The sequence below is a fragment of the Micromys minutus genome, assembly GCF_963924665.1.
Source record: "Micromys minutus genome assembly, chromosome: 2".
In the NCBI taxonomy this organism is placed as follows: Eukaryota; Metazoa; Chordata; class Mammalia; order Rodentia; family Muridae; genus Micromys; species Micromys minutus.
The window spans coordinates 7,227,259-7,298,986 of NC_137971.1; the positions used below are offsets into that span (position 1 = coordinate 7,227,259).

Here is a 71,728-nt window from a genome sequence, read left to right on the forward strand (position 1 = left end):
TTGGATCCCTTGGAAATGGAGTTACAGACAATTGCTAGCAATCATTCAGGTGCTGTGAACCAAACTGGGGTCCTCTGCAAGAGCAGCAAGTGCTCTTAACCAGTGAGTCATTTCTCCATACCCAGAATTTACTTTGTTTTTTTTTTTTTTTAAAAAACTTCAACCAATTCTTATTTTATGTGTATAGGCATTTTGCCTATATGTCTGTCTAGGTAACACATGCATGCATTCTCCAGAGAGGCCAGAAGCCTCTGGGACTGAAGTTACAGATGGTTGTGAACCACCACCATGTGGGTGCTAGGAACTGAACCCTGGTCCTCTGGAAGAGCAACCAGTGCTCTTAAACACTGAGCTATCTCCTCAGTTTAGTCTCCATCAAACTTATATAAGGAGCTGGGAAGATGGCTCAGTTAACATGGTACCTGAACACAGGCATGAGGACCTGGGCTCCATTCCTGACACCTGTGATGTCACCTGTGATGTCACCTGTAACCTCCCTGTTGGAGAATCTAGGAAAGGAAGAATCCTCATGGGCTTCCTGACCAGCCACTCTAGCAGAATCAGTGAGCTTCCGGTTTAGACTCTATCTCAAAACATAATGTGGGAACCAGCTGAAGAAGACATCTGATTGTGTTGCTCTGGCCTCCATGATTTTGAATACTTTATTTTAGTATTTGGGAAGTGGAGGATCAGACGTTCAAAGTTACCTTCAGCTGGGCCAGCCTGGGCTACATGAGACTACCTATCTTGGTTTGCTTTCTATTGCTACGATGAACACCAAAAGCAACTAAGAGAGGAAAGGGTTTATGCCATCATACAGGTTACCACCCAGCATGCAGGGAAGTCAGAGCAAGACCTAAAGTAGGGCATCCAGAGTGAGGAACTAGAGAGACCGTGGTGAGTTCTGCCTACTCTCCATGGCCTGCTCAGCCTGCTTTTTATATGCAGGTGTGGCACCAGCTCTCCCACACCAATCATCAATCAAAAAAAAAAAAAAAAAAAAAAAAAAAAATGTGCAACAGACTCACCCATAGGCCAATCTGATAATCTTCTCAATCTTCCCTGGTGTCTCTAGTTTGTGTTAAGCTGACAAAATCTAGCCAGCAAAAACAAAACCACAAAACAGGGCTGAAGAGGTGACTCAAAAGTTTAGAGAATTGGTTGCTCTTCCAGAGGACCAAAGTTCAATTCCTAACACCCACAGGATGGCTCATAGTCATCTATAAAAATATTCCCAGGGGTTCTGATCCCATGTTTTGGATTCCAAGTCTGTGCACAGATATGTGTGTGTGTGTGTGTGTGTGTGTGTGTGTGTGTGTGTGTGTGCAAAACAAAACAAAAAACCCAAAACACTATCCACATAAGACATTTTTAAAGCAACCAATATAACTTTATTAAAACAAAACCAGAACAACCAAAACAGCCTGCTAGCTAGTTATGAGCCACAGCATGCCTGTGATCCCAGTTAGGAGACTGATTTTCTAGTTGGCTGGTGTTGTGAACCCTGGAAGAGCAGTTGGGGTTATAGCAGCATGTGCCCAGGAGAGCAGGGCCTAAAAATGAGGTAAACTAAAGTTTCATGCAATAGCCAACTTTATTCAGAGCACCAGACCCTTTATATTCTGAGGGTTAAGCAGGGTCATGAGCAAAGGTCACAGGGTAATTTGTGCTTGGAAACATCGTTCTGGATACTGATGGATAATCTGACATAAAGTCCTATTTACCACACCCGAGAAGGGGCACAGAAGCACATTCCAGGAACCAATTCACATTATGGAGGGACAGAGGTTACAAGACTCTTGTTTACCCGGAGTTTTCTCACAAGGTCCCAGGAATCTCCCCATACAGCCTCCAATCACAGACTGTGTTCTGACTGGTCAGGAGTTTGATGCTAGCCTGGGCTACATACCAACTCTGACTCAACAACAAAAACCAAAAACAGATTGTAAACATGGGCTATGTTTAGCCTGTTTGATTCTATTTTAAAATAATTTTACTTTAAAGCATCATTTACCTAGGGCCAGAAAGATGGATCAGCAGGTAAAGACACTTGCCTCCCAAGCCCGGTGACCTAAGTTTGGTCTCAGGTTGAAAGCAGAGAGCTGACTTCCCAGAACTGTCTCTGTCCTACACGTGTGTGCTGTCACATGTGCTCCACCCCATACATCATACAAACTCATAGCGGTAATACATTTTAAAAATATCATTACATACCTTGATTCCTGAGAGGTTTTTGGTATTCTCCAAGAAGACTTTGTTCCCAAAGCAAGTGCTTCATTTGTCTGGTCCTGGCCTGGCTTGTTTACACTACCAGACCAGCACAGTACCTGGAAGTGTGCTAGGTGTTTTCACAGAAGGAAGTGAAAAGGACTCCAGCCTTAGAAATGTGAACTCTCTAGTCCAGGCTCTACCACCATTTATGTATCCAAGAATATCCTGTAACTGCTGTCAGCCTTAGTCTTCTTGTGTGCAAAACACATTGGCCTGTTCTTTCTACAAACACACAGCATCCATAGACACAGTTGTGGAGAGAGGACACACTGCTGCCTACTTGCCCTGGAGGCAGCCTCCTCCTGTTGTGTAACACTTTCCTCCGAGATTAAAACATTCCATCCTTAGGCAAGGAGGCAAAGAACTTAAAAAACAGCTTCAGGAACTCCCTGAAACTGACCAGATTGAGTAGGCTCCTCCCTCCCAGAATAAACAAAGTGGCAAGTCCCTCTCAGAAGAAGCAAAGTAGAAGAAGCTGCAGAGGGGAAAAAGAGACTGAGATCAGATGTGCTGCCTGGAAGAAGCAGAAACCAGCCCTGATGTCTGGAAGAGACCTAAGCAACTAAGACACCTGGAAAGGACACTCTCTTTGCTGTTTTGACAGTGCACTGTGCTCCAGGTTTCCCAGTTTTTCTGAGCTGTCACCCATGCTGGGGTGGACCTGTAAGTAACCCCAATAAAACATATTGCTTCATCAGGTTGGACTTTGATGGTACCGGTACTTTGGCCTGTCATGGGTTCCCTACCTGGGGTGAGGAGACAAATGTGTTTCATCTCCCCAGGAAAAGTTTGGTCATTGGACACTTGCATTTGAACCAGTTTAGGTATTTCTCCCTATTGCACTATCTGTTTGGGGGCACTGTTGTGATGTTTAGAGGAGAAAAGGTAAAAGTCAGACCCTAAGACCCCTCCACACTCAGAGATGGAAGAGCTTTCATATTTCGTATACATCGGTCACTGCAAGGATGAACTGCATGTAGATGCTGGGCTATGGGTGCAGCTTTCTGCTAAAATGGCAACTCTATGGGACACTTACTAGTTGTTGCTGGGTAGGAAAGACAGCTAGCAGCTCCCCTCACCCTGTTGTTGGAAGGTGACAGATTACTGTGTAATCTGAACTCAGCCTTCATGGAGACCCCATAGGCTTCCTGCCAGCTTTGGCTGTGTGTGCTTTGGCTGTGTGTGTTTTCACTCCCTCCCTCCATCCATCATTCCAGAAGTGGTTTTCTGCAACAGTTTCTCAGTGTATCCCTGGATGCTCTGGAACTCACTCTATAGACCAGGTTAGCCTTGAACTGGAGATCCATCTGCTTCTGCCTCCCCAGTGCTGGGCTTAAAGGCATAGGCTACCACTCACTGCCTGGCTCCAGAGACAGTACTTTTTAAAAATTTGGAATGTGATCCCTGCCAGGAGAAGCTTTGAATTAGCAGCAAACTTTTGAAGTTTACCTGAGGATGGTAGCTTAACCTGGTCATAATAGGGTAGAGCATGCCTATAATTTTAGCACTAGGGAGCCTGAGGCAGGAGGATTGTGAATTCAAAGCTAGGCAGGGTTACCCAGGGAAACCTTTATTTAATGTGAGTGATGGGGGTAGCTTTAAAAAGGAAGGGAGTGAAAAGGAATCTCAGGAGCTGGGGGAATAACAGAACGTGGGTATGGGGTGCTTTCTACATCACTGAAAACAACAGCACTTTCAAAACTTCAGTCAGGGGCAGGAGAGATGGCCAGCAGTACACTTGTTCACGCAGAGGACCTGGGTTCTATTTTAAGCATCCATATGGTGGTTTACAACCACCCATAGCTCCAGCATTAGAAGTCCTCTTCCGACAGTGTGTATGACTGTGCCAGCATAACATTCACACATATTAAAAAAAAAAAAAAAAAATCCAGCTGGGTGGTGGTGGCACATGCCTTTAGTCCCAACATCGGAAGTCAGAGGCAGGCAGATCTCTGTGAGTTCAAGTCCAGGCTGGTTTACAAGGTGAGTTCCAGGACAGCCAAGGCTACATAGAGAAAGCCTGTCTAGAAAAACAAAAACAGCAACAACAAAACCCAACTTCCAGTCACCGTCCTTATCCAGTGGTTTTTCATAGCATTCCAAGTAGAACCATCCACTTTCCAGAGTCTCGGTATCCTTCTCTATAAAATGAGGAAGATGGAGAGGATGATCCCAGAGCCCTCTGCGTTTCCCTGCTCCTATAAATTTGGAAGGTGTGTATGGGAAAGAATGATACCCCCACCCTGCCCCAACTCCCACGCCCTCTCTACCATAGTCATCAGGACATCTATTCTAGGGACTACAGAGACAAGTCAAGTGGATTAGGAGGGGACTCTTTGACAGCTTCCTCCTGGAGACGGGAGGGTGCTGGGATGGGGGTGGAATGCTCCACTCTGCGGCATCCGAGCCCTGGGGCAAGGCTAGGGACATCCCCTGCATGCAGCCTGGAACCCAAGAGGAGGGCATGGCATAATCACCAGCCTGGGAATGCAGCGCAGGCAGTTCCCACGGGCTCCCCTGCTCAGGGTGGGACCCCTTGCTTGGCGGGGCCATTGGAATCACACCTGGCAAAATATTAATTACTGTTGCTTCCAAGGTCCCACCAGTCACAGCGGTGGCGGGCCCTGCCCAGGAAGTCCGAATAATCGGCATCGCTGGTATTTTAGTCACCCCTGTGGGGGGCTGGGTCACCTGACGCCACAGCTGCTCCTAGGCAGTCTCTGGCAGAACCACTTCCGAGAACCTGCAAAAGCAGGGGGTCTAGGCGGGGTGGGGTGGGGTGGGTTAGGAAGGAGGAGAGTGAGGAAGACCGAGTGGGAAAACTTGCCATCTAAGCTCCCCTTGCCTCTCTTTCATCTTAGCAGCCATACTTCATTTTACCAAAACAGGTTGAGAAATCTAAGAAAATTGCCCGAAGTCCCAAGCTGGCAAGAGATGAGGCTGGGACACTTTCCACTAATGGCAGGTAATTTCACAGGCCGGAAAAACCACTCCAGCCTAATCAGTGGCTGAGCTTATTGAGAACGTGAGAAAGCAGTGGGCAGACTAGTGGATTCAGGATGACACCAGACCTGTGCACACGCCTTCTTCTGATGACATCAAAAGGACCCCTGGAAGAGGGTGGGGGTGGGGGAAAAGGGAAAGAGGAGGACAAAGCAGGAGGGTCCCCTTGCAGTCCCTTCTACCGTCTCTGAATTGTGGGAACTGAAGCAAATCTTTTCCCCAGAACCCCTAGAGATAAACTTCATTAGCCGAGTTAAAATGTCAATTAATTGTCCATTAGCATTTCAAACAATAATGCCAGACTCTGAAATGGGTTTTGTTAAAGAATGTTTGAAATTAATAAACACATACCACTCTGGGATCCCCCTAAATCCAGACGTTAAGGAACGGTGGCTAGCAAGTGTTAAAGACACAGAGACTGCCAACAGTAGAAGGCGGGACTCAGAGCTATGGGCACAGAGCTGTACACAGGAACTTAGAAGAAAGAGGGGACGATGGCAGAGGAGGGCAGTGAAGAGGAGGGAGGAAGGCAAGAGGGAGTGAGCCAGGAAGGACTACAGCTAACGCATAGAAACCAGACTGGCTGGAAACATCCAGTACTGACAGTGGTTTCCCGTGGGTTGAAGTTGTTTTTTCTTTCTTTCTTTTTTTTTTTTTTAAACTTTGGTTTCCCGGGACCGGGTTTCTCTGTGTGGCCCTGGCTGTTCTGGAAAGTGCTCTGTACACTAGCTGGGCTGGTATTAAAGGCATGCGCTGTCACCAATTAGAGTGAAAACTATCAGTATCTTAGGCGCATAGCAGCGGCAACACCAGTAGCCAAGTGCCCTTTGCCAGCATTTACTGACCATTTGCCACTGTGCAAATCTCTCTCTTCTTCAATTTCTTTTAAATCTCTCCGTTGCATCGCTGAGATGCCATGGTACAGGATCCAAAGCCCTGTCCAGCAGGCAGGACTTTCCCTCATGCAGCAGGTCTGGGTACCCAAGGATCCCCTCCCACTCACCCAAAGCTGAAGGCAGACCAGCAGCCTTCAAACCTAGTGCAGCAGGCCTGGGTGCAGAGCGAAGTCAATCGAGCCCTTTTTCTAGCCATGGCCTGGCTCCTGGATCCCAAGGTCCGCTGCTGCCACCGCCTTCGCTGTGTCACCTCCCTGCAATGGTGAACCATCCTGAGCATTCGCTTAGGGAAAGTAACAGTTTTACGCCTTTGCTGCTCTGGGCCTGTCTATTGTAATTTTTTGTTTATGTTGCAAGCTGTCCCATCTTAGGTCTCTGCCTGTTCTATGCAGTGGACCCAGGTTGGGTTTCCATGGCTGGTCAACTGAAGTCTCAACCTCCCATCAGCCCCTTCCTAGTATTCCAGATCAGGATCCCAGTCAAACTGCTCTTCCCTATACCTCCCACTCCTTTCCCAAGTGTGATGGAAATGTCCTGAATTTCTAGAAAATAAACAAGAACCGTTTTCTTGAAAACATTCTCAGAAGTTGGAGGCCTACCACCCACTCTACTGCCTTGGGAACATGGAAAGCCACATGTTATGAAGGGCAGGAAGCCAGGGACCAACCTAGAATGGGGGGAGGGGGAGCTGATGCAGAAGGGAGGGGAGGGTGTAGGGATGGGTCAGCCTTCCTGGCACTTCCTGCCTGGCACCAGAGGCCTGACTCAGGATAGGCCTCCTACCTGCCTTCCTTGACCTTTGTCTCAGACTTGATTGTCAGAGAGGAAGCCTTGGTGGGTTGGGCCCCCACGGCCCCTTGCAGGCCCCTCTCCTATGCTAGGTAGTGACGTTTTGTTTATGAGTCCATTTGCACGAAAACTGTTAACTTCTATAGGACCAAGACTATGCCATTTGCACCCTGAATCCTTGATGCCTGTCACAAAAAAAAAAAGTTATTAGATGAATGGGAGACAGACGGGATGAAGGGCTCATGCTCTCTCTAGCTAAGCAGCGTGCCACCATAAAACCTAGGATTTTTCCAATAAATCTTGGTTAAGTCTAATGGCCACGACCTTTAGCACTAGTAAACTGTGCTTGGAACTCTGGCTTCTAACCCACAAGCAGACTCCTCTTTTCTCTCTGGTGCTTCATTCTCCTCATCTGAAGGGTGGAGTGGGAAAACTAAGGAAGTGCCTGCCCCTTTGCTGGTGGGCCCTCAGGACAGCCTGGCTGCTTCTTCCTCCCACACTTTGTTCTGACTCAATCCGTCCTTCCTGTTTCTCACCTGAGTAAAAGTCCAGAAATGGGGGAAAGGTTAAGTCCACTAGAGCCTACCAGCAGGACCAACAGCATTAGCAGTCAACACAAGGTTTGCCTGGTGATCTTTTTTAATGGCATAGAAAATGTGCAGTCACACTAAGTATACATGTCATGCTGTGCATACCTGTGCTTATATATTCGATAGACAACTTCAGGAAGTGTCTATGAGAAACTCTTAACTATTCCTTTCTATGGAAAGCAAAGGGTAAAACTTGACTTTTCACTTTATAGCCTTCTGTGCTGCTTGCATTTGGGTGTGTACGACACCTGTGCTTTACTATGTGTGTGCACGCACATGCATGTCTTTGCTTTACTGTACGTGCGTGTGCACGCATATGTGCACATGCAGGTCTGTTTTATTATGTGTTTGTGTACACACATGTGTGTGACATATGCCTTCGTACACATGTGTGTGCATGTTAGTGTGGAGTCTAGAGGTCACTTTGGGTGTCATCTTTATCACTATCCACCTTTTTTTAAATGCGTATGAGTAGTTTCCCTGAATGTATGTGTGTGTACAATGTGCATGCCTGGTCCCTAGAGAGGTCAGATCTCTCAGGACTAGAGTCACAGTTATGATTTGCCGGGTGGGTGCTGGAAATCAAACCTAGATTCTCTCAAGAACAGCCAGTGCTCTTAGCTGCGGAGCCATCTCTCCAACTCCACACACCTTATTTTTTTGAGACAAGGTTTCTCCCTGGACCTGGAGCTCACTGATTTCATCCAGACTAGCTGTAGACCAGCAAGTTGTCTGCAGGGATCTCCTTCTGTCTCTCCAGTGCTAAGATTACAAGATGCCACAATGCCTGGTAAGAGCTGGGATCCAAACGCAGTTCCTCTTGCTTGAGCAGCAAAGGCTTTACTAATGGAGCCATCTCCCCAACGGGGTGTAGATGTTACTATTTCCAGGAACACCAAATAAACAGAGACAGCTGGGTATGTTATGCACACAGTAATCCTGAATGGAGGCAAAGACAGGTGGAGTTGAAAGGTGGAGGCCGGCTGGTCTACACAGTGAGTTCCTGGACAGCAAGGGCTACAAAGAGAAACCTTGTCTCAAACAAAACAAAACAAAACAAGACAGAAACAGCAGCAAGGAGACAAATAAAGTAGCAAGATCTCAGCAGGGGTTCTGGTGACACTAGTGGAATTATTGAAACATTGTTTCTATTTCTCTCACCTCCTAATGTTTTCTCAGTATTTTCTAGTACACGTACCTTATACTTTCTCTATAATGTGCATTAAGGTCAAACACCATTTCAAGTAGCTCCTCCCCTTCCAGGTTGGGCTAAGATGAGGTGGGCACACAGGTGCCACAGGCTGTTGGAGTTTTAGAGCCTAAAGGTTTCTGCTGAGTCAGTGGAGGCAAGAAATGTTCCCACTCTTGCCTGGATCATTCTGAGTCACCCTCTGGGAGAGCAGGGCAGTGGGCAGTAGCAGGAAGCTAGCTGGGAAGGACTTCTTGGCTGTGGGAGTCTAAGATCTAGGCCTCCTACCCATGTGTCCCCTTAGGGCTGCCAGCCCACTGCTAGTCAGTAGAGTGGAAAAGGATGCTGGAAACTGCCTCTTGGCCTTTGGCTGGTACCTCCTCTTGTGGAAGCTGTTGTGAAAATTAATTACCATTTGTCTGGAACTCTGAGATTCCCCAGATGAAAGACCCAGTCGAAGGAGACTCATGATGAATACGTGTTCATGGTACCGACTTTCATTCCAAACATCCGTCATGACAATCACATGTCCCTCCCCTAGTTTCCCACCGCCTGGACATCCTGTCAGAGGTAGAGCTTGAGAATTGACTCAGCACCAAAGATGGGGGAGGAGGGAGGAGGACAGGAGACAGGTGGAATCCTGGGCTGCAGAGAGTTAAATCTTTCTCCCAGGTTAAAAGGCAGGGACTGCCTGTAGCAAGTCTAGGGAACTGGGGGGGGGGGGAGGCCTGGAGAAAGAAGGGGGTTATGGGATATTCTGAGATAGTCTTGGGTCCTAGAGACCTGAACTTTACCTCTTTTTAGAGTTGAGAGATGGGAGGAATTCTAGAATGGTCTAGCTCCACCCTGCTAATGCTAGCAGCTAGCTCCTGCTTGTTGACTTCAGATGGAATTCACTGTAATGCCTTTTCCTCCAGCAAACTGCATTGACGGTTTACCGCTCCTGAGTGCTTTTGACCACAGCTGAGTCCTTCTCACTCCCATCCTCTGGAGAACTATGGTGCTCTTGCTTCTTCTTATCTTTCCTTTCCACCTTTGTTTCATACAAAATAACAGATAAATGGTGAACCCATGTGAAATTCCTAGCCAGGTGGACAGAGTGAATCCAATGGGGGAAGAGGTCTTTGGTTTATTTGCTAATCTAGACAGGGTCTCATTGCTTAGCCTGAAAACTCGCTTTTATACCAGGCTGGCTTTGAACTCACAAAGACCCCGCTTCTTCCTCTCCAGTGAAGGTATTAAAGGCATTGAACACCATGCCTGGCTGTTTTCAACCTTTGTTTTAGTTTTGGTTTAAATTAAGGTCTCATGAAGGCCCCAGAATATCCTTGAACTTAATTGGTTGCTGACACTGGCCTTGAGTTTTTGACTTCGCCCCCACCTCAAGGTGCTAGGATTATGGATAAATACCACCATAAAACCTTTTTATTTACTTATTTTAAGAATGTTTTTTAATTAAAAATTTTTTTTCCTTTTTAGACAAGGTCTGTATTATAGCTCAGGCTGAACTAAACTTTCAATCCTCTTGGCTCTTTCTCCTGAGTGCTGGAATTACAGGCATGATCTACCATAGTAAGAGAGGATCTTGAAGACTTCTCCCTTAAGAAAACTGAAGTCTCCATTGGATTTTCCTCGGCTCCTTAGACAGTGGGCAGTGAGTGGTGAACGGCCTGTGCTCTGGACTGGAGACGTCAGGAAACTGTCCCAGGCTCTGGTGTGGAAGCACAGAGGCATGCAGCTGAAGTGGACATCGTGAAAAGAGCCCACAGCTGCCAGACTGAGAGGGTCCAGAGAGGATGGCCTTGGCATATGGGCAGGATGGGCAAGATTGTAGAGGCACCCTGTGGTGCCAGGCTAAAAGTCTGAAATTTTGCCCAGAAGACTCTAGAGGCCCCTGCAAAGTGTTTGAGCCTTGGGAGGATATGATGCGAACTTGAGAGGAAGGTGTGACATTCCAGGAGGGTGTCTATTGCTTTCCCACTCAGACCAGCCCCTGACTTCCATTTTAGTTAATGACACACCAGTACAGATGTCCCCTCCCCCGGTGCTCTCTGACACTTAACACCCTCAGCAATGATCATTTATATACTTGCTTACTTCCTTTGCTTCCTTGTCCTACAGAACATAAACAAGATAGGGTGGGTGGGGAATCATTATCGGGGTTCATTTACCCTCTCTGGCACCTGTGATGGGTTAATGGCAGATGCTCCGGGTGTATTTGTGGAATGAATAGATAGATTGATAAATGGAACCATGGTGCCACTTTTCTGTCCTAGGGCCTGTGGTGATGCTTGACTCATCCTCCTGTGTAGAACCTAGCCATCTTTTTGTCTAAATGCGTTGATTCTGTTTCCCTCCCAGCCCTTCCCCTGTGCATATAGCTTCTACCTCCCCAACAACGACAAGCTTCTTGGGTTAGAGGTTTTCATAGTTTTCACATGGGCCCTGGAGCTTTAGCTTTGACAACTCCCACTGATCCAATCTCTAGGATAAATAGATGAATGCTGGTGTGCAAGATTGACTACAGGGGAGAAACAGGGGGTAGGAGGGGCAGCTGAGGAGACTGATGGTTTTCACTGAGCCCAAAAGACAGAAACACAGGATGGTTGTGGATGAAAAGGAGGGAAGAAGGGGAGGGTGGCTGGGCAGCTGAGGCCTATGATCCAGGGAGGAGACTGCTCTGTCCTGTGCTAAGTGAACTCTCTTCCAAAGCACCTAGGCAACCTGAGAAAAGGCATCAGGGACAAAGTTGATGCAGTACCAAGGTTCTGGTTCCGATGGAAATGGTATTTATTGGTTTATGTGACTTTACTATTTCTAAGAAAATAAACAGTTCCCTGAGCAAAAATTATTGTCTGAAGGACACACACACACACACTATGCATATATGTATGTGTATACACACATATACAGACTTAAAGCTGGGTATGATGATATACTTTAGTCCTAGCTATGTAGAGGCTGAGATGGGTCATTTGAACTGAGTTCAAAACCAACCCTGATGGGCTGAGAGATGGTCTAACAGTTAGGCATATGCTCTAATTCTGCAGAGGATCCCAGTTCCAGCCCCAGAACCCATCTGGGCTTACAACTACCTATACGTTCACATCTAGAGCTCAGATGTGAACCCTCTGGCCTCTGAGAACGCTGGCATTCGTGAGAACACACTCATACACACATACAAATTAATAATAAAAAGAAATCCTTAAGTTTACACATGGAGACCATTTTAAACAACGACAAAAGAGCTGGGCCTGGTGCCACAGGCCCATGGTCCCAGCTCCTTGGCAGGGGTAAGAGGGTCAAGAGAGGCAGAGAGGCAGAGGGAAGATAATCACAAGTTCATAGTCTGCCTGGGCCACAGGCTACTGAGTGAACTCAAGGCCAGCTTGGGCAACTTAGTGAGACTCTGTCTCAAACAAAACAGACTAGGGAGTGTATCTCTGTGAAACAGTGCTTACCCAGTATACACGAGGCCCTAGGATTAATCCCCAGTACCCAGGAGTGTAGAGGGAAATACACAACCATGTCACCATTCAGATATAGGAGCTGGGGCTCCAGTTCATTTGGCATACACAAAGTCCCGGATTCCGACTCCAGTGCTCCCTAAATCGAGAGAAATGATGTTCACCTGTGATCCCAGTATTCCGGAGCAGAGGCTAGAGGACCCCGAGTTCAGGGTTATCCTTGGCTACATAGTAAGTGTGAGGCTGACCTGTGCTAAGTGAGGGAAGTGAGGGCGGCTGGGAAGTTGAGGTTGACTTCCCAGGGATTAATCAGATTGCTCTGTCCCTGTGCTATGGTGTCCCTTACATAAGACTGTTTCAAAAAGAAAGGAAAAGCTATTTAGTAATATACTATTGGTGTGTAGAACCTTTCGGATTATATAAGCATAGTTACGAATGCTTACATTAACAAGCTGTATCCATATGGAAATATTTAAAATATCCTCTATACTTGCATGTACTCTGAATTAAAAATGCGTATGCACTGTTAGTGAGACGGGAGTCACAGTTTTATAACTTGCTTTTCGCTCACTTAATCATATGTGGTGAGCGCAGAAGTGCTTTTATAAACCCAAAGGGCCATTCGCAAAGATAACCTTTGGGATAAACAGGAAGGCAGAGATGATATATGAGTGTGAGGTGAGCTCTGTGGTTTTGATAAATATTATTAAAGTAAATAAATCTTAGCTGTGTTGCCTGGGTAGGTGCTCATTAGCTGTGAGCAAGGCCACTAATGCAGAGTCCTGGAGGACTGGTGTTTGACGGAGCCACTGAGGTCATCACATTCAACCCCCTTACTTTCCTGCCAAGAAGCTCCAAGCCCAGAGCCATTACAAGCCTACCTAAGGAGGTGCCACAGGAGTGGCAGCCTAATGACCAGCTCTCCCAGCTACTCAAGAGGCTGCGGCTGGAGAGTCAGAGGTTCAGTGCCTGCATAGGCTTCAGAGCAAGTTCAAGGCCAGTTGGGGTGTTCAGCGAGACCCTGTCTCGAGAGGAAGCAAAAGGAAGGCTGGGGGTACAGTTCAGTGAAAGTGTTTGCCTAGGAAGTGTGAGCTTTGGATTCAATCCTCAGGACTGAAAACGGAAGGAAGAGAGGGAGGAGGAAAAGAAGGAGGAGGAGGAGAAGGAAGAGGAGGAGGAAAAGCTATAGAAAGGGGGGAGAGAGGGAGAGAAAAATGGAGGAGGGGCGGGGAGGGAGAGGAAGAAGGGGAGGGAGAGGAGGGAGAGGAGGAGAAAGAAGAAAAGAAGAAAGAAAAGAAAAGACAAAATAGGAAAAGGAAGGAGGAAATGAGTGCTGGAGAGATGGCTCAGAGCACAAAAGGCTCTTCTAGAGGACCCGAGTTCAGTTCTGCTCACAACCGGATATAGCTCCAGCTCTACGGGGCTCTGACGTCTCTGGCCACCACAGGCATCTACACTCATGTACACATACATAGACACACACATACACATACACATAGTTAGAAATAAAAATAAGGGAAAGTCATTGGAAGAGCTGGACCGGGAAGCCACGCCCCTGACTCCAGCCTACACTCTGGACCCTGACTGCCTAGGTGGACAGTCTTGAGGGATGACTGCCACATGTCCCTCTGCTCTGTGCTTTAGTGACAGCAAACTCACATGCAGCACAGAACAGAGGGACACGTGGCCTGTTCTGTGAGAAAGGGGACATTGCATGTGTGTGGTGCACATACATACATACATACATACATACATACATATGTTAATGCCATACCAGACATGTGAGACATGTCTGTGATCTAACTATTCAGTAGGTTGAGACAGGAGGATTACAAGTTTATCCAGTTTGAGTAGCATAGCATGATTGTCCCCCCAATGACACATAGGCATCTGTGTACATACACACACACATATATATATATATACAATATTTGTGTGTGTTTGTGTGTACCATGAAAACACTAATGTGATATTAATTTACAACATATTAAGAAACATTGTGCAGGGGCATTTCCTTATAATAAAGTGGTGAATTTTTCCACAAAACATATCAATTCTAAGCAAATCTTCAGCATCCATGAAGCCAATACTGACAGAATCAGAAAGAGAGATATTCAAATTTCAGGGTTATTTGAACATGTGTACTACTTCTTAGTACTGATGGAGCATCAGACATAAAACCAGGAAGGGGGAAGAGGAAAAAGAGGAGGAGGGGGAGGAAGAGAAAAAAGAGAAAGAAGAGGAGGAAAAAGAAAGAGGAAAAGGAGAAGAAAGAGAAGGAAGAGGAGGAGGAAGAATAAAGCCAAATTGTCACTGAACTGGACCTATTTAACTTGTATCATGTACACACAACAGCTACCAAGATAGACCACATTTGGGGCCATCAAACAAATCTCAATAAATATCCAAGACTTGAGCTCATACAAAGTGTATTTTTCTTTAGCCACCATAGGATTTAACTAGAAAGCAGTCATGAAATAGTGCCTGAAAAACCCTCCACTTGAAAGGAACCCAGTTATGGAGATATGGTGAGATGGTTCAGTAGGTAAAAATGCTCCGTGTACAAACGTAAAGGCATGAATTCAGTCCACGGAACCTACGAGGGAATTGAAAAAAAACAGACCCCAAAGTTGTCCTCTGACTTTCATGGCCACATACATGTGCACAAACACCTAATATACACACTCAATACAAAACCTTTTTAAATCAGTCAAGCCTGGTGAAGGTCTATCTCACACACACACACACACACACACACACACATAGTCGAGTACAGGTTTTTGGCGCAGAGAACCACCCTACAGAAGAAGGCAAAAACAGCGGCAACACATAATTGAGACCGAATTATTTGAAAGATGCCAATCTACTAAAGTTCACTCAATAATAAAGGTCACAGGAACAGCTCCCTCTCTCCTAAAGGTCTGCATGTCTTACAAACCTCACCCAAAAATGTCGGGCCCACGTGACTGCCTTACAAATTCTACTGGACATTTAAGGAAGACGTGATAGTAATGTTATACAATTCCTTACAGAAACTGGACAAGGGAAAATGCTCTCCAATTATTTTATTTATTTAGGTAAAATTTTTCAACTAAGTTTACTGGGCTGGAAAGATGGCACCACATTTAGAGCACAGGGTGCTCATCCAGAGAAGCCAAATTTGATTTCTAGTATAAACATCAGGTGGGGCACAAGCATCAGTAACTCTAGGTCCATGGAGATCTGAAACCTCCAGCCTCCATGGGCACCTACTACACACACACACACATTCACTTAAAATAACAACAACAACAAAAAAAAAACATTTGTTTTAGTATACATGGTGGGGTTCATATGTAGGTCAGAAAACAATTTGCAGGAGTCTCTTCTTTCCTTCTACCAAGTGTGGGGACTGGGGATCAAACTGAGGCAGGCATCAGGCTTGGTCAGTAGGTTCTGTTACCTGATGAGCCACTTCACCAAGCCCTCGCTAGTAATTTTATGAGAGAAGCATGGTTTTTAATACCAAAACAAGACAAATGCATCTCTAGAAAAGATGAATATCTTTAACAAAATACTAGCAAATTTTAAACCCAGCAATACGTTAAAATAAACTAACTACAACTTACTCCGGGAATAAGATTTTATCAACCAAACAAACAAACAAAAAAGTTAGCCACAGTGAGGCTTTGCGACACACTAGTCCTCAGCACTCCCGTGACAGAGAAGGGGGTCTCTGAAGGGAAGGCAGAGACAGGAAGGGCTTTTCATGTGGAATCCTGAAATCTAGGAAGACTTCTCAGAGAAAAGAGGGGCTATGAGCTCCAGGATGGGCAGAAAAAAGAAATGGGATGTGGCAGAGGGGGTGTCGGCAAAGTTCCTGGGCTTGGACCCTCCTCCCTGCAGTCTCTCTGGCCTTATTCGAAGTAATAAGCAGTAAGCATGCTTGCCCAACCCCCACCCCACTGTTGCCATTATCATAAATGATCACAGACCCCATTGCCGGACGACCGGGTATCCTAGTCCTCAGTGACCTCATTCAAGGCAATTATTCTCACCGTGTTTAGCCTTCACAATTGCATCTTCGAGTGGACTGGCACATTTCTTGTATGGTTAAAACCCTTTAGACTAGCTGGATGGCGGTGGCAGACGCCTTTTTTCCCAGCATTTGGAAGGCAGATGGATCTTCTGAGAAGTGGCCAGCCTGGTCTACAGAGTGAGTTCCAGGAGGGGACAGGCAGTTGTGAGCTTCAGGTTTAGAAGATAAATCACCCGAAGTTTAGAGAGGTACCTGTTCAGGCTGTTGGAAGTTGGGAAGACATTTCCTTAGGGGTCTTGGTATGAGTGAGTGCACAGGGCTCCTAACACAGTATGTGTGTGTGTGTGTGTGTGTGTGTGTGTGTGTGCATGTATGTGTGTGCATGTGTGTGTGTATCCCATCCATTAGACCCAGCTCAGAAGTTAGGTTGAACCTGAGATGTTTGCACATACATGGAGTTCACAAATTTCCATGCTATTCTCTCAGTCTCAGAAGCAGCTTCACCTCAGACCGTCCTGGAGACCTACCCTGGAGAATGCTATGACAGTGACACTAGCTTGAATGCTCACACCAGTGTGACGTTGATCCCAGCAGAAATGAAGGTGTGATTGGCAGAGAGACTAGCAAATGGGAGGGAGAGTCCCAGAGCCACCCCCCAGCTGTGGGGCTTCGCTTGGTCTGTCCCCCTCTGTCCCACCGTGACTCATGAGGACCATGAGCAATCCTCATATGCCTGATTTAGAGGACTTACTCACCCTTTAGAGGCTTAAGGGATGCGGAACTTGGAGGGGTCATGTATCAGGTAAGCCGAGCTCTGAAGTCTGAAGCAAAGGAGCTAGGGGTCGGTGAGGCCTCTTCCTCCCTGTCCATTGCTCTACACAGAGGAAGACTTGGATGTAGTAAGGGGACAAGGGACTGGATGTGATTGGGTCTTCTTGGCCTGGGTGGCCTTCTCATCTGTAGGCTTTCCCGGGAGCCTGTGGAGCTTGATTTTCAGAAAGGAAAGGGAGATAGCAGAGTCTCACACAGTCTTAGGGTGATGTTCAGAGAAAACTGGGCTACTCTGCTGTTATCTTGCAAAGCACACATCAGGGGAGCTGGAGACCTCTAGGTCCTTCTGAAGCGAGAAGTTATTTAGGCTGGAAGCATCGCTGAGATGCTGTAAAGCCCAGTCATTTTCCTGTTGGCCGGAGTTAGGGACCATGCCCAGTCTGTACCAATCAAGCAGTTGCTGATTCTGCTTCCTCGGCTCACATAAAGGGACTTACTCAAAGGGCAAATTGAGCTTTACTTGGATTAAAACCCACTCATTGAGAGATTGACCTAGGAACTCCAGAGGGAGTTATCTGCAAAAATTAGATACAAGGATAAAGAGTTGGGTAGATCACTACAAGAAACCTTTTCCTCTCAACTACCTCAAGCCAGCCTTTCCTCGGTCCAGATGCCAGGCAGGGCAGAAGGAGGCTGGCCACAAGTCTGGCATCTGGGTTTTGAATTTCCAGGAGCTTTGCAGAGCGTCTAGCCCCTTTCAATCCACTTCGGGGATGATGAAGCAAGTAAAATCGGGCTGCTAAGGGGAGAGCCTAGGTAGGAGGTCTGGCTCCCACAAGGGTTTTTCTAGAGCGTTCTATGTCCTTGCTAAAATCAGATGTGTGCAAACACACAGAGCTTAAACCCATAGGGCTTCATGTTCAGTGTCCTCATCCCAGCATCCACCTGCAACAGAGCTGGAGAGACGGCTCAGCAGCTAAGAGCACACCCAGTGCTCTTCCAGAGGACCGGAGTTTGATTCTAACACCCACACAGCAGCTGACAGGTGTCTGTAACTCTAGCCCAGGGGGGTGCGACATCCTCTGGCTTCAGCAGGTTCCGGATGTGCATGTGGTACACAGGCGACTCACAAGAACAGCAAGGCCGACGACTTCAGTCCTCATCCAAAAGTATGCCTGTCTATCCCAATCCACCACCAACAGAACAAGCATTTTTATTTATTTTTTGTTATTTTTATTTTGTACTACGTATAAAAAAAAACAACCAGCAACACTGCTTTTCTTCACATTCACATGGGTTTGGGGGGGGGACTTATTGCCTTTCCCCCTGGAAAAACAATCTATCAAGGGACGTAAAAGTACCACATTGCAAAAGATGCAGAGCCCAGAATCAGTAGTTTGAAAACAACTCCCCAGGGGTAGGGAGGGAAACATTGTCACAACGGATGACAAAAAGCACACAGGACACTAAACTGAAGAAGTACATCAGTCACCACCACTGAGGAAGTACGTCACCGCCAATGACCCTGAACACAGGCAGTTACTGCCGCCTCCTCAAAGGGATGGTTTTTGGTCTAGGGTCTGACAACTTTCTGAATGACACCAGAGGAGCTTTAGAGAGAGATACAACGGGACAGGTTCAAGTATTTGTAAAAATCACGCCAAAGTCCAAGGTCACCAAGGAACCCTTGGTGAGCAAGAAACCCCGATGAGTCAGCAGCCCCTTCTTCTACCATCTAATTCCACGGGGCCCTAGACAGTCTCAGAAACACATCTGGGATCAGACTGGCGGGTACTTTTGTCTTGACTTTTCTGAGTGGTGGCCAGCTCTCTGAAGCGACAGAGACAGACAAAGTTTGCCAAAGTTTTAGTAACAGTGGAACGTGTGCTTCCTCCGAGATAAACTGGCTTCTCTCCTGGTCCGGCGCAGCTCGCTCCCACTTCGCTGCCAGTATTTATTGCCTTAGGCTTGAAATGAAAAGGCGAACTTTTGAGGTGCAGGGACTAGGCGGTCCTGAGTGGGCAGGGAAGTACAGTAGTTAGCACATGCTGTACTAGGGGGCATGGCTTGGCCTTCCTACAGTCCCGAGAACCCATCCTCGGGTTTAATCTGAAGTGCATCTGCAAGCCTGCTGACCACTCAGCATCTCACTGGGGCAGCGGGACAGAGAGAGGTCTTCAGTATTGCACGGGTATGAAATGTCCACAAGTTTTTAAAAAAAACAAAACAAAGGTCACAGTTGCTCTTGGGGATCCGCTGGAAGCCGACCACAGTCTCAGCAGGATGTGGCTGTGGCCACCGGGCTCCTGTGGAGCTCTGAGACTGTGGAGTGGGTGGGTACCGGTGGCTGCACTGAGGTAGGGAACGCGCAGTAGGCACCCTGCATATCAGGGCTCAGTGTCTGTAAACGGCCTACGAGCGTGGAGCTGGCTGCCTCCCCTTGGCAGGAGGGAGGCTGGGGCGTGGGGGTGGAGGGCAGGATTTCAGACTCATACTGAAGGAGCTGCCCCATGAAGCCAAAGTTGGGAGAGATCACGCTCCTCCTCTGCTTGATATGATCGAAGGCCTCCTTCAGGCGGAACTGCTTGGTCTTCATGAGGTAAGCCATGCAGATGGTAGGAGACCGGGAGACCCCAGCTTCACAGTGGACAAGGACCCTGCCTCCTTCTTCCCTGACACAGTCTGGAATGAAGCAGAGAGAGAGCCGGTGAGTCAGAACTAGAGTCCAGAAGAAAATGCGGGGCACACAGAACACAACCGGGAAACCTGGCTGTCTTCACGGTGCCACAGCCGGTCTTAAGCTGGGCACGGGGTGTGTCCTGTGGTCGACAAGCCCAGTATCTCTGACACTTGTCTCAGCAGAGTGTATTTATAATCTGTGAGGCTGTTTCCGAGGACACCTGCAGAGATCTTTTCACTGCACGTGCCAGACTTGGAAACTTCCTCTCTGGGGAGGGCTACCTTAATCTGTGTTCCAGAATCAGGTTCAAATGGCACTGGAAAATCCTCAATGCAGGTTTCATTATTGAGTATGTGTGTGTGATTTTCTGAGAGTGTCCTAGGCTCAAAGACCAACCTGGAAAAACAACTTAGTCTCTAGTTCTGATCTAGGTGATGACATAGGCCCCGTCCTGGAAGGTCTTCTGCATTCCCTGGGCACCCTGTCTTGCTAAGCCAGGGCAGGATGCTTGGTGAGGTTTCAGGGTTCTCACCACCAAACATATAACAAACAGTACCCGGCCACTAATTATAGGTCTGCTAAGTGACGCTTACCAGATGGAGAATATTAATGGCTTTTGGAAACTCCATCTTGCTCAACAATGGGAGTCATTGCTCAAGTCACCACCATCAGTTAGCATTCTTTCGATTGCTATGACAAAGTGTGTGTGTGTGTATGTGTGTTTGTATATGTGTGATGTGTGTGTTGTTTGTGTGTATGTTGTGTGTGTATACTGTATATGTGTGTTGTGTGTATGGTGTGAGCGTGCATGTGTGCATGTGTATACGTGTGTATGTATGTGTGTATATGGTGTGTGTGTGTGTGTGTGAAGGATCCCTCTGCTACTGTTTTACCCTTCCAAGTAAAACTGCTAGAAACAGGTGATGTTAAAGGTGAGTATATATCATGTCAAACCATATAAAAGGTCTCCCCAGTTCCCTCTCTTGAGAGCGAGGATTTAATTACAGGACGTTAGATGTAGCTGTAAGTGCTACTGTAGAAGACCATAGTTTTAAAGACAAACAAAAAGACAAGGGGAAATGCCCTCTTACTACATGGGTGGAGACCCATGAGTGTAAAAAGTTAAGATCAAGTATCTAAGGAGTCAGGGAGGAACCTTTAAGATTTCCAATCTGAGCAACCAAACTCCAGAGCAAACCCATGGTAGCTCACTGGAGGTAACCCATTGATCCAGAAGGAGTGATAAAGAACCTGTGTCCCAACAAGAGCTGTAAGCCAGCTCAGAGCCCCTGGCATTATGGGGTCCAGGCTTCTAGTCTTGTCTCCTCCCCCTCCTCTTCCACTGGCTGGGAGCACATAGTGGGTCACTATCTTGTTCAAAAACAGAAAGGATTCGAAAGGCATTGCTTCTGGACCTTTCTAAACCTTAAGACTCCTGCTGCCCTCGGTCTCCAGGTGCAGAAGGAGCCAGTGCTGATTTGAGTTCGAGGCCACTGGGGAGGCTCCTCCTTCCATTAGCAGGGCATGGGTTTAAAAACATACCAGGTGCTTTTGAAACATGGGTCTGTGTGACTGTGTCCACAAACACAGACGCAACACACAGGATGCAGAGGGAGGTTTCTCAGAACCGGATGGGGGCAGGTTGCATGACCTCATCCAGTAGCCATCCAGGTAATTAAATAACAGACTGAGAAGGGCAGAGCCCTCCCCAGGGCATGAAGGAAAATCAAGGGTTCCCACCTATGGCTCAATGTCTCGGCTGCCTCTGAGCCGAGACTCAGCTGACAGGGATCGCCTCAGTCTGTGCCTCTGGTGAGTTTGTCAACACTTACGACACTGTGTGTGGTGAGCACAGGCCCTTCCTTCCACGTGGCTGAAGGGGGCCCTGTAATTGCTACCTGTGCTAAGTAATTACCCTTGTGCCTAACATCTGCCTTCAACCAGATTTAGGAAAATGATGTCTCAATCCCAACAAGTATGCGTGCTGAAGAGAAAGAAGAGAGGAGGCAGGATCACACAGCTGAGGAGCGTATCTCCACATCTGACGCAGAGATCAGGCTAAACACGACAGGGGGAAGAAATCTGGTCTGTGAGAGCAAACACGGCAACACTGAGTAGCAGGGCACCCGAGGGTCCGGGCTCCATCCAACTAGAGGCCGAGGCCTCAGGCTTGTACAATGGAACAGATGACAAGTGTCTCATAGGAACACAGGATCGATGCAAAAGGTGCCAGATTTTCTGTGTACCAGGCATGGGGCTTGGCTCAGTGCTATCTTTAACCCAGACTTACATGAAAACACAAAACCAAATGTCTCCAAAGCTGTCTTCCAGAACCATGCAAAGCTGCCGGGCCCTCTCGGCCTGGCACATGAGAAGAGTCCCTCCGTCCTTCTGCCTGCTTTAAATATAGCCTAGCCTATGCCGAAGGAGGCTCTCCCTGCTTTCCTCCCGGAACATCGCACTTGGATGCACCCTGCCCCTGCCCAGCAACAAGAGCACCAAAGCACTGCCATAGAGTGGAATGAACTCATCTGTCAAGTACACCAGAACTAGCAACAGGAACTCAGGCCTCCCCTAACCTCTTTGATGGCTACTTCTCTTCATGGCCCCAACTCTACAGGCTGCACATACAAGACGCCTTCCTTAAGCTGAACATAGTGGCAGCAGAAGATCAGGGGCTCAGGTTGCACAGCAGATTTGAGGCTGCCTAGGGCGACAGAAGTTGCTGTCCACCAAAACAACAGACTCCTTTCTTTCCAAGAAGGTAAACCAAACAGAGATACCAAAAGGTAAAAATATGTATTCCCACTCCAAGGAGGCTCCTAAAACAATGGGGGTGGGAGCTGAACCTACCAATAAAATCTATTGCTTCTTGAAAGTGGGAGCTAATGTCGGCGGTGTGGCTGTCCTCCACAGGGATCCACTTGTAGTGTAGGCGGGTGGTGCAGGCCTCAGAGGTCCGGCGGGAAACATTCAGCAGGGCTGTGATGTGCAGGTTGGCGAGGAACTCGCACTTGGATGCATGGTAGGCACTTCCAAGGTAGAGGAAGGGAAGGATTTCAACTGGACCCCCCTAGAGCAGGGACAAAGGACAACCAGGAAACATCGGATTAGCTTGCTCATTTGGGAGAAGAAATACAACAACCCTGACCTATTTGTTTCTCAAGATGGGAGGTTCCTTTTCTGGTCTCCTGGTAGAGTTCAGAGTCAGGGCAATACAGCCAAGAGTGTGGGTGACACCTCCACCCTGGCAAACTCTCTACCTTCATGAGTCAGCGATGGCAAAACTCACAGAGACCAGGTTCCTCTTTCTTTTTGCACACACAGAGGAGGTTAGAATTCCTAGCAGCCTTCTGATGCTAACAGGGCTGGGAAGAGGTGGAGACCGAAAGGGCCCTGTTTAAGTTCATACACCACTGAGAGAAAGAATCAGCGCAAGGCACTGCACCTCGGGGCGGCTCCCCACAAAAAAGTATGTTTCTTAGGATTGAAAATAACCATTACCTACCCAGAATTCAGACTCAGAAAAGCTGTTAGGCCAGAGGCAGAGGGGCTTCCCCACCCTGACCTTCACATGGGGTGTAGGTGTCAGAGGACTGAGGTCATCACCTACACCCAGATGTCTGGAGCGCCAGACAAAGAGTCTAAGACCATCTACCCCTGAGGTGAGCAACCCCCCCCCCCCACACAGACTTGGTAATCTGCATCTCTAAGGGTTCTAAGGTGCCAAGAGGAAGCCAGTGACTGTTGGAGCCCCCACCCCCATTTTCTGTCTTTCCATTTCCTGTTCCCCAAAGAGTAGAATGGAAATTCTTAGCCAGACAGTAGTGAAGGAAAGGTAAGGCACCAAGTGAGGGGGGGGTCAGCAGCAGGGAAGTCGCAACCTATCCAGCACTTGAGGTGTTTGAGCAAAAGCAAATTTAACCACACAGACAAAAGTAACAGAGAATTTATGTAAGGTTAATAACTTGCATGGGAACACACACAGACACACACACACACATTTTGAGATGGGCTCTTATGTACCTCAGACAGGCCTCAAACTCTAAGCTGGGACAGGCTTAGGGTGCCGTTTGATATTCCTGCTTCTATCTCCCAAATGCTGGGATTAAAGGCATGTACCTCCATGCCCAGTTCCCGTGTCTACAACCAGCCTTCTTATTAGCACCTACGATGTCAGAGGCTCAAGATACCTATAGCTACTAATCTTACAACGGATCTGTAAGGGAGGTTAAAATGCCATTTTGCAGTTACTCAAAGCTCAGATGGGATTAAATAAGGTGCCCACGTCGGACACAATGAGAGGAAGACCTGGGACGGAAACCTAACTCTGACTGCTTAGCAAGAACGGCAGGTCTTAGCTGAGTGGTTTTACAGCTCAGGATGAGAAAACAAGGGCTGCTTCGGTTTTGCTCCTCTCTGAGACACGTTCTGTGTGGAGCCAGGCTGGCCTGGAACTCTGTGTAGCTCAGGCCATCTTTAAACCTACAGCTGGTATTATGAGTGTGTATCAGGCCTATGGATTCTGTCAGTAAAAACAGGAAGAAAATACTTTTCATTTTTCTTGCCTTTCCCTACAAGTCCACTTACACCCTTCCTCTTCCCCACACACAGGGCAGCCTCCCAGAGGCAGTGTGGTGCAAAGGTTAGGAACCAAATCCCCTAGACAAAAAACTGGGAACAATGTCTATCCTCTTGGGATGACTGGTAAGACATAAAACAGGTAATGAAGGCACTATTAGCTTCCATAGTATGCAGCTGTTATGTTCACTCAGGTGAAGAGTGAATAAAGAGAATACAGTTCCTCTCTCAGGAAAGAAGGACACGGGGCAGACTATCCCCTGGGCTTGCCTGGTTCAGCCCAGCCTAGCCCAGCCCAAGCTCCCTGCTTAGAAACTGGAAAAATGGTTTCCTTCTTGGGAAAGAGGTCAGAGACTCAAGTCCAAGACTCCACTCTGCCTTTGATCAGCTACAGCCCCATCCAACACCCACTCGGATGCACCATGACACCAGCAGCCACCTCCTCAGAAGAGGCAGGCTGGACATTCCTTTGAATGCCTGGAAAATGCTGATACACCAGCCTGGGATACCTTCCAACCTCCCCCTGCAGCTTGGCCCATCACAGCCCCGAAACTCTGTTTCTTTCCTTTTCTGAGTCTTCTGTTTAGCTCAAGAGGAAGACACCAAAGACCGTCAGAAAACCCAGAGGATGTGACAGCTTTGCCTGGCCTCTCTTGATGTATGGGGGTTCCCATGGCGAGGGCTGAGGCATCAGAGCATCCCCACCCTCAGTGGGCCAAAGGTCTACAGAGCTTTCATAACCTGCTGCCAGGCCCTACTTCTCTTTCGGGTTCTGAGAAAGGAGCAAAACACAATCCAAATAACAAACAAACAGGCACCCAGCTTAGACTGGATGCTGTGGCTTCAGGCGCATCCCACAAGCTGACTTTTCATGAAAGAAAACAAATAGAACCCCATGACTCTGGCAGCTGGCTGGGCTAACAGGCTCCCAATGACCAAGGGTCCCACTAGAAACAAGGCCACCTATTTAGAACTCTGTGATGGCAGGGGGCTGATATTTTCAGCCATATCCAGAAGGCTCTTTATTAGGCTTTACTCTGTATTTTCTTTGTTTTGGGGGGAAAGTCTGAAAACCTCCTTCCAAGTCAGATGTCTAAGCTCATGGGAAAGGAATAAGGACAGAGAGGTGAGGAACAGCCACGAGCCCAGGGCGGCCTTGAACCAGCAGCTGGAGTCTTTGCAAATTGCTCCTACACTGACAGTTATCCTACCAACCAATATATAAGCATCTTGCCCTCTGTGAAATGGCAAGAAGGGGTCTGAGCTCTGGTTTCTGTCAGGCCTGGACATTCACCAGCTTCCCCCTGCCCCTTTTACAGGCATCCAGTCTCCTAATGGTCAGTGAGCTGTACTAAGTATATACCTTTTTAGAGGAAAACCCAAGAGACCCATATGCTTACACATCCATTCCTCTAGTATCTCCACTTCCTCTGGTACCAGAATCTATAAAAAGTAAGTATCAGAAACCTGCAGGAGACAGCCAGGTATGGTGGCACAAGCCTATAACCCCAGCCTTTGGGAGGAGAATCTTTTAAGTCAAGGCTATCCTAGTCTATGTACCAAGCCTAATCTATCCATCTCCACCACCACCCCCCAAAAATTGAAAATAGGGCTGGAGGGATGGCAGCTAAGAGCACTTGTTCTTACAGAGGACCTGGACCTGGGTTGGATTCCTGGTATCACCTGGCAACTCACATCCCTTTGTAACTCCAGTTCCTAACCTCTGCAAACAGGCACGTGATGCACAAATACATACAGGCAAAATACTCATATGCATAAAATAAAACGAATCTTAAAGCAAACACCACAGGAAACCTAAAAGTCAGCTCTGAACATCTTAAGGAAAACTAAACCAGTACTTCCAAGTTTCCCCAAACCTACCAAGCCAGCTAACAATAATAATGTTATCTCTTACTTCCTCTTCTCCAGAAGCTACCCAGCATCCTTTAGCCCAGGGACTTTAGTTAGCTGTGTATGTGCTGGAAAAATGCCCTCTCTTGGATGGGGACTCCTGCTGACAAGCTACAGCACTCTGAAGAACTGTGTTCGTTCCCTTATCACACAGAGCCAACCTGAATGGGGATGCTGAGAAAGGAACAGAGACAGCAGCTGAGAAGCACCCACCTGGTCATAAGCTGGTCTGTGGGCGACGCTGAGAACCGGCTTCCCACACTGGCTGAGGAGGCCTCTCTCACCTTCGATCTTCTCTTGTGCAATGGGCTTCACATCCACACAGCACTCGGGATACTGTGAGTAGAAGGTCTCATAGCCCCCTTCAAAAGTAAGGAATAAACAAAAAGTGAGCCAGGCAAAAGCACTGGGTTTTCAAACTGTCAGACATATCCCCCGGCTGTGAGAGGCAAAATGACGTCTAGCTATGTAGAAAACAGAACCAGGGCAGGTGAGATGGCTCAGTGGGTAAAGGCACAAAGCCTGATTCCTCCTGAGAACCATCTAAGGGAGAGACCAATTCTGCAGGTTACCTATGACACATGCAGAACCAATAAATAGGTGTAATCTTAAGAAAAAGGAACAAAACCACTATTTTTAGAGTAAAAAGATACTTTCCTCACATAGCTCCCAAGCTCCTAAACACACACTTCTAAAAATCTATCATTTAGGGCTAGAGAGATGGCTCAGCCATTAAGAGTGCTGACTGCTCTTGCAGACAACCTACGTTCAATTCAAGATACCTCCATGGCATCTCACAACACCTGTAATTCAAGCTGGTGTGTGTGTGTGTGTGTGTGTGTGTGTGTGTGTGTGTGTGTGTGTGTGTGTGTTCAACACCTATTCTGACCTTCTTGGGTTCCTGTACATATACATGGTGCACATAACCCCCATAAGTAAATAAATACGTTTTGTTTTTTTTTTTAAAGGTCTCTCACGTTTTGTGTCTATCAGAAGTGGCTCTTCCGGCATCTGGTAAATATTAACCATATCCTTTCAAAAACCAAAAGCTATTTTTTCTCTTGTAAAACAAAGGTGTGATTATGCACTTTCTTTGACTTCTAAGACTCCCAAACTGGCTTTTCCGCTGGCCTGTTTGCTGTAAGCACCACTGCAGCTGTGTCCTCCCTCTCCTACTCATAACGGAGCTCGCCTTCTCACGTGAAAGGTTCTCACGTCACTGACAAGCTCTTCCACAGGTCCCATGCTCATAAATCAAGTTAATACATTCCAAGCCAAATGGGAAATGCAGACTTCCGGACATGTGAGGATGTCGGTATTATATTTCAACTCCCCCAGAAGGCTCACTTAAGGGGTAAGGGGGTTCTCAAAAGCACTGGAGCACGTGCCTATAATCTCAGCAGTGGAGGAGGAGGAAGAGGAAGAGGAAGAGGATCTGTTGAAGATTGTCTCCAACAAGAAAAAGAAAATGAAAATGACCAGGTAACAGAAATGTATCCACATTACTCTCAGGACCAGTAGGGGAAAACCAATAACTCTGTTCCAAAGGCCCTTAGAAAGCCAAGGCCTTTTAGGTGGACTGGACATGTTTGCTTAGAAACCTTCTGTTCTGACAAACAGCAGTCTGAGGTACTTCAGAGAGCCTCCAGAAAACCTTCGATTGGTGTCACATCACCAGTTAAGTGTGCATCCTGAGACAAAGTACTTTCTGAAAACCTTCGTTTTTTTTTTTTTTTTTTTTTTGTTTGTTTCTGTCTTTTGGTACTAAACAGCCCAACAGTGGAGGGCTTACTCCTGCAGTCAGCAAATGGTTAATGGATTACATGGCAGCCTCTAACTCCCTCCTGGAAGCTGCAGCCAATTCCTAGGATGAGTCACCTTGTCATTCTGGCTTCCTCTCAGCTTCTGCCGCCCCTGTCCCCATTTACCCAAATCCCCCGCCCCCACCCCCGTGGTCACTAGACAAACAGCTCCCTAGCTTCCAGGGGAAATTTCTGATTTTCCACAAATGGTCACATTCTCTGTCATGAAGACAGTGTGCCTAGGCAGAAGGGGTTAGGGAGTAGAGGTGATGGCGTTGGTGGTTTAGTTTCCTCACGCAGCCCCCTCACAGAATGATGCTGACCCACATATCCTTGGAAGGAGGGTGTGTTTTTCTAGTGAATAAATCATAGGGTTAGGCCTGGGCTCAACAGTTTGGGTTCCAGGAAACAAAATAAGAGGTTTGTGGGCATTTGGAGAAAGACTAGCCCAAGCACTTCCAAACTTGAGGAAGAGAGGCCTTGGAAGCTATCTCATCTCTAGGCTTTAAATAGACCGTTTTAGAGCTGGCGGGCAGGAGGGGCAGAAAGAGGTGTTGCTTACAACCTAACAGGAAACAGGCAGAGTGTCTCAGAGTAGCTGAAGGACAGACAAACAGGGTCTGCCTCTTCAGGCTGGGGTCAGGAGATTAGGTCTCTGCCTTCCGCCCACTCCCATCGGAGGTGTGGAGACAGAACATTCCTCTCCGCTGTCTCACTTGTGCCTCACTGGGATTGCAAGAGTGCTGGCAATTCCTGAGGCCACTTCAACCTGCTTCAGAGTGAGTCTACTTTCAATCATCATGGTGTTGTCAAAGGAACAGAGGCAGCACACCGGCACATATGAAGGCTCCCAACTGACTGGTCTTCAGCATCTCCTCTCAGTGTGAGAGGCAACTGTAGGAAGTGTAAGGAGCAGGGTACCAACACCCAGCTGCCACTAGGCCGAAGCCCAGTGTTGCAAAGGGATTTTCCTTTGCAACTGAACTTCAGTGATGCCATTAGGGCAGCAATAGTAATCAAATACCAAATGCATGTCACTTTTCATCTTTAGCTTTCAAGGCCCGAAAGAAGGACAAGACTGCACAACACCAGAGCACCTGACAAGAACTTCTACCCCTCTCCTTAACTGCTTTTCACATGGCCAGGCTGGAAGCAACCTAGTGGTTATCGCCAGGCACAACCATGCAGCAACATGGGTGTCTCCAAGATCCACTTGGGTGACAAGAGGCAGGATCTAGAAACATACAGATTCAATTGGCTTTTGAAAGTTATCCCTGAGAGAAATTATCCAACAAGAAACCATTGCTGTTTCTGGAGAGGTTTTAGGGTGTGAAGAAGACACCTATGTCCTTAAACACCCTTGGTGCTATTCAGATGCTCACCTGGATGCATGTTACTTCATTTTTTAACAGTGAGAGAGACCTCTGCAGAGCTTAGAGAAGGCCCTTCCACATTCTAGCTCAGCTGCGGATGCAGCAATAGCCACCTGTTATCTCCCAATGGGATCAACAAGGGACAGTTAGAAGAGGTGTTAATAGCTGGGAAGCTACCCACTTGCCTCTGAATCTTCCTGGCCTACAGTGTGTGAAATTCCAACGTGCATGGCTTTGACACTGGGTCTTCCTTAGCTCACTGCACCTGAATTCTGAACCAAATCAGAGTTCCTGGACAAGGTGTTTCCTCATCAGAGTTCCGGGACCCTATCCGAGGTCAGCATTCTACTCTGCACCAAGCCAAGGTTCCCATACTTTTGAGGTTAGAAGGCAGGAGGAGTCACAGGAAATGACCCAGAAATCAATGATGTGGGGTTTGAGAGTAATCACACACCCACAACCGGAAGCCAAAGTTATCTTCCCCAGCAGGTGAAACAGTCGGGCCTGGAGACAGCTCTTGAAGGCCTAAAATCAAAGGCCTCAGAATCTCCTCCATATCTTACAGTCCCTGTGGCACCTCTCCTAACTAGGCTGGCCGGCTGGTACTCTCTGAGGCAGTTCCAGGGATAATCCCCTGCTGGGGAAGAGGGGATGAAAGGGGTGGGAAAGCTGTCAGCTCCCAAATTAAGCTTGAGAACAGCCTAGATGGGGGAGGAGGTGGCCGGAGGACAACAATAAAAAGCAATAAAGAGAGAGGAAGGGGGAGGGACTTGTCAGGGTCAAAAAGGCAAGAGGCCCACCAAGACACAGCCTAACGTACTCTAATTGTCTAGGCGGGAAGAAAGGGGACACCGCGGCGCCACTCTCCTGGGGGAGGGTCTCGACCTGTTTGATCGTGCCAGATTTGTACAGAAAAGGTTCCGACCCCCTTGGTCTGCAAAAGGCGCCAGCGACCAGCAAGAGCTCTGCGCCGCCCCCCCCCCGCCCCCGGAACTGCTAGGGAGCACCGCCAGCAGCACCTTCCCAGCCCACCCAGCCCAGAGGACAGACAGGATGCCAGACGCTTTCGAGGAAAGGCGGGTGGGGAGAAGGAAGCCCTGGGCACTGACGTTTGCGAGGACCTCCCAAGCGCACGTCAAAACCCCGGGGTGCACAACTCCCGCAAGTGGTGACTTTCTCCGGTCCAGAGTTCCCATGCAGGGAGATAAACCAGGGGCCCCGGGGTCCCTGCACCCTGTGAAAGGGCAGGTGGTAAGGGGCAGTCTGTTCCCTAACGAGCTCACCTTTAAGGAAGTAGACCCGCGGGCCGGCAGGTAGGCAGGCCAGCAGCGAGGTGAGCACGACGCGCGCGGCGCTCTCCTCCCGCAGCTTCTGCCAGTGGCGGCTGCCCTGGTCCAGCACGACCACCGCCGCCACGCCGCCGCCGCCCTCCTGCAGCAGCCGAGCGCGGGCAGCCTCGTCGGGCAGCACGTAGCGCGCAGACACCGCGCCGCCCCGAGCCCGCCGCAGCACCACCGAGTTGAGGTTGACGTTGAGCGAGCCGCGCACGCTCGACGCGGCGAAGGCCAGGTAGGGCCGGCAGTCGAGCACCACGCAGCGCGCCTCCGCCTCCTTGCGGAGCATCTTGCGCAGCTGGCGCCCGTCGAGCGACGTGACCTTCATGTCGCCGCCACCCAGCGGCCCGACGCGGCGCGCCCCACAGCTGCCAGAGGACGGGCGGCCGAGGACTGGCGGGCCACCTCGCTGGGGCTGTGGCCTGCAAACGGAGCCCGGCGCGAGGGGCCGCGCGACGCTCTCCACGCCGGCTCGCTCGGCACCCGGCCCCGCCACTCGCTGCCCCAGAAAGCTGGGGATTCCGCCGGCAGCGCAGCGTTTTAAGTGAATGAGTGCGCGTCCTGTGACGTGAGTGCCCATATAAGGCCAAATATGGGTGTTTCCCCGCCCCTCGAGCCCGGTCACGCCCCTGGGCGGGGCCACCCGGAGTGCAGGCGGCGGGGAGGGCGTCTTAGTCAGAGCGAGAAAGAGGAAGTGGCAGGCGCCCGCTGCCTCTCTCGGGGGGCCCAGCGCAGAGAGACTCACTTACGCATCACCCGGGACTACCGGTGGGGTGTCAGGATCGCCACCAGGCCGTGGTGACCCACGCCGTGCGGGAAGAGGAGGAAGCAAATGCGGTTAGAAACTGACCGGGGCGGCGCAATGGAGCCCCTGGGGCCTCCGGGTGAAGCCCGGATTCGGGTCGCTCCCTGTTGTGTTTGCGCTTGTAAGGAGATGGCTTCTGAGACGAGCCGAGATGCGGTGTGTCTTGGTCATCTTGATGCTGGAGGCTTCTAACATGTTACCCCCACTTTCGTCATCTTTTAATTTTCCGTAATAAAAGTTCCTGAGCGTCAAAAGGAGGAGTCGTGAATGGGTGAGACAGAGACTTGGCGTGGATTCTGCCTCGGATAGATTGGTAGCCCCCTTTGAGACCCTGCCTCAAAAAACAAAACAAGAACCACACACACACACACACACACACACACACAGAGAGAGAGAGAGGGGGGGGTGGGGGGAGAGGAGCAATACAGCACTGGGGGCTCTGGTTCTGGGGACCCTTTGGGGAACTGTGAAGCTCAGTCCAGTAAACTGTTGTCCAGGTGGCTTCTGGATTTGTGGGATTATGGTGGATAAAGTGTAATCCCAGGCTGTCTGCCCCAACCCCCCACCCCCGCCATTCTCTCTGGCACTTCTCGCCGCCCCCATTCCCGGAAAACTAAGTGTGATTTGTCCCCTCCACAAGTATTTATTGAGGGCTCTGCTAGCTGTCAGGGCACGTGGGATGGAAACGCATTTCTGCCTCCAAGCCTTTTGCCAACTATTTCACTGTTATCTTTTCATGAAAACAAAACAAAACAAAAACCTTGGTTCCATTTACAACCGCCGTTAGTGCATGGGATTTTTAGGAGGAAGCAGAAATCAAATCCCGAGATCAAACCAATCAATCCCAACAACAGTAATGCTGGCATTGCTTCTGGGTCATATCTTTATTCAAGTAATCGATCACTATATACCCTGCGCTGAGTATTACAGTGGCTGTAATTCTAGCATTTTCAGCATTTTTGAAACTGAGAAAAAAATAAAGTATCACAAAACCGAGCCCAATCTAAGCAGTGTAGACCCTGTCTAAACAACCAAACCAAGCAAACAAAGATGTAGCTACCAGCCTCACAGATAATGCCCAACACTCACTGAGCCAGTCTTGTGTTAGTTGTGTTAGGCACTTGGTAACACCACTGTGAGCCCCACTCCATCAGCCCAGCCCAGGGAGGAGGCCTAGCCCAGTCTCAGGCCTCTGTGTCTGCACACCCATGGTGTGTGGGCAGCGCTGGAAGTGGAGGCTAGAGAAAGTTTCTCAGCACCGAAAGTGTCCGAAAGACTCCTCAGTAGAGACAAATTAAGACTTCTGTAAATCCGTGGTTTGGTTTATTTACTTTGTCGGTTTGCATGGGTATCGTGGTGCATGTGTGGGGGTCAGAGGACAGCTTACAGGGGACCCTTTCTTACCTTCCACCACGTGGGACCTAGAGATCAGCTTAGGTTCTGAGCCTTCACCCACCACCCCCACAGCCCATGAAAACATATTTCAGGTGGCACTTTCTTCCTAGAGAGCTGTAGGTGGCCCTGAAATCATTATGAAGGGCAGGCCAGGTTGGAATGGTACCACAGAGGTACACCTAGCACCCTGAGACCCTCACCTAGGACCGGACTGCCCCAACCTACACAGCAGAGACTGCTCACCTGGAAGTTCATTTCACGGTGGCTCACAGGAAGGCCCTGGAATTACACAGCAGCCAGTCTGGACTGCCCTCTTTCTACAGGCATGGATTACAAGCCCGGAAGCTATAACAGAGAAAACATCTTCTCACCTAGCCCACGAGGACCATTGTCTCCAGATGCATATGTCACTCTCAGTACTGCCCAGCCCATTTGCCTTTTTCCACTACAGCCAATGAAAACCTGGCCCACTCTTAAAAACTAAAGAGAACTTAAGGCATTTGGATCTTACGCACTGGGTCATAGTGACCCGATTGGATTGCCTTATGCGTCGTCAGTGAAGTGGCTCTGTGGAGGATGGAGGACTGATCTGACAGTGTGATCCGGACGGAGGTCAGGGAGAGAGACAGCAGGTTTGTGTGGTTAATCCAGGCCTGAGCTGGTAGAGAATTGTTTGAACTTGGCAGTCGGTAGTCACAGTCGTGAAGATGCCACATGAATGGGAGAAGATATAGAAAGTAAAGGTCCAAGGGGATGGAGACGCAGGGGTGTGATGGAGACACGGGGAGGATGTGATGGAGACACAGGGATGTGATGGAGACACAGGGAGGATGTGATGGAGACACAGGGAGGATGTGATGGAGACACAGGGATGTGATGGAGACATGGGGAAGATGTGATGGAGACACAGGGATGTGATGGAGACACAGGGAGGATGCGATGGAGACACAGGGATGTGATGGAGACACAGGGAGGATGTGATGGAGACACAGGGAGGATGTGATGGAGACACGGGGAGGATGTGATGGAGACACGGGGATGTGATGGAGACACGGGGATGTGATGGAGACACAGGGAGGATGTGATGGAAGGGATGTGATGGAGACACGGGGAGGATGTGATGGAAGAGATGTGATGGAGACACGGGGAGGATGTGATGGAGACACGGGGAGGATGTGATGGAGACACGGGGAGGATGTGATGGAGACACGGGGAGGATGTGATGGAGACACGGGGAGGATGTGATGGAGACACGGGGATGTGATGGAGACACAGGGATGTGATGGAGACACAGGGAGGATGTGATGGAGACACAGGGATGTGATGGAGACACAAGGTAAGCAGGACCTCATGGGAGGGTGACATCAAAGTTTTAAATCAATGACTGAGTGAATAGTATTGCCACTGCAGAACCTGCAGCAACAGGGTAAGGGACTGGCTCCTTCGAGGGAGTTTGGTAAACAGCAGGGTGGCCTAGGAAGCAAGGCACAAAGGTCTTGTTACATTATTTCTTGTCTTCCCAGGACCTGAGGCTGCTGTAGGTCTGTCTTCTGACCTGTCCTGTCACAAAGGCTGGCTGTACCAGCGTTGCTTGTTGTCCATACAGCCTTGTACTTAAAACCACGCTCTAGAGTTCTCATCCTCTGCATCATTGGGAACGCCTAAGAAACTGGATCCCATCGATTATAAAGCTGATGCTGCTCACAGCTGGAATTAAAGACATCTGCCACCCTTCCCAGACCCCACAAGACTAGCATTCTGTGTCCAAGCCTTTTGGATTTCTTTTCCTCTGTGGCCTAGTTGTTTTTAAGAATGAATTTGAACAGAGGTCCCACCTGCTTTGTCTCAAAAACCTCTGATGGCCTGCAGATTAAAAAAAAAGAAGAAGAAATCCAAATTCCACTGGCCATGGTGGTGCTCACCTTTAATCCCAGTACTTGGGGACAGGCAAACAGGTCTCGGTGAGTTTGGGAGGAATCTGGACTACACGAGGAATTCCAGGCCAGCCAGAGCTTCAGAACCTGTCTCAAGCAAACCACAAATCCAGATGCCATCTGACTGTCTTTTCTCCTCCTGTCCCTGAATAAGAAGCCTTCATCCCTGCACAGCTCCAGCCAGTGCCACACCTTAAGAAACCGCAGCTTAGTTCTCCTCTCCCCCAGCCCACAAACTCTTACCAGTCCGCCACACTCAGAGCCTGTCTGATGTCTGAGTCTCCCTCACATCAGTCAGGGCTGAGAGACGTGAAGCAGCTGGCTCTGAGGCACTCAGAGAGCAAGCTGGTAGCAACCAAAACCAAAGCCTGTGACACTGGGAAGGAGGAAAGGTGGAGGAGCCCACAGCCACAGGTCACAGCCGAAGGGGAGGAGGTGTCTTGTACAGGACAGGCTTACTGGTGTAAAAACCATGACTGTCCCCTGTCGCTTTGAAGCGAGGTGAGGGTGTTCTGAGGACGAAAGAGTTTTCTGTGATGAGTCCACGAGGCTGGGCCTTGTCCAGTTTGTCCTTTTCTTCCCGGACACCGTTATCTTCAGAGTGAGCTTGCATTTTCTGAGGGTTTCCGGGCTTTGCTGGAGCCTCGTTCTGCATACCTCGGTGTCCTGGACTGGAAAGGCCTTTGGCAACACTGCAGGTCTCTCTTAAGTAAATAGCTCACATCCCTGTGTGGACCAGGCAGATAGTGGAAATAGATTAAAAGGTGTGTCCACAGCGCAGAGCTCAGAGCAAACCCCGGGTGAGCCAGTTCTGGGAAGATGAATTTGCCTTGACCGTCAGTTAATTAGTAGCTCCATTCTTCTTATAAGAGCAGTGTGTGCTCGTCAATGAGGTAAACAAAGTCAAAGAATGTGCGGGATTTTGTTTTCTAGTTTTTCTTACATTTATTTATTTACTGGAGCGGGGCCGCATGCATGTAGCATTCTCTCCTTCTGCCATCTGGCTCTTGGGGATTGAACTCAGGTTGCCCGGGTTGGTGGCAAGCATCTTTACGCTTTGAGCCATCTCTTATTGCCTGCGTTTTGTTTTTAGGATGTGGCTTCCTCAAGCTAGCAGATCCGGACCTGATACTTGCTTCGATCTTAGAAGGAACAGGACAGGTACTAAGAACCAAAGTTCTGGATTGTGACCGGGTATCTGTTGCCCCTTGTTTAATCTTTTACCCTACGTAGCCTATTTATAGTGTCTGCTTTTCTCTGCCTGTGGTAGTCCCACCTGCCTTGTCCCCTGGATCTTAGAACCAAACAACGACAACTCATCCCAGGGTAGAGGAAGCAGCTATATCTCTGTTGTGGTGTGGCTCCTTTTCTTAGAACCATACTGACTTGCTCACTGTACAGGTGACATTCAACGAGTATATCCCCACAAACTAACTCCTTCAAATGAAGTGACCCTCTGTCTCTGGTGAGGAAATTGTGCCAAAGGCCCCGTCTTACATCAGTGAAACAGAAAATGTTTCACAGTCTCCCATTGCTCAAGGAGGAAGGCTTCTTGGTCACATCTTCCAGCACAGTCCACACTGGCCCTTGGAAAAGCCCGGAATGGGGACTAGGTCTTAGCTGAGTGAGGAGAAAGAGATTCGGAGACTGGAGACTTCGGTCCTGCCTTGAGAGGACTGGGTGGAAACCCAGGGAGGGTCTGCTGCTGCCCAGAGAGGGGAGAGGGGATAACTGAAGGAAGCACTCACTATCCCACAGAGAGTGGGAGGAAGCAGGTCTGTGTCATTTCCTGGGAGGATGAAGCCTTCTTGTTGGGGGCAGGGATGTTCTAAACTCTGAGAAGGTGTGTGTCGGGGGTGGGGCGTGGGGGTGGGGGCAGAAGAAACAGCACCTGCTGCGTACCACCAAGCATTGTGCACACACAGTCTAAAAATGTTTATTTCTCTTCACCTAGTAATTTCGCTTCTGGGAAATAATCTTAAAATCTAATACGAGGGAGGCAAAAGTATATCCACAACAGTGTTTATCCTGGAGCTATTTATAAGAAGGTAAATTTGGAAGCAGCCAACACATTTAAAAGAATGTCAAAGAAAACAGTATTCTCGGCTGCCATTGAATGTGACACTCTCAAAAACTCGATAACACTTCCAATCAATTATGGTAACACCTTAAGGGAACTGACAGTTTGTGATAACAATAGTTGTCCTTTATTTCGTGATGTTCAATGTTCACTGGCTGGGGCTTTCCACACGTCGTGACATTCACGTCACAGCCTGAGAGGGTGGGGTTATTTGTAACAGATTTAGAGAGGCTCACGGGGTGGGGGTGGGGAGGAGATGCATGCAGTGGGATTTGAGCCTGAACTTCCAGCGTTCTGAACATTACCTTCTACGGTAGGTCCACAGGCAGCAAGGAGCCTGAGAAAAGCCTTACCTAGAACAAAGATTCTTTCTTAGGCACAGGAGGTACCAGGAGGGGTAATTTCCCACTTACCTCCATTTTTCATTTTCTAAGTTAAAAAAAAAAAAAACAAAAAACATTTTTTTTTAAGTTTTATTTCTTGCCCAGACAGTGATGGTGTACAACTTTAATCCCAGCATTCAGGAGGCAGAGGCATGTAGATCTCTGAGTTCAAGGCCAGCCTGGTCTTTGCACAGAATGATTTCTACGATACTCAGGGCTACATAGTGAAACCCTGTCTCAAAAAGGCAAAACCAACTAACAAGCATTAAAAAAAGGGAAAAAGTTGTGTTTCTGAAAGTTTCCTAAAGAAACTGTGATCTCTCTCGTGTCCTTTCCCGGTTCTCAGCTGTCCATCAACGCTAGCTGAGATCTACAGCTAGCTGTCCTTCCCTGCCCCATCTCCTATATATTATCTGCTGACGCTTCACATCTTTATACGGAGGAGTTTAGGGGAAACCCAGACTATTTTGGGTTCGGATTTGTCAGAATTTATCTACCTGGAAGGGCATTTAGAAGGTTTCTAAATTTTAATTGATTCGTGTTGGGGTTTATTTTGAAACAAGGTCTCAAGTAGTCCAGGCTAGTCTTAAAGTCTCTATGTAGCCAAGGATGACCTTCAGCTCCTGGCCTGTCTCAGTTTCCCAAGTGCTAGAAGAGTTACAAGCATGTAGCTCATATTCAGGGTAGGGGTTCCTATTCTTCCTTTGATACAGACAACGGAGCAAGGAGTACGCTCACATCCCTTTGGGCAGAAGGTATCACTTGTTTTTCACAGGCTTTCAGAGACTAAGGGTTTGGAGATTTGATTGCTGGATCCACACGGGAAGAAATGGTGATCTGAGGTGCATCTATGGTCCAGTGGTCCAGTACATCACCAGGTCCAGCAAAATGAGGATGTGACCGAGGAAGCAGTTTCTCTAGCGGTATCCGTGCAACAGCCTTTACCCCCTTAGATCATCCCTACAGGCAAACTTACCAGGGCAGATCTGGGGATTCTCTGTGGCTGGCAGAGGAGGGAAGTTATAGATGAGATGTCCCCTTCCCATCCTTGCCAGCCACCCGACAAATATTAGCACGTGGTTCTAGGGGGTATGTGTATGTGTGTGTGTGTCTGTGTGTGTTGGTAACAACCTCGTGCGTGGTAGACAAACTACTGCTAAGCTACATGTCCAGGACTTTTTAAAAAAAATTGACAGTCTAGTCATTCAACCCTCAAAGCCCTGATTCACAGCCTAAGCTGGCCGAAACTCCTGGCAACCCTCCTCAGCCTTCCCAGTGCTGGGATTACTGGTATGTACCTTTGTGCTTGGCTAAGCAGATTGATTCTTTGGACAAATCCTCTTCAGAAAGACGGTTACTCTGCTGCCCACGGGACGCACCTGTGATTCAACTTCAAACCCTTCCACTCCCCCTGGAGGTGTCTCAAAAGCAAATGTCATTTGAAAATCAGGGAACCTCAGCCAATTCCTTACACCTGTTGCGTGGCCAGCTTTGTCAGGGACCCTGAACGGCTGTGTTTCAGTTACATGAAGGGAAAGGGCCTGAGTTAGAAGATTTGAAACAACGTAGGCCTTTGGCTACGATTTCGTAGGCACTAAAAGGAAGGCATTGCTCCACCCTTCACTGGCAGTGTCAGTTTCTCGTCTCTAAGTAGGGGTTATGGAGACGGTCACCTGATACAGATGTATGGAGTAAATGACCCATTGAGACTTCAGCAGCCAGCACATGTGGAGAAAAGGTCCGGCTCGCCAGAATCCTAGGAAGGGAGGCAGGCCTTGCTCATCTGACTGAGGGAGCTTTGCCTGAGAACTTATGATCCAGGATAGACAGCCTATTCATGTGTCAGCCAATGAGACGGTCGCCTGAAGCCACCTAAGCAAAATCAACCAGAAGCAAACACTTTTTTCAAAGGCAACTCCTGAACGGACCTGTTCTGCTGCTCTTTGCGCCAGCACGCTGTGTCCCATCCATGCCCAGTCTCCTCTTAATTTTATCCCCATCACATCTCTTCCTCTTAGCATCAGCAACCAGAGCGTCCATCAGTCTATACTGTAAGAGGAAAGACGTGAACTCAGTGAACTTTAAAAACTTGTGTTGCAAATGTGTAATCAGACCTTGAAAGCCGGGTGTCAGGGTAGTGGCATACACCTGTATGGAAGGTTTGAGGCAGGAGGATTACCTGGAGTTCAAGGCTAACTGAGTTTCATATTTAAATTTTATCTTAAAAACGTTAATAAGGGTCTGGAGAGATGGCTCACTGGATAAGAGCACTGGCTGCTCTTTGTAGGACTCAGGTTCAATTCCCAGCACCTATCTGGTAGCTCACAGTTACCTGTAGCTCCAATTTCAGATAATCTGAGGCCTCTGCCCTCTGAGGGCATTGTACCACTGTTCGTATGCACACACATAATTAAAAATGAGGGCAAAAAGGAAATTTAAAACTATATTGCATTCTTTAAGAGACCGTTAGAGGTAAAACTTTTCCCCCAACAGATATAAGTTTTGTTTATCCTATGATATAAAAATGCCTGTAACAAGAAGGAGAAGGGACGAGAAGCCAGAGTTCTGCCGCAGGAAGCTGAACCATGAAGAGCAAGCTTATTTGGGAAGTCCAGCAGATTGACTCAACCTCCCCCAGTCAGTTCCTGCTGGGTGTTGTGAGCAACCAAGTCAATGATGTCATCTCTATGTGCCGTTTGTGTTCTTATACTTGGGGACCTCACCAGTGGACAGTGCCCTCTGCCCTGGGTTTCTTGCTGGCAACCGTTGGAGGCTTCCCCATTCGACCTCTGCTGGGTGTTTGGAGGCCCGCTTTGATGGTGTTTTGCCATTCATCCATCCCTTGCTCCTTATTCTTTACTTTGGCATCTTGTATACGTAATAAACTCACTCCCAACCTACAGCATAGCTGTTGTAGACCATTCCTGGGCCTGTACAGAGCAAAGTAAAAAGACAGAAATATTATTTATAACTGACATCATGAGGTTGTTAGTCTAGAGAAGCATCTCTGCACATCTAGAGCAACATGCGCCATTCAGTAAATGTCAGAAATGGGCTGGGTAGTACTTGTATCATCAAAAAGAAAAAGGATATATTTCCTTGTCTCTATAGATTTCTAGATATAGAGAAAGTGTATATCTAAAACTATGTAAGTAGATATAGATAGAGATATATTACATGTATATGCACATACACATGCATATGTACATACACATGATAGCGTATGCCTGTAATCCTAGCACATAGAAGGTGGAGGCAGGAGAATAAATAATTAGACTACATAGTGAGACCAAATTTCAAAACCACAAAATCCACAGGACTAGGGAGATGGCCTAATGAGCAAGGTTCTTACTATATAAGCTCAAGAACTGAAATAAGGGCCCCAGCACCCAGGTAAATAAACACTGGATAGAGTGCCTGGCTGTCATCCTAACTTCCAGGAGGCAGAGACAGGGAATCCCCAAGGCAATCTGGCTACCTAGGCTAGCATAATCAGTGAGCTATGGCTTCATTGAGCAACTCTACCTCAGTACATGAGGTGGAAAGCAATGGAGGGAGACACCAGGCATTGATCTCTGGCATGTGCAAACCTGTGTTTATACATGTGGTAACATATATCATACTTTCATATACATACAAATGCATGTGTGTGTGTGTGTGTGTGTGTGTGTGTGTGTGTGTGTGTTAGTTTGAATGAGAATGGTTCCCATAGGCTGATATTTGAATACTTGGTCCCCAGATAGTGGCACTGTTGGGGAAGGATTAGGAGGTGTGGCCTTGCTGGAATAAGTGTAGCCTTGTTGGAGGAGACCTGTTACCAGAGGTGGACTTTTAATGTTTTAAAAGCCTATACCAAGCCCACAGACTCTCCCCCCCCCTTTCTCTCTCTCTCTCTCTGCCTTCTTCCTGAGGAGCAGGATGTAAAACTCTCAACACCTGCTCCAGCTCCATCTGCTTTCTGCGGTGACAATCATAGACTAGTCCTCTAAAGCTGTAATCAAGACCCTGACTCAATGCTTTCTTTTAAAAGAGTTACCTTGGTCATGGTGTCTCCTCACAACAATAAAGCAGTGACTGAGGTCAGCGCACATGCACCCCGCTCACTTGAACAAATCAATAAACTCTAGGTTCAGTGAGACTCTGTCGTGAAAAAGAAGACAGAGTCATCGAAGAAGGCAGCCTTCGTCAACCTCTGACCCCCACAGGCACTCATGCACAAGTGTGTACGCTTCCTCCCTCATACAATGCACACACAGAAACAGACAAGGGCAGCGATGCAGTCTGGTGGCGGGGCACCTGCCTAGTGTGCCCAAGGCCCTAACTCTTTTCCCTAGTACTGCATGGGACAGATGGAAAAGAGAAAGCATTGGGAAGAAGGAAAGGGGGAATAGATGGGCACTTGTGAATGCCATCTATGAAAGCTCTCACCCCATCAAGTCTGGTTTTCTTCTCAAGAAAGACAGCCCAGGAAAGAATGATGTTGGAAGAGGGAAAGACCCAGAAAACATTCTTGACTCCCAATATGAATTAGCCTTTAGGAAGAATGAAGATTTGTCTTCTCTCTTGCCCTGGAGTGTCACAGGCAGGCAGGGGCTGGGGAGGAGGAGCTGTCTACCCATCCAGGGATGGTGTATTGGGTGCCTGTTGAGTATCAGCACCGTGTAAGCTAGGCATGCATGCCTATGATTCCAAGGCTTGGAAGGTTTCTGAAGTCAGAGGATCAGAAATTTGAGGTCATCCTTGCCTACATGGTAAGTTCAGAACCATCTTGGACTATAGGAAACTTTGCCTCAAACAAATAAATGAACAAAAACTGTTCTGTTAGAAAATTGTCAGGCTTATTCAGAAGGCCTAGATTTAGTGTTTACATGGCATTTTACACAGCCGTAGGACTTGCACAACAGGGGGCTCTGGTCACACATTTCACAGCCCAGACCCAGGAGATAGCAGGTGGGGTCATGGACCCAGCCTTGGATGGTTCTTCCAAGAGAAAGAAATCCCTGTGCTGAAAGTCAAAGCCAAGAAGAAACCAATATGTGTGACTCAGGTGTGACTGGGAGAGCCTCTTCTCTCTCTCTCTCTCTCTCTCTCTCTCTCTCTCTCTCATACACACAGACACATACACATACACACAGAGACACATACAGACACACACACACAGATAAACACACAGACACACACACAGACAAACACACACAGAGAGACACACACACACACAGACACACACACACACATACACACAGAGACACACATACATACACACAGAGACACACACATACACACAGAGACACATACAGACACATACACACAGACAAACACACAGACATACAGACACACACACACACAGACAAACACACACACAGACAAACACACACAGACACACAGACACACAGAGACAAACACACAGACACATATAAACACACATATACACAGACACGTACAAACACACAGATACACACACATACACATACACACAGAGACACACATACATACACACAGAAACACACATGTACATACAGAGACAGACACACACAAACATCTGAACCCCAGTACTGCCCTTCCACTCATGGCCTCCTGTATGGGACAGAGGATGCTGTGTGGTGGATGCATTGGGCTTTCCAGTAGACTGTGATGAAGACATCACCTTTGGCCACACTGCACTAGCCCCCCGGCCCTAGAATTTCAAAGGTAGCAGGCGTTCAGCCTAGTGTCACATCTAGTTGTCTTACCATAATGGCTGTCTTTATGCTGGACTGTTCCTGGCTGGTAAGTTTATGCTTGTTGTATCTAAGTTTCAAAACAGGCTGATGAAATTAAAATTTCTATAAGGAAATTAGGCCTGTACAGTGAGGATCGATGTAGGTTTACCTGATCCCAGACCCACCCTTCCGGCAGTTGCCTAAGTTGCTTTGCTCGTAATGAACTGTCTATCGGACCCTTGGGACCGGCTGTTGCTTGTCCTCGACATTATACTGCAAACCGCTTTGGCAAAAGTTGGGTTTGTGGCTGTGTATGTTCATATCAAAGCTTCTGGAATGAGCTGGGATCCCATCCCTGCAAGGGCACTGGACTGAGACTCCAGTTCCTCTGCCCTGTGGAGCTTGTGTGGACCTTTCAAGAAGGTCCTTCCATGTGAACAGTCAATTCTCCCGTCCTTTTGAAGGAATAGAGGCCTGCTTCCGACAGCTGTCTCTCCCAAAGCACACAGTGGGCTCAAAGGAACTGGTTGATAGATATGAAGACTTCAGAAGCTAGAGAGGGGGCTCTCTGCACAAACCTGGGATCTGCACAAACCCACATAAAACTTCAGGTGTGGTGACCCACGACTATGATCCCCGTCCTGAGGGGTCAAGCAGATTCACTGAGCACACTAGCCAGGCTAGTCATGTTTGTGAGCTCCAGGTTCCAAAATGGACATAAATTGAGGTGGAGAGCAGATGGAGATGTCTGACTAGACCTCTGACCTCTGCACATGCACATACACAGACTTTTGCACACACACAGACTTTTGCACACACACAGACTTTTGCACACACACAGACTTTTGCACACACAGAGACTTTTGCACACGTCCATGTAAGCACCCCCCTAAAAAAAGAGATTCCAGACGTCTTTGACCATAGACCAAAGGCTCTGCGTAATATTTTGCTCTGACTCACATTCATTTGCATTTAATTTATTGAGTACAGCTGGATGTTGGGCTCAGGTGCTTGGGATTCAGAAACAAAGAAGGCAGCCCAGTTTCCCAGTGTCACGGGGCTTCTGAGCAGTGGGAAAGACAGGAGGAGCATACTCAGCAAAGCCAGATGCTGGGTTTGGGTCTGTGGAAGGTGGCCCATTAGAACCAGAGGCCACAGAGACCGTTCTGAGGAGCGAGCTTCTGAATGGATATGAGTTGACCGAAGAGCTAGCTAGTCCTCAGGCATGGACCAGTGTGGCCTATTTAGAACTCATGGATGCTAACATGGTTGCAGTTCGTTGGGAGGTAAGGGATGAGGAGGAAGAACCAGGAGATGCTAACCAGGCTGCATTGTACAGTGTCTTCCTTGCGGGTCATAATAAAGAGAAGCCATTAGATAGATTTAAAAGGCAGAGCAATATGCTAGAAATGCTGGCCAGTTAGTGGAACACTTGCCTAGCATGCCTGAAGGTCAGGGGTCAGTCTCAGTTTGGTACAAGACTGGCACAGCCGTACAGGTTTGCAATTCCTGGGGTGTAGGTGCAGGAACATGAGCCTGAGGTCATTCTTTTGGCCATATAGACTTTGAGGCCAGCGTGGGCCACATGATAACAAGCAAACAAACCAAAGCAAACCAACCCAGCAAGCCAACGAGAGAGAAGACGGAAGCTCACGAGCCGCTTGGGACACAGATAGTAGACAGGTTGGTGTGGAAGTAGAGATCAGTTAGGAGGCAACTCTGTGACCCATGGTAGTTTGGACTAGCTTGGAGGAGGGACTTGAGAGAGACAGGCTGCAAGCCTGTCAGATACAGCGGTGACAGCAGAGGCAATCAGGATGGATACTTGGGAGTCAAATTTCTGAAACACAGAAAACACAAAAAGCTCAGAATGAGGAGAGGAAAAGCGCCTGTTGTCAGTGACAGGCTGAATAATGGCTCCAGCGTTGGCTCTTCAGAACTCGTGACCTAACCTAGAGAAAGGGACTTTGCAGATGTGATTAAGTCACAAATTTGGAGAACAGGAAATTATCTTGGATTATCTCAGTGAGTCACTGTAAACACAGGGACTTTAAAAACCAAAGAGGGAGGGCCAGAGTCAGAGATGAGGGGAGGATTGCCCTTGGCTTCGAGGTGAGTTTACTCAAGATAGAGGGAGGCAAGCCAGGTGCAGCGGAGCAGGGCTGTGCTGCCAGCACTCGGCCTATTTAGGCGAGAGGATCCACAGTTTGAGCTTGGTGAGCCCATGTTGGAAAGTAAGGATGGAGAAAAGGCCCCAGGCCTGGGAATATACCCATATACGAGTGAGCAAGAACACTTTTCTTCCTAAAACACGCAGAAGGCTATCCCTTCTGGTCTCTTGCTTTTGAGCCCAATAAAACCCATCTGGATTTACGACCTCCCGGACAGTAAGATAATGTGTCTGTGTTGTTTTAGGTCATTAAGTTCATAGCATTATTACAACAGCAGTAGGAGACAGAATCTGTGTGAGCCCAGGGGTGAGGGCGAACTCTAGAATCACCAGCGTACAATGGGAATTTTCTTGACAAGGGCTGCCAATCACTCACAGACAGAAAGCCAAAGGTCTCTAAGGGGATGAACCTCAGGGGACTAGAGTGGGGCCTGAGCTGATTGGCCTTTTCCTGGGTCAGGCACGGGGGGTGGGGGGAGAGTAAGAGAGAAATGTCTACTTAGTGCCAGTCTCTGTATATAGGAGACCCCATCATAGTTGTCCCATTGGGGAAGGTGAAGCACCAGAGAGGTGGAAATGTTTACTTAGTATCTGCTAAGCGCCAAGAGTCTGACCTGGCAAGTCTGGATGCCTTAAGAATATACATTTTTACAAGTGTCTCAGAGATACTTGCAGACGATCTACAGACCATGCATGGAAAAACAGTGGCCACCGGGGAGACATGCTGATCGGCAACCTGGGTAGTCACAATGCCTGTGAAATCAGAACTTGTTGTCAGAGGGGTTCTCTGCTACTTTTTTATTGCTTTGACAAAACGCCATGCCCATCCCATACAAGTAAGCATTTGGTTTGGGGCTCATGGCTCCAGAGGGTCGTAGAGACCATGACCATCATGGTAAGGGAGCATGGCAGCAAGCAGAAATGGTGCTGGAGCAGCCGCTGAGAGCTTACTTATTTTGAGGCAACAGCTGTGAGGCAGAGAGAGGGAGACAGAGACAGACAGAGTGAGAGAGCGAGAGAGACAGAGAGGGGAGGAAGGAGAAAGAGGGAGGGAGAAAGGGAAAGGGAGAGACAGAGCTAATTGGAACTGGCATGAGCTTCTGAAGCCTACAAGCCTGCCTCCAATGACACACCTCCTCTAACAAGGCCACACCTCCTAATCCTTCCCAAACAGTTCTACCAACCAAGAATGAAGCCTTCAAACAGATGAGTCAGTCTATGGGAAGCAGTCTCATTCTAACCTCAGGGAATTAGATAACAAGACATGAAGCCACTCTGTAAGTGCAGTGAAGAAGATGTAGCGAGGCCAAGGAGGGCATCCTACAGGTCATGCCTCCACCAGGTCACACCAGATATTCTTCAGCGACAGACGTCATGATCCCTCTCTTCATCTTTAGGCCTGAGATGAACCTGCAGCTCCCCGTGATGAACACAATGATAAGATTTTTCTAGTCAATCCCCAGCTGGTTAGTCTCAACTCTACAGGAAGGATCTAAGTGATGCACAAGGGCCCAGAAAACTGGGGTAGAAGCGGGGAGGTATAGGGTAGGGGAAAGTGGCTCTCAGGTCTCCATGGCTGGACTGGAACAAGTGCTTTAAGATCTGGAGCCTGCAGGATTCAGATGCAAACAAGGCCAGGGGAAATGGGAGTGGGGGTGGGAGTTCTACAGTCTGGACAGATTTCCCCTCTGATCCTCTTTTATAATGCAAGGCCTGCCCCTTATAGGACATTTTACTATTTATCCAGTATGAATTTACACAGGCCCAGAGAGCAGTTTCAGCTTTGTGGCCACAGGATCATAGTTACTTGCATGTGTCCACACCAATAAAACTTTATGTGTGGACAAAGAGAATATTTAAGTACATACCAATGGCCTAGACAGGCAAGTGATATAATAGTAAGAGATATATGTATTTGGAGAGGTCAGGCAGTAAGACAGAATACAGAATTAATATTAGATGTGAAGAAAAATATATCTGTGAATAACAGGGCAGTTCCTTTATAGTAAGGATCATTGAGTAAGAATTCCTTTTATGTATTTATTTTTTGTTTGTTTGTTTGTTTTTCAAGAAAGGTCTCTCTACATAACACTGGCTGTCCTGAAACTCTAAGTCTACTCACTGAGTAGACCAGACTGGCCTCAAATTCACAGAGATTCACCTACTTCTGCTTCCCAAGTGCTGGGATTAAAGGCGTGGGTTATCACACCTGGCTTTAGATATTTTTTCTTTTTAAATAATGCTTATCTAAGTTTATTTTAAATAGCTTGTATGTGTATTTTTTCTTTTCTTTTGAGGCAATGTCTCACACATCCCAGATTTGCTTTGAACTCATTATGGAGATGAAGATAACTTCCAACCTTCTGGTTTTCCCTTTCACCCTTTGAGTATATATATATATATATATATATATGTGTGTGTGTGTGTGTGTGTGTGTGTGTGTGTGTGTGTGTGTGTGTGTATGTGTATGTATATGTATATGTATATATATATATATATATATATATATATATATATATATAAAAAACACCAATATGCCCAGGATGATATCCGTATATATTATGCATATGAAATAAAGGGTCTTGACACACCTGTAGACACCACACATGTATAAAATGTAGTCTGATGAAATCACCCCTCTCATTTCCATCCCTCGGGTCCCTTCTCGGCCCTGTAGACCTTCTCACTTTCTTGTCTTTCCCTTTCATCTCTCCATGCTAAACCTGAGTCTGAGGACCCGAAGCAGGAAGACACTCCTACACAAGAGGTAATTGTGTCCCTGGGTATCTGCCTGCATCATCTGAGGACTCACGGTTCTAATTTCTGGGACTCGGTAATCACGAAATACTGCTTGACTATGGCAGACTTCAGTGGAGAACCACATGCTAATATAAATCCATCTCACTCAGTCTTACAGGGTTTTTTCTTCTCTTTTATTTTTCTCTTCTTTCCCCTCTCTCTTCTTCCTCTTCTTTCTCCTCTTCTTCCTCCTCCACATCTTCTTCCTCTACTTCCTCCTCCTCTACCTCTTCCTCCTCCTTCTCTTCCTCTTCCTATTCTCCTTTTAGATGTAGCCTAGGCTAGCCCCAAACTTTCTATGGCTGTGTGTACAAGAATAACCTGAGCAGCCCCCGCCTGTGTCTACCTCTCATGTGCTGATACTGCTGATGTGTGCAGCTTTAGATGGTGCCGGGGATCCAACCCACTGCCTTGTGAATGCCTGGCGTGCACTGTACCAGCCAGGCGACAACCCCCAAGCCCTCATAAGCATAATTTCTGCCGTTTACTCAGTCTGGGACCCCAGCCATAGCATAGTGTTGTTCACATCCAGCCCAGTTTTTCCCATCTTGGTTCAGTGTCTCAGCTACGCCACAGGGTTGCCTCCTGGGTGAGTGTAAATCTTCTCAGATTGACAGTAAAGATCAATTCTCACAGAATTCCACTGACTGGCAGACTGAGACTCTGAATAAAGCAAATTGTCCAGGCCACTTGCTTGTCAAGAGGCGGAACATGGATCTGAACACCTGATTTAGTGGGTTTGGCATATCTTGCCACCCCTCACCTGTCTCCCAGTGTTGCCTTTCTCTGGAGCAGGAGCTGATGAATTGGAGGCTGCCCTTAGGCCATGGGAGTGACAGCCAGGCCTCTGGCTGCTGGTTCTCACAGTGAGGGCCACCCCCACTAGAAGATCTGCTGAGTGTGAACTGCTGAGGGCTATGTCTTGGGGGTGGTGAACCACTGCAGCTCAGCTGGGCAATTTGTGCTAGAAGGAAGAGTTCCTGCCCAGAGCTGTGTTCTGTTCCCATCCTGCCTCCAATCTGCCCCCTCCACAGCCCCAGACTTCCGCTTGAGTCAGCCCAAGGCCTGCGTGGGGGCGTCCTCTGGTCTTCAGCAGTATCCTGTGTTCTGCCTTCTGCATACCTATTTTCCATTCCCTGGGAATTACTTCCATCAGGGTTCAGCTTTTTTTTTTTTTTTTTTTTTTTTTTTTTTTTTTTTTTTTTTTTTTTCACACCCAGGAGCCAAACAGCCCACAGAACAATTAAAAATGGCTCCCCTGAGGTACCCCAGAGCCATCCCTAGTTGCAGTCTCTTGCCTTCAGGGTTTGGCAGGACTTCCTTCCTTCATCCCCTCCAACCTCTCCTCAACCTCACTATTAAGAGCTTCTCTTCCTAAGAGTCTCTGACTCCACTGAGTTGTCTGAACTACTAGGATAGGAACACATGTGCCGTGTGTTTGCCCAGCCTCCCTTCCACCCTGTCCAATCGTCCTTTTTGGTTCTTTCATCGTTGTGTTTATAGGTCTATTTTAAATCTCTTTGTTGTTGTTGTTTGTGTTGAGACAGATCTTACTTTGTAGCCCCTCCTGTCTCTACTTCCGAAGCTCAGGCATTACAGATGTGTACCACTATGCTCAGAAGTTGTGCTTTGGGCTATGAAAGAACAGATGATGATGATGATGATGATGATGATGATGATGAAGAAGATAAATCTGGCATGGCTGTCCGTACCTGTAATTTCAGCAGTTGGACAGTTAAGGCTGGAGAATTGTCAAAATTCAGGGCCAGCCTCAGCTACAAACTAAGACCCTGTCAGAGGTTGGGGCTGATGCCGTCAGTCCTGTAACCTGTTTGTGGCCCAAGGTCTAGAATGTACCAGATTATTACCGAAGTGTTTCGCACATTATTTCTTGCTGTAAACAGTTTTCAAACCATGATTTTCTTAGACGCTGTCCAGATGAACTTGTCCCCACCCCTTCCTATTTTGTCCCCGTTGGCCTCCCGTCCTTGACCCTCCAGCTTCAGCTTCTTGGGTGCTATGAGTACTCATGATGACAACAAGCCCTCCTCGAAGCCGTGTTTTAAAGGAGCATCTCTTAGTAACATGGTGTGAGTTTCTCACTGCTCACACTCCATGCCTTAGGTATATATGCAGGCACACATGCACCCACACACACTCTCACGTGTGAATGCACACAAACACACCCGTGCGCACACACAAAGGCAGGCACAGTCACATAGACGTACACATGCGCGCACACACACAGGGACACACAAACACACACAGGCACAGGTGTACACGTGCTCGAACACACACACAGGAATGCACACACCTGCACGTACACTTGCACAGACATACGTGCACACACGCACACATGCGCTCACAGGAGGAAGAGCAAGCATATATCTTCTCTCTCTCAAGGCTCACATTCCCCCTCATCTTTTCGCTCCAAGGCCTGTAAGGAGAATTTTCTGTGGAAGGTCAGTAGCTTCGACTGTCTTTATTTAGAACATTCTTTTTGCTGATCACCCCATTACCTTTGAGCATGCGGAAATGGAGCCCATTAGAAGCACGGGCAGTCAGGAGACTTCCAAACAGACTCGGAACGCTGCTGAAGCCAGGCTCATCTAGCCGCTGCGGTTTATTTTATCGAAGCTCCCTCCACCCCTAATGGCTCCTGCACTCTCTTGCTTTGCCAGTGCCGACCTGTTTATGGTGAAAGAAGACTTGGCTTTCAGTGCTAACCTCAGTACCCATTCTTATCTCTGCTCCTCTCCTCCGGGGCGTGACCTACTTCCCGTGGCTCCCAGATGACTTTGGGACACCCACATCCAGAGCTCTGGCTGGCCCAGACAGTAACGTAAGCATTTAGCACCTGGTCAGTTCCCTTGGTAAAGGTGCTTTTACAGACCCTGACTCAGCTTATGGCTTGAGTGTCCTGAGTGCTTCTGGCTGGCTAAGGTCCGAGAGTCTTCGAGAAAGCCATTTCCTCCAGCATTGCCTGATTTTTTGTTTTTGTTTTTGTTTTTTTTTTTTTTGTTTGTTTTTTTCCCATTTTTGTCCTGTGGTCTTCCAGCTTGTGGCCTTTGTCTTCTCTGTGTCATTTAAAGTACTGCTGGGCACTGCGCTTGTGTCTCCAGCTCCCCTGGATGCAGAACTGAGGCGATCAGTCTCACGGCATCCACTCCGGTGACCTCACACTAAAAAGTGCAAGTTGTTAGGTTTTGGGAGTGACACACGGGAAACATCTGTTCAGGGCTCCTACTGACACAGTGAGAGCCTCTGTCAGCAAGGAGGAGGCGGGAACAGGCTCTGGGTCAGCACTTATCAAAGCAGAAAATACTATGTAATTATCCGGAGCAAGGAATTCCCCTTCTAGGAAGCTGGCCAAGCAGGAGAACAAAGACCCACATGTCTTTATTGTAACAGTGTCTCCACATAGCAGAAACTCAGAACTATCTACGTATTCATCCTCTAACGGGTGGGTGACTGCTGCCCCTGATCTCAGGAGTGATCTACTGGCTAACTGGGCTGATGGCAAGCGATTTTCCAGGGAACATATATTCATGGTGTGTGTGTGTGAGTGTGTGTGTATGTGTGTGTGTGTGTGTGTGTGTGTGTGTGAGTGTATGTTTATGTGTGTGTATGTGTGTGTGCGTGTGTATGTGTGTGTTTATGTGTGTATGAATATGTGTGTATGTGTGAGTGAATGTATGTGTATATGTGTGTGAGTGTGTGTATGTGTTTATGTGTGTATGAGTATGTGTGTATGTTTGTGTGTGAGTATGTGTGTATATGTATGTGTGAGTGTGTGTATATGTGTGTGTGTGTGTGTCAGGTATAGGTGTTAACAGTAAGAAACTTGTGCCACATCACTACAAGGTGCTCCTTTAAAAAACACTATTTCTGGAAACAACTAAAAAACAAGCAGAGAGCAGAGAATGTTTTCCAGAGAGGAAACAGAGGTGGAAAGAGGGTTTTAAATGATGTGCCCTAGTACACTGAAACATTTGTTATTCGGATCTATGCAGTGTTAACAAAACTTAGAAGTAGAAAAGGGGGATGAGCAGGCCTGGTATGTTGGAGTATGTCTATAATCTCAGTACCCATGAGGCAGAGGCCACAGAATAGAAAGTTCAAGGCCAGCTCTGCTATTATGAAGAATCTGTCTCACAAACAAACCAATCTTTTTAAAAAGGGAGAGGGAGCAGATAAGTTATTTCTGTCCTGACCACTCCCTGCATATTTCTAGGACATTCGTGTGATACAGATATGGGTTCTGTCTGTGACCTGTGAAGAATGGAAATCTTCCACACACTTTTTGGGAACCAAAGAAGGATGTGCGGTCACAGATCTTGCCTGTGAGTGTTCCTCCGAAAGGTTCATGTGGCTTTAAGGCCAGGAAAACCAGTCACCTATGTGACTGTTATGGCCACATGTAGCCCCCAGCAGCCCTCCTCAGGCCCCCAAATGTGCTGTCTGCAGTGTTTTCCTACACTGTCTCAGCCTTTGCTTCCTCCTCTCCACAGCTGTATGCTAGCCAGGCCACAGGAGCATCCTAACAAACGTTTGCCCATTCTTCACATGGCTTCCAGAGTGAGCTATCTAAACAGTAAACAGCAAGGCTCGGTGCTTAATTCCTGACCAAGCTGGGCATAATAGCATATACCCTATGATCCTAGAACTGGAGAGATGGAGACAGGGTTATCTTCAGGTCTAAGGCTAGCCCGGGCTACATGAGAAATGAAATTCAGGAAGAGAATACATGTAATACCAAAACTTGCTTGGGAGGGAGAAAGAGGAAGATCAAGAATCCAAAATCATCTTTGGTCCCTTAGGGAATTAGAAGACAACCTGGGCTGTATGAGCAACTATTTGAAAGGAAGAAAGGAAGGAAGGAAGGAAGGAAGAGAAGAAGGAAGGAAGAAAGGAAGGAAGGGAAGAAGGAAGGAAGAGAAGAAGGAAGGAAGGGAGGGAGGAAGGGAAAAAGGAAGAAAGGAAAGAAGGGAGGAAGGAAGGAAGGAAGGAAGGAAGGAAGGGAAAAAGGAAGAAAGGAAGGAAGGGAGGGAAGAAGGAAGAAAGGAAGGAAGGGAAAAAGGAAGAAAGAAAAGAAGGGAGGAAGGAAGGAAGGGAAAAAGGAAGGAAGGAAGGAAGGGAGGGAAGAAGGAAGGAAAAGGGAAGTTAAGTTCCACCTCATAGGTCATTGCTATTAGAATAAAACAAACTCAGCACCATAACAAAGATGCATGGCGGGCCCTGACCCACCCCACTGTATCACCCCCACTGCCTACCACTTCTCTGCTCCAACCATCGTCGCCCTTTTCCTGCCCCAGACTCTGATTCCTTGTTCTCAGTGGTTGAACCAGCTCTTTCTGGTTCTTCTCATAACTGAACCTCACCTTTCAGTTCTCCGCCAAATGTCACCTTTTCAGAGGCCTCCCTAGCTACACTGGTACAGAGGATGCCCCACCCCTACATCAGCTGCCACTCTGCCCCACCCCCACTACCCAGACTTATTTTCCTCATGTTAGTTGTCACCTTCAATAGTCACTGGCTGACTTGGGTTCTGATTGCTTCCCATAGACTGTCGGTGCTGGAGGCACAGGGGAGTTGCTGACCTTAATCTCTTCTGTGCCCGGAGAGGGGTGCCCCCATAGGGTGGTAATCACTCAGCAGGTGCTCCACGTTGGCAGCCTCTGCTGTTTACTTGTGTGCCTCTGGGGAGAAGCCACGTGTTCTGCAGCTGGGAAGCAGGGCAAGCTGGGGGTAGCGACAGCAGCTCTGCTAGAAGTCTGTTGTTCCAAAGTTGTACCGAAGCACGTCCAGTGGGGGCTGTCTCCTGCCCACCTTCCTGTTCTGGGAAGCAATACAAGCTCCTGGGAGAGCCTCTCCCTAGAGAAAGTGCTGGCCAGGAAAATAGCCTAGTCCCTGGGAAGGGGGAGGGGAAAGCTGGAGGGGAGGGGAAGAGATGCTTTTGGGAGAGATGACCTGTCTCCAAGGAAAGACAAAAGACTGGACCAGAGAAAGTGGACATCAGGGAGGTTGTAACAGGAGGAAATCCTCACTCCTGTGCCCAAACTCACTGTGCGCACCCAGAGGGCATAAATGGATGCTCACATTGATCATGGCATGGAGGGGATAAATGGGCTGTGTCCGTTTGCAAACAAACCAGGCTACCTCAGAGTGCACTCTCTGCCTTGTTTACCTTCCAATACAATCCCTCAGGCTAATTCCATGCCCCCACCTTCTCCCTCCTCCCTGCCGGTGACAAGGTCTAGCTCCATTAATAAGATGGTCTTCAACTCCTGGGCTCAAGCAATCTCTCACCTTGGCTTCCCTAGTAGCTGAGATGTTAAATATGTGCCAGCCTGCCCAGCCTGGACAACCTCTCTTGGCATGTCCTTCTGGTTGAGGAAACGGGTGCAGGCTATCCTGCCAAGGTCTCACTGTCAGCCACAGGGCTTGGGTGCACAGCCCGGTTTTTGTGCTGCAATTTTGAGGCTTTTAAGACCTTCCCAGGATTGATTATTTTGGTTATCTCTGCCTCGTTTCCTTGTGGTTACCGGAAATAAAACAACCAGGGAAGAAAGAAATGATGTTGCGGGTTGGTTTGGGGACAGTGGGGTTAGGAGGAAATAAGGCCACTAGGGGAAGAGAGTGGCCAGATCTCAAGCTGCTCTGTAACCAGGCTGGGACATGACTGGGTCTCTACCCAGCTTGTGAGGCCTCGGCTCTACAGAGGGACTTAGGAACCGAATGGAGCCGTCCTTGGCACACGCTGTCCTCACCCTGGGTCTTGGGCCTGGTCTCAACTCCCAGCTTCCCAAGTGCAGGACAGTCCCGGAAATCCCTGCAGGGTTTTCCCTGCAACTCAAACACCCTGGAAGGAAGCAACAGGCACAGAGAGCATCTGACTCTGGACGGACTGGAAGCCACTTCCTCAAGATGCCAGGTTGGGGGACCAGACTTCTGAATGTTGTGATGCACACACCTTTAATCCCAGCACTTGGTAGGCAGAGGCAGGTAGATCTCTGCAAGGTGGAGGCCGGCCAGAGCTACACAGCAGCTCCCCTACACCCACCCCCTCCAAACCAGCAGGTGAATACACTTCAGGAGCTGAGACAGACAAAGGGTGAGACAGGAATGGGAGGGAGGGAGGGAGAAACACTCCGTCTGGGCTGGAGGCTGGGCATGGCAGAGGCTGGCTGGGGCAGAGAGGTAAGAACTGGGTTACTTTGTTAGGCTGTCCTTTGAGGCGCCACCTCTGCTGGAGAGTTGGTCAGCTTTAGAACTGGACGAAGGCGGTACTGTCAGAACCTGGTGCTCTGGAAAAGGCCCCCTGGGGTCTGCAGGTGCCCGCCCCTAGCTCAAGCCCCTTCCCAACCCTCCCCCCTTGCTGTTCTAGTGTCCACCCACAGAGCCGCTCAGGCTGGGTGTTGAGTCATAAGACCACAGTGCCTGCCAGAGGGTGAGAGTGACAGATGGCCCTATGAGGGCATGGGGAGAGAAGGGGGGGGGGGGACAGTAACGGGAGGCAGATGGAGGGGACAGTGGCCTTGGATCCAGCAGGGGTTCAAAGAGGTGACCTGAGAGGTATGCTCAGTCCGACTACAACCAGCTCTTGTTTTCCCTGTTCCACGCCCCGACCTAGGAAGCTCATTGCTTCTGCACCCCGCCTGGCTGGGGATTAGAGTGGAAAGTGAAGGAAAGAACACGGGGCCTGCAGCCCGGGACCAGAGCTTCCGCCCGCCAGGCGGGGTCGGCTGTGGGAGGCAGAACCCAGCTCTGTTTATCCAGGCCACGCTCTTCCGGAGCAGATGGGCGCCTGTCACTGCTGCCAGCCAGGAACTGGGCTGACGCCCTCTTACTGCCAAATGGCAAGTGACTGCAGGGCTTGGAGGGAAGCCTGTTTGGTTTGGCCGCTCGCGAGGGGAAGTCTTTCCGGCTGAGAGCTGTCTGCACACCTGAGTGAGCACAGTTTCCAAAGCATGGGACACAGGACACAGTATGGACTCCGACCCAAGGAGGCCCCAGCCTTTGCAGACAAGAGCCGGCCGTTCACGGGACTTCAGACTCTCAGAAGCACTGTGGCATGCTACAGCATCGAGCTGCCACAAGCTAGGTGGTTTAACACGATAGAAGTCATTTGTCAATTCGGAAGGCCAGCCTTTAAACCAAGGGGGCATCTTGGGTTCCTTTTGGAGGCCCGGGAAGAGTATCTCCACACTACCCTGACTTCTAGTGGCTGCCAGAAATCCTTGTTTTCTTGCTTGGAAATTTAGTCACGCCAAACCTCTGCTTCCATTATCCCTCTGCAACTCCTTTTCTTTTTACTACATCTATCTGTCTGCCTGTCTGTCTGTCTGTCTTTCTGCCTGACTGTCTGTCTTTCTGCCTGGCTGGCTGTCTCTCCAGTGTATGAAGAGAGGATACAGGCAGGGCAGCCTGTGTGTGGAGGTCAGAGGACAACCTGATGTAGTCGGCTCTCTCCACCCACACTCTAGGTTAGTTACATGGATTGAAAACTCAGGTCTTCAGTCTTGGAAGCAAGCAACTTTTCCCACTGAGCCCAGCATTCCCTCACTCCCTCTCTCTCTCTTTAAAATAAGGACACCCGTCCTATGGAGTCAAGGGCTCATCATGTGCCTTGCTCTCGATAAGAGTCCTTGACCACCTGGAATCAGAGCAGAGATGCGGGAACAAAAGCACACCCTCTCTCCTGCTCTACGCAGTTAAGGAGAGAAGTGTCTTTGGGAACTATCTGGACAAGAGGGGGTTTGCCCTCTCTTTAGTGGTAGGCAGGAAAGATATAATATACTAAGCAACTGAAATTGGCTCAACTAGAAGGGACCTGGGGGTTATCCCAACTAACTCCAGGGCTTGGTGGGTCACGGGAGGTGGTGACTTCCAACTTCCCATCATTGTTGACCTGCCTGGGGTTTGAACTCTGTTCATTCTGGGCTGAGACCAGCCAAGGTTCCTGCCTTCATCAGAATGGGAAGCAGGACTGTAATGCTGGGCTGGAGGTGGGAAGGTAGAGATGGTTTCACCAGCCCCTCAGCTCCAGGTCCTGCCTCCAGGTCCTATGGTTCTTAGAGGGAAACTGTGAGAAACTATGAACAGGGACTAATTAACAAACTGGTGGCCCTGGCCCTTGGCCTGGCCCCTGGTATGCAGTTAGCACCAGGGAATGCTTCCTGAACAGCAATAGCCCCTCAGTCTGGAGGGGATCAAATCCCAGCCTCCTCAGTCTGAAGGGACTCAGCCATGGTAGCTATCTTTTGCTCACTAGAGTGCAAGCCTCCCACCCCAGAGAATTTTCATCTTAACTGAACACTCGGAACCTGGGCTTGAGGAGAGCTAGAGATTCACATCTTTTAAAACTTTCATTGAGTGGTAAGCCAACAGAAAAAGAAAGTAAGAATAAATTCTGTATTGGCTAGTTTTATGTCAACTTGACATAAGCTAAAGTCATCAGAGAGGAGGGGGCCTCAACTGGAAATGTTCCTGTAACACAAGCCTGTAGATCATTTTAAAATTAGTGATTGATGGTTTAGGGCCCAACCCATTGTGGGCGCTGCCACCTCTTCGCTGGAAGTCCCAGGTTCAATAAGAAAGGTTGAGCAAACCATGAGGAACAAATTAATAAGCAGCATCCCTCCATGGCTTCTGGATCAGCTTCTTCCCCCAGGTTCCTGCCTTGCCTGAGTTCTTGTTCTGACTTCCTGTTCTGACTTCCTTCACTGATGTACTGTCATATGGAAGCACAAACTGAATAAACCCTTTCTTCCCCACGTGTCCTTGGTCACCCTGAGCAAGACAAATGCCACAGATACCTGTAGGATCTGGTACGGACATAAGGCAGAAAGCAGATGTCAGGAGGAGAAGAGGGTCATAGCTAGAATAGAGTCAGGGAAGGCCTCAAAGAGAGAGTGACTCCAGCCCTAAGAGGAGCTGTGGGACCTTGGAACAAAAGCATCCAGCAGCTTCCTGAGGTCACAATGACCTCCTCTCCAGGACCCTGCTGGTCCTGCCCCAGGAAACCCAAACCCTACTCTAGCTAATTGACTGTGTCCCTCTTAGAGTGAGCTCTTCTTATCAGCCCCCCACCCCCACTCCCTCTGTCAGTGGCTAAGGGGGAGAGAAATGAATTGCAGATGCTGCTCTGTCTTTGGCTTCAGGGAAGAGAGAGTCTCTCAAGACCATGTGCCATGTTTGACAACGCAGACAGGAGTTGCACAGGGAAGGGCACAGGCAGAGGAGAGGAATTGAACCTTGGCACAGGCTGGGGATTAGCAAGAGAACAAGAGCTGGGGGTGGCATTCTGTAGATCACAGGAACTCATGGGCTAGAAGGAACCAGAGAACAATACCATTCCAGGAATGAGGAGATGCTTGGACAAATGTCGGAGGTGCTAACTTTTTATCTATCTATCTCTATCTATCTATCTATTTATCTCTATCTATCTATCTATCTATCTATCTATCTATCTACCTACCTACCCATGTATCATCCATCTGTCCATCTACCAACCATATATCTATCATCTATTTGCCTGTTTCTGTCTTCTATTTATTTACTAAGATAGGGTCTCTTGTAGCCTACACTGGCCTTGAACTTCTGATCTTACGACCTCAACCTCTAAGTGTTAGGATGCAGGGCTGTTACCGTGATCACCATACGATTAGATTAGGACACTGGTAGGCATGTAAAACCCCATGCTAAAGGCAGCAGGAAGCTCTCGGGTGTTTTATACCATGCAGGAAGGAAAGGGCTAATGAAGTGAACAAGACTCAAATGTTTGAGAGAGTGTTCAGCACCTTTAGCCATTAGGAAAATGCAAACCAAAGCTACAGGGGGAACTATCTCATCCCAGTCAGAGTGGATGTCATTTAAAATCAGAGAGCACCCTCACAGGAAGAACAACAATATCAACTAACCAGACCCCCAGAACTCCCAGGGACTAAACCACCAACCAAAGAGGACACATGGAGGGACCCATGGCTCCAGCCACATATGTAGCAGAGGGTGGCACTGTCTGGCTTCAATAGGAGAGGCCTTTGGTCCTGTGAAGGCTCCTTTCCCCAGTGTAGGGGAATGCCGCGGTGTTGAGATGGGAGTAGGTGGGTGGGAGGGGGAACATCCTCAAAGAAGCTGGGGGAGGGGAATGGGAGAAGAGGGAACCCGGAAAGGACAACATTTGAAATGTAAAGACATAAACTGTCCAATAAAAAGATGAAGAAAATAATCAAAGAGCAACAGTAGCTGGTGAGGATGTGGGGGAAAGCAGGCTCATCACCACACAGCTTTTTATTTGTTTGACTGAGGCACAGTCTAATTCTGTAGACTAAGATGCCTGAAAACTCATAGCAAACCTCTTGCCTCAGTCTCCAAAGTGATAGGATTACTACCATGAGCCATCAACCCCTGCTGAGAGAGAGCGTGGTACATCTAACGGTGTCGTCAGTATGAGGTGTGCTCAAAAGATAAAAATAGAACTGCCATTTGAGCCAGCTAGCCCACTCCTGGGCAACCGAAGGATGCTAGACCATCACACCTGCTCTGCCATGTTTATTATCAACTGAGATATAGAGTCGCGCATGAATGGGTAAAGAAAACGTGGAACGTAGATGCAATGGATTTTTATTCAGTAAAGGAGGAAATAAATGGAGTGTGGAGGAAAGTATATAGCACTGGAGAGCATTGTCTGTAGCAAATAAACCATTTAGAAATACAGATAATGTGTATGTGAGTATGTATACATGTGTGTATGTGTGTACATGTGTGTGTCCATGTGTGTACATGTATGTGAGTGTGTGTATATGTGTACATGTGTGTGTACATGTGCATATGTGTGAATGTGTGTATCTAGAACATGAAAGACAACTAAAAGAAAAAAAGGGGCCTGAAGAGGTGGGCAAGTGAGGTTAGATGAATGAATGTGTCATAAAAAGAGAAGGGGAACTATTGAGGAGAAAGAGGACTAACAAGAGGCAGGAAAGTGAGACTGAGCGAGACAGAGCATGATTATATATCGTGTGTGTGTGTGTGTGTGTGTGTGTGTGTGTGTGTGTGTGCATGCAATATTCTGGGTGGTTTCTCACATACTGGGTTTAAGAGAAGAAATCCTGTGGGAGTGGACTCTGGTTCCTAAAGAGATGTTTGGAACAGTTTCATCTCTGGCTTGCTTGCTTCTGCACCTAGCAGGGCAGGAAGACCAGGTCGGGAGAAAATAGTATGGCTGTGTTCCTGCACCCTCTGCAAGCAGGACAGGGGACCTCAGTCTCACAACGCAGTCCCTGCTCCTTCCTGTACTCCTGGCTGGTGTTTGGAGATAGTGCCATTTGGTCACTGAGTGTCAGCTGGCACCTGCTTCAGGGTCCATGTGAGCAAAGCAAAGTGCTCACCAGCACCGGAACCGTTTTGAGCATTTCCTGTCATCCAGGTTCCATATAGGCACAGAGCTCAACGCCAAATTAAATACCCCCTTCCAGAAGCCTCACTAACCTAGGCTGTTGTTTTCTCTTTTAAATTATTGATAGCATCATCTCAGTGTGGGTATCAGAGCAATCTCCTGCTGCCAGTCTTGTTTTATAATATAGATTACAATTTATAATTACATAAATGTATTTCTGAAAAGTTACCAGGATTAGTCCACAGCATTTATCACCTTCTCAAAACTGTTGTGTGTGGGGTATGTGTGTGCATGTGTGCTCCTGTGTGTGCATGCATGTAAATGTGTGTACATGTGTGGGGGTGTGCATGTATGTGTATGTGTGGGTGGTCAGAAGCCAGCCTCAGCTATCATTTCTTAAGCTGCTGTCTACGCTGTGTTTTGAGACAGTGCCTCAGTGGGACCTGGAGCTCACTAGTTTAGACTAAGTTTAGCTGGCTGGAGTAGTCCAGGGTTTCTCCTGCCTCCACCTCCCCAGTACTGGGAGGACAGACCACCACACCTCTTTCACACGGATCCTGGGGATTAAGCTCAGGTCCTCTCTGTGTGGCAAGTATCTTACTGACTGGACCGTCTCCTCAGCCCCTCAGAGGGCTTTGTTGATGTTCTTTTAAATATATTTCTTTTAGGGCTGGGATCTAGCTTGTTGATAAATCTCTTACCAGTCAAGCCTGGGGACCTGAGTCTGGATCTCTAGCACCCACTTAGAGCTAGGTGTGTAGCTGATATCTGCCATCCCAGCCTAGCCAAATGGTTGAGCAGCCATATGTGGCCTGTGCTGGTAATATCAAGAAGAGAGTTAAAAATGGCTCTCCTACCAACCAGATCAGCCCCATTTTCATTTCTCAAATGCATCCGCAAGACAATTCAAGTATATGGGCGGAACATGATGGGAAGCAAGCCTTTCTCATTGCTTCCCCTCCCGAGCCTCTTCCAGGTCCCTGCTGTTAGGGGCTCCTATACAGTGGCCTCCAGAAAATACTTAATGCATTTGCCAGCATTATAAATGCATGAGCACATCCTATCCTTAAAAGGCTTTCTATGCATTGATAATACATCTTTACACCTTTTTGTCCCGTCATGATAAAACTTGCTGACAACAGTAGGAGGAACTCACTTCTTCTGGGGCTACCTGATGCCCCGGAGTAGCTGAGACTTAGCAGTAGGCTTCCTTACCCTCTTCTGAGCCTCCAGTTTTCTCATCGTAAAAAAAATCACTCTTCCTAGAGGCTCAGTGATGGGGCCATAAAATGGCCTACCTGCACATCAGCCCTGATGCTCAGAGCCCTGCCCTGACCCTCGGATGAGGGAGGGTCTACCAGCTCTAAATATATGCCAGAGAACTCTCTGCCAATAACTGTTCCTCAAAGTGACATGACACTTGTAGTTTTCCAGCTATAGAAAGGAGAGGATAGAGTCCCTTAACTGGAAATGACAGGGTCACATGAATTCCTCACCCATGGTGTTGGCTTCCATCCCAGACACCTAGGCAGTCCAGACATCAAGACTTGTTCCATCTGTCCCTGGCTTGGACAGGTTCCTGGTGAAATATGGGCCTGGTTACCCTCCTCCCCTTTTTTTCTCTGGTCTCAGCTTTTAACACCCATGTGACCCCAGCATTGGGGCATGTGGTCATAGCGAAGGGCTTCAGCATTTTCTGGGTCTCGAAGGCAGTCTGGCTATTGCCAGCAAAGCTATGTTCAGCCCTACAAAGTCAAAAAGAGGAATTGGACCTCAGCTAGAGCAGGTGGATGTAATGGGGACAGCAGAGACGACCCAGAGTGGATGAAGGCCATCTGTAACATGGTGGCAAACATCAGCTATAACACTGGGCCTTGTAGGTACCATCTACTTGGCTGTTCCAACTTCACTCCCACTTGGCAGATGAGCACACTGAGGTTTGGAGGGATTTTGTGGTGGTTTGAATAAACTTATGTGTTTCAATGTTTGTCTTATAGGGAGTGGCACTATTAGGAGGTGTGGCCTTGTTGGAGGAAATTTGTCACTGTGAGGGTGGGTTTTGAGGTCTCTATGTTTAAGCTTCATCCTATATAGAAAGAGAGTTTCCTCCTAGCTGCCTGCAGAAGACATAGTCTACCCATGGCTGCCTTCAGATCCAGATTTAGAACTCTTGGCTCCTTCAGCACCACGTCTGCCTTCATGATGCCATCTTTCCACCATGATGATAATGGACTGACTCTATGAAACTATAAGCCAGCCCCAACTAAATCTTTGCTTTTATAGGAGTTGCCTTGGTCATGGTGTCTCTTCCCAGCAATAAAACCCTAACTAAGATGGCCAGCTTTCCATGAATGACAAAAAGGACAGCTTGTCTACCCTGTAAGGGGAGGATGAGCCTCCTTAAACCAGCCATGTCTTCAGAGCTCCATGGGAGGTCATGGTAGACCTTGCAAAAGGGCTTGCTGGCTCTGCTTAATAATGCCAGATTTTCTGTGGGGGAGTGAGGGTGGGAGAGAGAGAGAGAGACAGAGAGAGAGAGAGAGAGAGAGAGAGAGAGAGAGAGAGAGAGAGAGAGAGAGAGAGAGAGAGAACGTGTTGAGCTAGAGTCAAGGTTGAGGCCAGGCTCAGGCCAGCCTCTTCTTACTATCTGACCTTGGTACTGCCTCTGCACCTTTTATGCTCTTCAACATGCTCTGGAAGATGTGGAGGCCTGGAGGCTGCTGGATCACTGGCTAACTATGGCTCAGAGCTGGAGCAGGAGGAAGGTATGGGCTGAAGGTCATGGTGAGCTTACCCTGGTTCCCACCTGCCAAGTCATCAGGCAGAGGGCTCAGATGTCCGTAGGTTCCGTTTATAAGGATCATGTGCTAGGATGGTGCTGGAGATGGAGTCTGGGGCTTAAATACACTAGGTAAATGCTCCACCATTGGCTTATGTCCTCAACTAGGAGCACAAAGGCACAGCAGGAGCATCACTGTGCCCAGCTGCTTTCCAGTTAATGTTGTCATTGTATGCTCACAACGCACAGCTTACAGCAGAGAAAACATGGTGTCAAAAAGTAAGGCCATAAATAGAGCTGGAACTGTAAAGTTTGAGCACAGCTACCCCCTGCCGTTGTCACAGTCACGCATCCTTCCCGTGTTATTCCCTCTAAGAAAGACCCTGTGAGGTCGGGACCCGCTCTCACCATGCATGCCAGTGCCGCGTGTGTCGAGCTGAGGAACACGGCAGAGGAAATTAGCTGGGGGCGGGGTGGGAGTCAGTAAACTGGAGGATGTTGGCTAAATGGACATCCGTAGGAAGGGCATTCTGGACAGAGGCATGGGCTGGGCCTGGGAGCCAGTTCAGAGCATGGTAGCAAAGAGAGAGCGCTAGAAGCTAAGACTAGGTAGGGGAAGCGAGGGCTGGCACCTCAGATACGGTAGCCTGAGGGGTTAGCAAGAGGTCCTAGGGGTGTCTGGATCCTGAGAGACACACCCATCCATCTCTGTCCTCCTAAGCATCTCATGAGGTCAGCATTGCCTCTCCTTCTTTCTGGGTCTCAGCATAAAGACCTTGCACTGTCCTTGGGGAGCCTAGAGGGTCTAGGTAAGCTTATTCAGTCCCTTCAGCTGAAAAAACAGTCATGTGCAGAGTGTGTGGTCTTGGCAGAGGGGAGAAGAAGCCTGTCCATCCCGTGTTTCGGCTGAGCTCTGGTCTGAACTGGCCCATCAGCCAGCCACGTGCAACCACTGGAAGGTCCCAGAAAAGGAAGCGGGAGGACCACCCAGATGACAGCTGGTGAGGCAGAGGTGAGCTCGCTGTGCACGTGGCGGAAGCATGAACACGTACTGGCTCTAAGCCACACTGTTTGGGGGTGTTTTAATGAAGGAGCCGGTGTTTAAAACAGGGAGAATGGTTTTGGAGACGCGCGGTGAATAAAAGCATCCATGGAAAAAGTCCACAGTCCAGAACGCTCTTCTCTTTGTCAAGGGAACCGTCCCTAAGGGATCTCTCTGGATCACCCTTGCCCACCTCACCACCCTCCACTATGCAGTCCCATTTAGAAGTAGATTAGTGTGTGTGTGTGCGTGCACATGTGCATGCACGTACGTGTGCATGCGTGTTTCAGAGAGTGTCCATAGAGGTTAGAGAACAGCTTTGTGGAGTTGGTTCTCTCCTCCCACTTATATGTGGGTCCCAGGAATTGAACTCAGATCACCCAGCTTGTGTGTCAGGCACCTTTGCACGCTGAGTCACCTCACTGCCCCTCAGCCACATACGTCTGTTCCCAGGGCCCTAGTAGTGGATCCCTGAGGCTGAGGCTGAGGAATCCCATCTGCTGCTGTGCAGATTCAGCTAGAATTCTCTAGATGCTGCAGCTGCCTCTGTCTCCACCTTTCATCCCAAGACAGGCGGAGGTGGAGAGCCTCATAGCCAAAGTGCCGGGTTCAAACCCTGGTACTGCCGCTTGTTTGCTGTGTGACCCTAGACACTCAAGCCACCTCTCTGAGCATTTTATTTTCTTATCTTTAACAGGATAATTACGTGTAGGACATAGTGGCAAAGGCCTGTAACCCCAGCATTTTGGAAGCTGAGGAAGGAGGATGGCGAGTTTGAAGGCAGTTTGGGCTGCAGGGTAAGTTCAAGGCCAACACACACACACACACACACATATATATGTGTGTGTGTGTGAGAGTATACTATATATACTAAGTAATACCTGTCTTGGAAAACCAATCGAAGAATACCCCCAGCCCTATAAAGATGTGTGTAATCCCATTCATGAGAAACCCAGCATACTGCCCGGTATCTATGTATCTCCTCATGACAACATATTGCCCTTTTCTTCCACAGAGAGAGCAACTCTAGGCTCCAACTAATGACTATATGACTCACCCCGGTGTAGACCTAAAAATCCAAGCTTCAATGGTTGCTTTTTGCTGAACTCCCTGGCTACAGGGCAGAGCAAAGGATGGGGGTAAAGCCCAGCTTCTAAGACTCGAGACCTGGGCTGCAGTCTGGGAGACCTTGGATGGCCAGCCTGTGTGCTGCGCAGTGACCATGTCCCGGAAGAGTCACTACGATGTTCCAGTGACCCACGGACACAGACAAGCTTTGTCATCAGCTGTGCGTATCAGGTGATTGGCTCTCAATGATGACATTGATAGTGTCGTCAGTGTGACCTGGTGAAGTCCAGTTCTAGAGTCACCTCGGCCGCACATCATGTGGCCGTAGCTGCATGCGGCTGATGGCCCCCACGCTGACTGGGGTCCATTGCTACAAAGTTCTGCACTGGAAGTGAGACGGTGGCTGAAGAAAGCTGAGGAGAGAAGAGTAGTTGGCAGGCCTGTTTTTCTTGCTTTTGCAGGTCTTGCTTAGAAGACTAGACCGCGGTGCCCACCACCTTGGGCCCCTTCAAGTCTGCAGTCATCCCAGGCAGGTTCTTAGAAAACAGCCTTTCCTCACCACCAGGTCAGGGTGTGTCGGGATAGCTCCAACAGAAAGGATGATTACAGGGGGCAGGCAGGCTGAGCACATGTGTCTTCACTGACAGGGCTGCTGGTAGACAGGGTGGCCTCCAGAGTTCACAGAACACTCCTGTACCCATTGCAACATAACCCGAGAGGACATGACAAGGAACAGTCACCACAGCGCCAAGGTGATGGTGCCCCAGAGCACTGCAAAGGGACCAATTAAGTAGTCATGAGTTGCCTCCTGGTGAGGCTCCCTGAGTCCCAGATCCTCTCTAGACTCCAGGCCGAGGCACCAGGAAACCAGCTCTCTCAGAGCCCCGAGGATCAACAAGTACAGCCTGCCCATAAGACTCTGAGGCAGGGGTTCACAGAGCAAACAGGGCCCTCTGCAAGGAGCCTGCTGAAAGGTCACATTTTTTGACTTGCTCCATCAAATGTCCACCCCAACAGATACACCATCCACATTCATATATACGCAGATATGTGGCTCACATAACAACAGAAGTTCAGACATGTGCATATAAACATGCACAACCAAGAAAGAGTAGATATGCCGGCACTAGAGTTCAGGCAGTGCTGACTCTTAGTGGCTGGATGAGAATTCACCCTGACCCAAAGACACTGAAAGGTTACATGTGTGTCCCTGGGTATAAGCAGTCCCTGGAAGACTGGATCCTAGTGATTAAAACTAAACATCCTGAAGTCAGGACCAGGAGACCCTGAACTTGGACATATTGTTGGAAACGTGACCCTGCTAGACACATGACCTTACTTACATTCAGCTTGTGCCTGTTTTTACATGGGACAGTAAGAACATTAGAGTCCAACAATTGCTCTTGGGCCCTCCTGGTCTTCTTGGCAGGACACCTGTCTTTATTTCTCTGTTCCCTTCTATATCACAACAGCTTCATCTGTTTTTTAAATCTGACTTCTGGGTTTCTCCTAATTCCCTACAGCACACAGGCTGCATAGCAAACGACAAATCAAAAATCCGGGCTCTGAGTATAACTAGTGAAAGAATTCTTTCCTAGTATGCTCAAGGGCCTGTGTCTGATCCCAGTACAGAATGGATTGGGCATAGGGGTGCACACCTGCAGTCTCAATATTGGAAAGGCCAAGGCAGAAGGATTAGGAACTCAGGGTCACCCTCAGCTACCAGTTTGAGGTCAGCCTGGGCTACATAAGAGTCTATCTCAAAATACCAAACTGAAACAACGAAAGTTATTCGCTCTTGAACTAGTGTGTCTCCCAGCTTGGGGAAGGATGCTAAGGCTTGGTGAGAGTTCCTAATAGAAAGTTAAGGTGTCATGGGTTTGTGGCTGCCTTCCCTTCCGCCCCCAGCTCCAGGGTCAGGGCTCTGCTATACATCTCCCTTAGGAACATTAGCTGCTTATTCAGGGCCAGCCTCTTCCCTGAACCAGACTTTTAGAAGACTCTCGGAAAATGACATCTTCTCGTAGGATGTGTGTATGACCCAGACTCCCATCCATGTTGTCTTAGCCTCTTTCCAGGTTTTTCTCCCATTCTGACATCCTATGGCTGTCACTAGCACCCACTGCCACCACTGACATTCCTAAACCCGGTGCAAATCTAAAGAAGGTAACTGCCTCTGAAACCACTGACAGAATCTTTTAGATCAGTTTCGAGATGAATACTCCCTGCTTTGTGCCTCTTTCATCAAGAAGATTTAGTAAGTGATGACTGGTCATTTCCAATGGTTCTTGTTTTGTTTTATTTTTGAGACAGGGTCTTACTCTGTCACTCAGGCTGGCCAACTGAAATCTTAAGCCACTAACATTACTTACACGGTCAAAGTTTACTTAAAATAATTGCTATCATTAGACTGTAAGCCATAGCACAAATCATTCAAGGACAAGTATTTTTGTCAAAATTTTAAACCAATATAATCCCACTGTAGGTTGATGTCGAGGAGATACATGATTGGACAGTAGAGAGTGGGGCGGGGACAAAGTTTTAGTAAGGGGGCAGAGGAAAAGCCAGAGATTCAAGATGGAAGATGAGTATAACCCATCTCCATCTGACATAGGTAGTTATATATACTCTCTAAGGGATGGATTTCTATATGTCAATTTGTCTTCTCTAGGTAGGTGGTTTATATCTTTGTCAACTGGTTGTAAGTTTATCCCGAATCAGTGATTGGTACATTGCTGGCATTTGCTAAGTGTTTGGTAAATAAAAATGTTTATTATGTATGCTTTTCAAATGTTTTAAAAGTTTGTGTGTGTGTGTGTCTGAGTGTGTGTGTGTGTGTGTGTGTGTAAGAGAGAGTGAGAGAGCAAGGGGGTTTACATGTGCCTCCACACAATTATAGAAGTCACAGAATCCTCTTAGAGAGGCAGTTTTCTCTTCCATCTTTGAATTGGTTCCAGGGACCCACCTCAGGCTGTCAGGGTTATGATGCCTTTACTTGCTGAGCCATCTTGCTGGTCTGCTTTTGAAGTATTCATTCATTTAGTCCTTAAAGCATTATGAAACAGGCAATAGCCTCAATTTGTGAAAAAAAAAAACAGAGGCACGTGAAACACAGTAATTGATCTCAAATCTAAGACCTATTAAAGGGGAGGTTCTAGAACCAGGCATTTGGTCTCCGAGCTCTGTGGTTGACAGCAATGTCACATTGTAGCTGTCACTGAGCTTTGGGACAGAGAGGGAGGGCTTTGTTAGAGATATAACATGGAGCCTTGGGCATGTGGCTAAGAGTGGTTCTGTCACTATTGGGTCATCCAGGGCTTTGTTGTAGTTCTCTATATTAATCTCTCTCCCCAGGCCATAATATCGCTAAGGCGAAGAGGGAAGGCACAGAGGACGTATATGCCAAACACAGGAAGCGCTTGATAAGGCTCATGAAATGTGTGGTGTGTCCTTCCATCTCTTCAACAATGTTAATCACCAAAACGAGATGACTCGGGATGAGAGGAAGGGGTCAAGGGTTATCAGCAGAAGGGAGATTCCAGAGTCAGGGTGACGTGAGCTTGAGTCCTCATCTCTATTCCTCTCTAGCTGCGTGACCCTAGGCGAACTGTTCAGCCTTCGAGGCCTCAGTTTTGTCATGTGTTAAATGGGGATAGTAGTCGCTTCTGCCAGATGGGGTGGTTATAGGGGTTTAATGAGATAATGCTTGCTCAGTGCTTGGTGTATACCAAGGGCTCCATAACAGCTATTACACTGTTAATAAGATGCTGGTGTGAGTTCTGTTTGTCATGTATCTGATGTGTAGCCGCAGCACCCTATTAGCTCTCCCACAGGCCACAGCAGTAGCTTGTTTGCAGGTGCCTGAAGCAGGTGTGACCCGCTCGTGCCCATCGGTCAGGGTGAATCCTCTGCAGCTTCCGTCAGAGCCTTCAACCTACTTATTAGGTTAATTAGATACAGCCAAAGATACTGTGGCTCCAATGCCAGGGCCCGTGTCTGATGAAGGCTATAGCTCGCCAGGGAATTGGGCAATGGCCGACTCTCACCAGCCTCTGGTTGGAGCAAGCTGAGCAGTGTTGGGTGGAGGAGACATCTCTGTCTTCTGGGGTAGCTGGCTCCTAGGTTCTGGTCTGGTTAGGCTGCTGGGCCAAATACAGAATTCCTTGATACCTTAGGATTTCAGACAAACACTGAATAATTATAAGTATGCCCTAAATGTTATATGAAGCACATTTACCCTAGAAAATATTCAATGTGTGTCTGGAATTCAAATCCAACAACTTATTTGTTTTCCTCTTAATTTTGAGATTTTTATCTCTGGGGACAAATAGGAAAGAAAGATGGAGTCAGGATAGGGATCAGGGAGGAAAGATTGAGCCTTTTAAAGGATCAGGACCAGGAGCCGGTGTTACTAGGCCTGACTGGCCCTCCCTGGGCCCTGGCACTGAGCTCTCAGGGCCTCTTGGGTCTGAGGCGAGATTGCATGGGGACCTGTTGGAACCTCTCACAGGGAGGCCTTTCAGGAGGGACAGGGCATCACTGCCAACTCCAAGTTGTTTGTACTTCATAAGCTCCCTGGGGCCCAGGCCCCCTTCCTGGTTGACATCCTGGATGGGAGGCCCAAGAACAACAATGCCTTCCCCTGGGCACTGCGGCAGTCCCAAGAGCACCTTGGTAGGCATCAACCTCTGAGGTGAACTGCCCCTGGGACTTGGAAGGCCAGCCCCGTGCTCCAGAAGGACCTTGAGAAGTACAGGGCCTATCCAACTTCTCACTGCCGTCCATCCCAGGCTGAATCTCCCAGGAGAGGCACAGCCATGGCCTGTGCAACTGTCAAACAAACCTCTCAAACCCAACAGGTTTTCAACTCTGGCTGTCTCTTTCCTCCTCCGACATATTTTCCTAGCATGATCGCTCGCCCCCACCCGCCTGGCTGTGCAAACAGACACCCAAGCACCGTGAAGGATATAGTCGTGGTAGTGTAGCCTCGCTGAGACCTCAGCCCGGGTGGATTGAACAACAGAAGCATGTGTCATCAGCTTCAGGAGGCTGTCCCAGGTCAATGGATTAGCAAGAAGGCTTCTCCTAAGTCCTGCTGTCTCAGCTTTTGACAGCTTCTTTATTTGCTGAACTGGGTGCGAGACTGGTAACAGCCAGCCTCGTTTTAATTTTAATTTGACTTTTTCTTTAAAACACTGTTCCCGGGTGCAGTGGTAGTTGGGGTTACTGCAGATCAGAGAACTTCGAGCTGTGCATTGGGGGGGGGGTGCTGTGACTTGGATATGAAACACTCCCCACCACGGCTCGTGTTTTGAAGCTTGGTCCAAGGGTAATGCTTTGCATTGTAAGGGATGGGTCTTCATCACTGGCTCCATTGATGGATTCAGAACTTGAATGTCGGACTGGTAATGGAAGAAGTAAGTCACTGGGGCATGCTGTGGGAAGATGTGGCCTGTCCCCAGTCCACTCTAACATTCTTTCTCCTGCCTGACAAGCATTCCCCTCACCACAGGCTCACGGCAACAGCCTTAAATTTCTAAGTCTGTGAGCCAGAATAAGTCCCTCCTGTGGCTGTCTCTCGGGTATTTGTCATAGCAATCACGAGCCTGACTAACACAGAGGACATACACGCTTCAGCCCATAACAATGGACACCCAGGCTCTGGTTCTTCTCCTGTGAGTCACTAAAGCCTTGCGCACACCACTTCCTCTGTGTCTCTTGAGTGCGTCCGTGTCTTTCCCTTGTCACACGAGTTCAGGTGTCCCTCCTCTCCGATCTGGAGACTTTCCGCAGAGTCCTAACAAGATTCCACTTCTGCTCACATCCCTGTTTTCACCCAACAGCAGGTGAGCTTGCAGACCATTCAAATCATTCTCTGCCCATTCATCTTACAATCCTATCCCTGCTTGCTTCTACATGGTAAGATAAACCTGGCCTCCTGAGCATGGATCTCATGCTTCTAGCCCTCCAAATATCTCTCAGTTGTTTTTACGTGTTTATTTATTTGTTTTCAAATGATACATTTTAATCATCTTCTTTCCCTTCCCCCATCTCTTCTCAGATCTTTTCCACCTTCCTATTGACACTTCATTCTCTCTCTCTCTCTCTCTCTCTCTCTCTCTTTCTCTCTCAAAAGAACGATAACAGCAACAAAACAAAAGGCGCACAAAAATATGGAGTCCATACTTGTGCTGGCTAGCTACTTCTGGTCGTGGGGCTTGCCCTGGAGTGGGGCAGACACACCCACTGACTCCGTTGGAGAGAATGGGTTTTTCCTCTCCTGGCAGGTGTCACTGCAAGTAGCCTCTTGGTTAGGGTTGGGACTCTGCCCACTTACCCTCCTCTGTGCTGGAGTTGCTTAATTTCTTCTCTCTAGAGTCTTCCCCCTTTTGTCCTCCACTCCCTCCTTCCCATGTCTCCCAAAGCTCATCCCCACGGTCCTGTCTTTCTGTCCATCCTCCATTCGGACTCCATGTCTTCAGGAACTTCTTTTCTTTCCTGC

General features: G+C 48.3%; 1 protein-coding gene across 1 annotated transcript; it reads right to left on the reverse strand.

Moving 5' to 3' along the window:
* Positions 1-18,382: 18,382 nt before the first annotated feature.
* On the reverse strand, positions 18,383-31,162 carry DUSP5 (dual specificity phosphatase 5). The gene is made up of 4 exons (XM_080911522.1): positions 30,625-31,162; positions 26,380-26,528; positions 22,528-22,747; positions 18,383-19,676 (listed from the first exon to the last, which is right to left on the reverse strand). Exons 1-4 carry the CDS (start codon positions 31,001-31,003, stop codon positions 19,270-19,272), a joined length of 1,155 nt encoding a protein of 384 aa, XP_080767648.1. The 5' UTR covers positions 31,004-31,162; the 3' UTR covers positions 18,383-19,269.
* Positions 31,163-71,728: the final 40,566 nt, after the last annotated feature.

What these genes read in the sequence shown, in the direction of transcription:
- DUSP5 (XM_080911522.1), bottom strand. Translation starts at nt 31,003, where the DNA reads ATGAAGGTCACGTCGCTCGACGGGCGCCAGCTGCGCAAGATGCTCCGC. An exon ending in GCGGGTCTACTTCCTTAAAG is followed by an intron (nt 26,529 to 30,624) that starts GTGAGCTCGTTA and finishes TTACTTTTGAAG; the next exon opens with GGGGCTATGAGACCTTCTAC. An exon ending in AGAAGCAATAGATTTTATTG is followed by an intron (nt 19,677 to 22,527) that starts GTAGGTTCAGCT and finishes GCTTCATTCCAG; the next exon opens with ACTGTGTCAGGGAAGAAGGA.